Below are 72,089 nucleotides of genomic sequence, written 5' to 3'. Positions count from 1 at the left end.
CCAGAGGTGAGGATAGATAAAATTTTGCCTCAGGTATTTCAGCCAACATTCACCTTTATACACTAGTCCTTGAGTGTATTATGCCGATCGTCATGGACCAACTGAGACGCGGTTTATTATGAGGTCCACTAGGATCTGACTTGTTGCACACCTCTTTTTCTCCACTATGGATACGTTGTAGTCAGGATCTCACAGTAATCATGTGAACTGCATTGACACTTGTAACAAGCATCGATGAATTTCAGTTGGAACAATCGATTTAGCGGTGAAGAATTCAATGTCTATGTTTTTTTCCAAATTTTAGAACGTTCTCCCACTGCCTTTATCTGTTGCAGGTCGACCAGTAACTCCACATTAGTAGGAATCCTTCAAAATTACCATAACATGCTCACAAATGTATTTTAACAATTGGAAATGTATCATGTCTGCATTCAGCCTTTTATTCCATGTAGTCCCTAGTTTCATTGTATTTGCCTGCACAGATGGCTGCTACTCACTATCTGCTGTGTGAGATTCAACCACATCCGCCCTCAGGGACTCAGTACTCGTTTCCTGGGTAAGGTTCAAATGGTTCAAATGGCTCTAAGCACTATGGGACTTAACATCTGAAGTCATCAGTCCCCGAGACATTGAACTACTTAAACCTAACTAATCTAAGGACATCATACACATCCGTGCCTGAAGCAATATTCGAACCTGCGACCATAGGAGCAGCGCAGTACCTGGGTAAGGGCTCAGCGACCTCAGGATTCCTGAGCTAGGAACAGTAAATTATGCTACCCTCTGTCGCCATAACCTCTGGGAGGTTTCAATGACCGCCATGTGGTGCAGAAGAGGAATGTTGTGTGTCACACAGGGAAAGGGGGATCTTTGGCTTCATTACCTAGGTTACGAGGGTGGTACAAATCGCTCTAAAAAGCCTCAGTCTTAAGATTTTCTTCGCATTGATGATATCCATGGTTGCTGAGGTGGAACAGTTGGTACTGGGCAGTCTCTGCACACCAGTTGTATAAGGCTTACTCAGGCAACCAGGCACCCTAGGTGCTTGTGGGATTGCTATGTCATCCACGGCATCTCATGCACTTAATCCTGAATGTCTGGATGGTCCATTGTGTCGTAGTAACACCTTTCCTTCAAAGCGAGCACAGAAGGATAGCCCTCCCGAGCAATGTTTATCTAATGTTCAGGCATTGTGTCATAGCAGGATGCACCCAGAATTTCAAAATGTGTTTGTTGTGATAAGGATAGAAGATGGTATTTATTTTTAGGTATCACCCTCCTATATCCGAAAAGAGCTTCATGGTTAGGCTGTAACCCTCACATCTGTTACATGGTTGCATAATGGCACATTGCTCTTCGAAACAACGAAATCACAATAAGTTAACAATGTTTCGAAGTCCAACTTTTCGGGTGAGTATCCTACTGAAGTTGAACAGCAATGTACCCTTAACTACAGTCAGGGAATGGTCACATGCGATGACATCACACATAAAGACACTTCAGAGCTAAAGGGGGAATAGGCTGGGGAATGGGCCATTGAGGTGAAACATGTAATGGTTAATGTGGATGGAGAACTGATTCGCTGGGTTTGCCAGATTATACAATATTAAAGCTTGATTTTTAAGACTGAAAATCAAACCATACTTCCCCAATCCTGTGAGGTGTTTGAAGCGCCAGAAATTAGGGCATATCAATCGCAGGTGTAATGAATGAGCTATGTGGCCACCCACTCTGACAGAACTACATCTTGTTCCCCTGACCTTTGTGTCAATTGTTCAGGTCCACATCCAGCATGGAGCAGAGATTGTACTGTGTGTTATTGCACTCTAGCAGTTAAAGGTGTCCAAACTTGTATCTTACTGTGAATCGAAGAAGAAGTCCCTTCACCCCTCAACCTTTTCCAATTCATTTGCTCCAGTACTGACAAAGAAAGCTGCGACTGTGAGTGTTTCCACCCAGGCATCACATATTAACGTCGATAACAAGAAAAACTCTTACAAGTGCACATGTAGCAGCAACAGTTCAGATGGAACAGTTTCTGTCTCCACTCAAACTCTAATGGCGACCACTGTTTCTTCTCCTGCTGTTGATGCTACTTTGGCAAGTCAAATGCTGCACACTGGGTTGGCACAGCCTGCCTCAGTGTCGTCGAATCTGAAGGAGATGTTAAGCATACTATCTACAAGGCAGAATATAAGCAGGTGGATCGCCAGATCCAGAAAGACTTAGAGGATGACGACTCGACTATGGACTTTGCTTCGATGAACCCTTAGGTCCTTTAGTTACTCTCCTTCTGAAGTGGGTCCTCCTACAGAGGGGCAAGGAGAAAACATAAACCTCCCTGATAAATAGCTTCTGTGACCCAATATGGGAGGGTGCTGAAAACATGTGGAAGAGCTGAAACTGGTGGAACAGGGGAAACCTCTCTCTCTGTGCCTGCAGGAAACTCATTTTAAATGTAGTTATAAACTTATGCTCAGAGGATACAACTTTCATCAGAAAGATAAACTCAATCGAGATGGGGCTAAAGGTGGAGTGAATGACACGTTGGAGTCCACTGCTGTCTCTCTTAGAACAGTTATTCAGGCAGTTACTGTCACGGTGCATATTCCATTCACTGTTACCATCTGCACTTTTTATCTGCTCTCCAACAAAATTCTGCATATATCGAGTATTTGTGACCTAAGTTCACTCCCTCCACCCTTCCCACTTGTAGGAGAGTTTTATTGCACATAATAAGTAAGGTAGCAGTCCATTTTTATCACCTTCCATGACCAACACATAAGGCGACAGTCCATTTTATCATCTTCCATGGTCATCGCCTGGACAAGCTGATTTGAATGATATGTCACACGCAATACTTCGGGGGTAACGGACTTAATTTGCATACCAAATGATCATGAAAGTGTACTTGTGTGTTCAGAATACAATACCAAGTAATGCCTTTTACCATTTACGCATAAATACATCTCAGTAGCAGCACAATACAGTCCTGGAACAGGGAGGAGCTGCGAGGTAACATTTTTCTTTTAAGCTCACATTACAGATCTGGGTCATAGGGTAGGGAATGGTCATAAATATCATGGTTACAAGGGACACAGCGCAGGTCTCGTGAGAGTTGCGTAGCTTGTTTCCCCAAAGGGGGCTAATGGCTTTTACTAACTCAGGCGTCCAAAAGGACAGGCGACTGTGCAGTTTACACCAATTGGATGGGCCCAGTTTTTGGAGGTGGAGAAAGAAATACGTAGTTAAAACAGCATGTGGCACTCACATAAACAGTGCATGATATCTACATATACTGTACATATGAATGCCAGTAAAGGCCTGGGCCAGGTTAACCTGTCATGATGGTAAAAATGGTAGTAATTCTGATGAGTAGTCATAATTATATGAACATTCCAAGATTGGTGAAAATGGTAGTAATTTAATAAGCAGTTACAGTTAGGTGAATTTACCAGTATAGAGAAAATGGTACTGATCCTGATTAGCAGATCATTAGAGGACTACAACAATTATTTTGACGATGATTGTGCCGTAAATATTTTGGTCTAAGGTATTCAAAACACTAAGATCACATTCAGTGCAAGAAAAACACTTCAGCTGATCCAGAAGAATAAAGCAAGTGTGTGACACATATACACTAGATAGAAAAATTAAGTTCACAATATTCTAGAGTACTAGCAGCTTGCGCGTTTCTTGTTTTTCTTTTATTTTCTAGGCTTTCCTCCATCATGAGAACAACGTTGAATTGCCAGGGAAGTTAAAGAGCAGAGCACTTTTTTGCACAATTAATGCCTTCTCAAGAACTTTCATATATCAGAGATGTCGGATAGGAACATCAATAATTTTCCTGAAAAGGGTAAAATCCTATAATTGTACATTGACTAGGAGCCAAGCGCTTAAACATTTATAGGGAGAAAGAACGTCATCCCAGTTCGACATGGAAAACAGTGGTAGGTCATTACAGAGTCGCGATGTAGGTGGGTGGTACCAAATCGAGCAGCCCGGCGCTGATCATGTTCAACTCGCTGTGCGACAGGAGACTAGAAATGTAGCGGAGATATAAAGTAAACCACAAGTGCCACATCCTCAAAATGATAGGTATGGGGAAGTAGAAGTAATCCATCATGAGTTAAGTGGGGACGTAGGGGATATCATAAGTGATGATGAGCAGGACGAGTTAGTTTACGTGGAACTGCACACAATCATAGAGGATAGAATGTCACAAGATCGTAACGAACGTAATACCGGAAGGTTGCATGTTAGTGCACCTGCGCTATGCACAGGGGAGAAAGTTGATAAACGAATCATGGAAAGATTGCATGTAATGGTAACAGGAAAGAAGAACAGTAAACACTATCACGTACTTGATATGTTCGAATTTTTGCAGGAACGGCAAATCCGACAAGAGGTTCAAGAAAACTAACAAGAAGTCTGACAGAGAAAAGAGGTACTAAATTAACATTTAGCTCGTATAAGAGACTGTAGAGACATTGACATCGCAACAAGGACATATGGAGAAAATATCCGTTACCTACAGAAAGAAACGATGAGAATCCAAGGCGAATTATACATTTTACACGACGAGAACTCAAAAGAAACAGTGCGAGGAAAGACGTACGTAACAGCAAAACAATCGTGACCATGGCTTCATGTCGGGCGAGGCGCAATACAAGAAACGGTTACGCGACAGAAAGCAACATGCACCTCGTTACCGAAATTCAACAACAGAATTTCCACAACTGACTTTTTTTAAAAAAAAAAAGACGCAGTTAGAAGGGTTGAAATCAGAAATGTTGCAAAGGATGTAGGAACTCAGTGATAGCTGCAGTGTGAGTTCAGAGTCCATAAAACCCTATGTAATCTCATAAAATTTGACTACAGCTCTTCTTGAAGTAAACACGAATAAGACACGGAATGTTCGAACTGTGGAGAGTGACCAAAGATCAGCACACACAACTGCTGAAAAACGGAGTGAACGGAGAAAGAACGTGAAAAGACATCTAGAGCCGAAACTGAGTGTTATGCAGGGCGCTAAAAATCCCATTGCCAGATCAAGCGAAAGAACCATCGATCAAAAACGCACATCAAAGAAACAGACAGTCAGCAGTCAAAATTACGCAAATTACGTGACTTAACATAAGATTAATACCAAACAGAACCGGAAATGTCGCAACAAAATCCGATGGGACATGTGCTCACGGTAATACATGCAGCAGCTCTCAAGCCAGAAAGTCACAGGTATACAAGTACCAACGCAGAGAGTGTATCAAGACACAACACAGATCAGTCTATAATCCGATGGCGTTGGCCGGGCAAGACACAGAACCGAAAATCGGCTCAAGCCAAGGACATGGAAACATATCTGGAATAGACAAAATGTTAATTGCTGTGCAAGTAGACAAAGGTAATTGCGTAACATCTTCAATATCCGATAGCGGTTCAACAAGCAGAAAGTAACAAATTTTTACAACGACCACATCTTAACAGTCAGGAAGTTAGAACTTTAAAAAGAAGACAGAAAAACATTTCAGAAACGGATCTTTATGAATCAGTTCCTAGTACGTGTACCGGAACATTGGCCACTAGGGTATTAAATAAGTATTATATGCATTCACATGGCAGGTGTTGTAGCAGAAACCGTGCAGAAAGTCATATGACGATTCTAAAACACCTTTTCTTAAAAATGGTCTAATGAAGATCAAAATCGTATAAAGTATGAACTGCTCCAGAAGACTGTTTTAGAACATTCTGGGAGATATTGGGAAAAAAGTGGTCATGGTACTGGACCGCCAAACTGCTGGTCCATGTTCGACTCTTGGGTCTAATAAATATGTATAATGTAGTGACCGTAAATTTTTTTGAAAAAGCAGTACAAACAAAAAGAAGTAGGTGTAGTTAAAAGAATGCGCCCGAAGTGGCTTTGCCTTTTTCTGAAGTAAAACATGGGCAGATGAGAACAATAAATATATATTACTAACAAGTAAATAAGTATATATATAACGAATTTTGATAATGATACATAGAACGTATTTTCATAATGATACATAGAACGAAATTGAACCTGAAGTAACTTACTGCGTAATTGTAGCTGATCATCTATGCGTTGGCGGCAAAATATAAATATTTCTCGCACCATGAGTAACACACAAATAAATCTTGCCGCACTGACATGTTTTCTGGGAGACTCTTCGTGAAAAACGTACTTCACTCACGTTGCTAAACACAGATGTATAATTTTAGGAAAAAGGAGGCGAAAAGAAGCGTCTTTGACTAGTGTTAAAACGTCCTGGGGTCTCAAATTCTAAACCAGCCACTGATTCAATTTTGAAAAAAAAAAAGGATCATCAGCAATCGCGGCCGGAAACTTCCGACTCATAACGTCACCCACTCTTTGACATCGGCCTTGTCAAGGAGGACGAAGCAGCAGAAAGACGTTCACGATATTATCTTGTCCTTTGAGGTCGAACTGTCCCTAAAAGGCAGAAGAATCAGGATGAAGAAGTCAATAAAAACCATTGCTTTACAGGTACGAAATGCGTATCAACAGGGCCTGTGGCTAGTGACTGAAAACGCGGCGTGATGATCTCTCCACTGGCAAAAGAATCCGGATAAAACCCCTATTCGGAGCTCTGGGAGGCCACTGCCGTGACCGAGAGAAAAAGAAGGAAAAACCCAACGATAGGATAACAATCTACGAGTCACAGTACGGCCTGTCAGAAGTTTGAACGCTGTAGAAAAGATACAGAATATAAAAAAGAAGATGCAAAGGCCGAGGCGATGTATAATGGGGAGAAGTGAAGTGAAATGGAATGATAGTAAGGATTTCTGGTCAGACAAACATAAGGTAATAGTAACAGCAGCAGAAAATTGTATAACGAGGGTAGTTCAGAGATAGCGTTATTCTTACCGGTTTCGGCAGCAAACTAACGCCATCAGCGATCGTTCAGGAATACATGTCAGCGGAAAATGCTCCTGTCGCAGCACAAAAAGGGAAAGATGTTCCTCTATGAAAGACTCTTGACCGAAAAGTGGGAAACCAGTGCCACAATCCTCATTCCGCATTCCTCAGCAAAAATTTTGGCTTGCGAACATATCCGTGCTGTTTGTGCAGAAATAGAGTAGCAGAGGGATAGTGGCACTGGAAGAGAGAGGATACAGTGCCAGTGGGAGAGAAAGAGAGTGGAGACAGTGATGGGTCGAGAGAGAAAGTGCCATGAAAGAGAAAGTATGATGGGTGAAGACAATTGCAGTGGCAGCCAAGGACAGAGGCGATATTGACTATCAGTGAGACACAGTGGCAGTAGAAGCTGAAATAACTGAGAAGGTGAAACTTCTACGATTAAGTCTGAAACTGTTGAATCCAACTGAACCTACTGAATGCAACTGAGTGCAACTTCTTAGTCTTTATCACGAGATGAAATTTCTGAGTACATCTCTTTGCTGGTTTTTATCATTACAACACTGACCTACAGAATTTTCTGATATAACTCAAATTTATCTTGTTCATTTACGACCCACAACATACAAACGCAACGCAGTCTGACTGCGAATAATTAACACAAAAGAATGGCCCTGAATTAGAAGAAATATTAACGCTAACATACACTTTTTCATAGCTCACTTACCTCACAGACAATCTTCCTTACTCGAACTACAGCGGTAACAGCAAGCAGCAACTATAGCCAGCTAAATAAAACATTCTAACGACTGTAGGCTGTAACTACTTATGTCAATAGCAGAGGAAAGATTTTGTTGCAGAGAAAACAATATATTTAGGAGACTTTACCTTATTCATGTGACACCCAGTTCCAAAAGATATATAACCATTTTATATAATCATCAATAATTCCATTATCCAGACGTTTGCAGGTATATAAATCATCATTGTACGATTCGTTTCCAACCACCACTAAATCTCCATGATGGACACACGTCGAAATCGTCCGCTCGCTCACACTCCTAACATCCAACCTACAACACTGCTAACTATTAGCTGCTAACTGCGAGTCCGTCCAACCACAGAGTCTCTTAGCTGTCAGTGGTATTAATGCAGTCTATAGCGCTGCCAACATAGAAACATAGAAGCAGGGCACTTACAATGGGAGGCTGCATTTTGGACCAAAATTTTAAATACAAAGGTATAGGGGCGAAAACATTTGAACATTCGATGGTATCCTACGGACTGTGGCACGTTATTGCACAGTATTCAGAAAGCGGATGCACCCGAAGACATAGCTCGAAGTGTTCCGATGTAGAGCAAAATGATTCTATTCGTATGTATTAGAGTAACTGTTTCCGATTTTCTGTTGTTCTATATTACAAGAATGTAAACATTATTTATTAATAATACAGCGTGTACAAATGCTTTGTTTTCTATACAAAAGCCAGGGCTCACAACTCAGAGTTTAGATGGCTTTGTTTCAGCTGCTATTTTAACCACTTCTGGAATTATTGATTACAGAATATCTACTGTGAAATTTGTTTTTCTTAGTTTCGGGCATTAAAACACGTAAGGTTTTTCTTTTCCGCAAGAGGGGAAAGACAGGTTTCCTAAGTATAGAACTGAACCGATAGTTAAATATTCTGTCTCCAGTGTGAAACTTTTTCTGAGCACATTTCCTCTTCTATTCACATTTTCTGTCAGAATTAGACTGCGGTAGGTAGAAATTTACGTATCATTTATAAATTAGTGCAGCTTTCATTGCATTTAATTTTAATAACTTCGCAGGAAGAAAACAAATAGTAGCGCACCTGTATGATGTAGCCATACTAAGATCATGGTCTAAATTTCACAATCGTTTTCCAATGACGATCTTCCAGCACTTTTGTTAAAATATACCGTTCTCACCATTTCATTAAAAGTTACAAACGTTTCATTACTCCACATTTATTTACTGAAATGCGTACGTTTCAATCAGCGATGACGAGGCATGACAGAATCTCTGACCAGAGAGTTATTTATCGTTGCTAGTCTGCGGGTGATCGCGCGTGAGTGCAGTTGTACGTAGCGAGTCGCGAGAGCATGTAGTTCAGTTGCGAGTTAGCAGTTGCGAATCGGAGTTGTGTGTGAGGAGTCGGCGGGCGTCGACATGGGTCTCTGGTCAAGGTTCGGGACGAGGTATATTGTTAAATAAGGTAATGAAGCAGCATTGCGCACATCTGATAATGTAATGTATGTTAATTGTAATTCATTTGTTCAAGAATGCCCCAATAATAATTTTATTTTCAAACCGATTTTTTTAAGAAAAGAATCATTCCAATTGAAACAATATTTCCTATGCTTTTCATCCCAGAATCAATTTATCAGGTTAATTATTGCACAGGGCCGAAGGTCAGCGCAGCTGGCCTTATAAAATTTATCAGGTTCATGTTAACGTTAATTTTGTGAGGACTTAACATTTTTGCACATTTTTATTATCATTGAGTCTTATTACTGTGGGCAGCTAACATTTGGCACTATTTGCAATTCTATTCAATTCTTTTCATTTTCATATTATTGTGGGAAGGTTACACTTGGCTTTATTCCCATTAACATTTAATTATTGTCATTATACAAAATTCAGCGGGGAGGTTACATTACAAAGAGAAATGTTCAATTTTATGCCCTCTATTATTTCAGAAAACTAGTGATAACACACCCTGTTTAATCAACTATTACAATCAGAACTGTTTGGAATCTAATGAAACAAAAATAGTCGTAAACCATCTCTCTACAATCCCACTGTGTCGAGTTAACACACCAATCAGATAAAAGACTGTACAAAGATAAAATATATTGGGAGAGAATACTAGCACCATATAATGTACATGGAGTAGCCGCACGAAAGAATAGTAAAAAAGAGTTTGAAAACTAGTGATGAAGGCAGTTATCAGGAACTCAAACAACCACAGCCAGGGAACTGGATGACAGCTCAGCCATGACCTACATGACAAGGGAGAAAACTGGTGGGACTGACGAGCTTACAGGTTCGACTACAGATGTCACTAAATAATGAAACAAAAAATCGTTTGTAAGCTCCGTTTAACTTGATTTTGTAGACTGGTTTGATTTTCTCTCACTTTACTTTGAAAAGAAAGGCTAAGTATGATACTACTCTATTGACCATTCAAATTGCTACACCACGAAGATGAATGGCTACATACGCGAAATGTAACCCACAGGAAGCATTCACACAAAGTTGGCGCCAGTGGTGACACCTACAACGTGCTGACATGAGGAAAGTTTCCAACCGATTTCTCATACACGAACAGCAGCTGACCGGCATTGCCTGGTGAAATGTTGATGTGACGCCTCGTGTAAGGAGGAGAAACGCGTACCATCACGTTTCCGACTTTGATAAAGGTAGGATCGTAGCCTATCGCGAATGCGGTTTATCGTATCGCTGTTCGCGTTGGTCGAGATCCAACTACTGTTAGCAGAATATGGAATCGGTGGGTTCAGGAGGGTTATACGGAACACAGTGCTGGATCCCAACGGCCTCGTATCACTAGCAGTCGAGATGACAGGCATCTTATCCGCATGATTGTAACGGATCGTGCAGCCACGTCTCGATCCCTGAGTCAACAGATGGGGACTTTTGCAAGACAACAACCATCTGCACGAACAGTTCGAGGACGTTTGCAGCAGCATGGACTATCATCTCGGAGACCATGGCTGCGGTTACCCTTGACGCTGCATCACCAACAGGAACGCCTGCGATGGTGTACTCAACGACGAACCCGGGCGCACGAATGGCAAAACGTAATTTTTTCGGATGAATCCAGGTACTGTTTACAGCATCATGATGGTCACATCCGTGTTTGGCAACATCGCGTTGAACGCACATTGGAAGCGTTTATTCGTCATCGCCATACTGGCGAGTCACCCGGTGTGATAGTATGAGGGGCCACTGGTTACACTTCTCGGTCAGTTGTTGTTCGGAATGACGGCACTTTGAACAGTGGACATTACATTTCAGATGTGTTACGTCCCGTGGCTCTACCCTTCACTTGATTCCTGCGAAACCCTACATTTCAGCAGAACAATGGACGACCGCATGTTACAGGTCCTGTACGGGTCTTTCTGGATATATAAAATGTTCGACTGCTGACCTGACCAGCACATTCTCCATATGTTTCACAAATTGAAAACGTCTGGTCAATTGTGGCCGAGAGACTGGCTCGTCATAATACGCCAGTCACTACTCTTGATGAACTGTTGTTTCGCGTTGAAGCTGCATGGGCAGCACTACCTGTACACGTCATCCAAGCTCTGTTTGACTCGATCACCAAGCGTATCAAGGCCGTTATTACGGCCGGAGGCAGTTGTTCCGGGTACTGATTTCTGAGGATCTATGCACCCAAATCTCGTGAAAGTGTAATCACATGTCAATTTTAGTATAATATCTTTGTCCAATGAATACCCGTTTATCATCTGCACTTCTTCTTGGTGTAGAAATTTTAATGGCCAGTAGTGTAATTTGTATATTGACGAAATATCTACTACTAGTAACACTGCATCATGGTCTCGCATATTTATAAAATGCAATACCTGAAAAGCAACAGAGCAGTAGCCATAATCATAAAGCTTTACAGACAGTACTCGGAGTATAAAGGAGACGCCACAGGACGATCGTTGGTAGGAAATGTAGCATGGACTGATGAGCTATCATGTGAGCTCACGTGGAAAGCCGCAAGTTGTGGTAGTGCGTTGATGGTGACCATAGAAGGTCACACAACAGGCCCGACAAGGTGGTGTCCAGAACAACCAACTTGGAAGTGGTGGCGTGGCTGGCCGCACAGTATACGAGGGTTGACTGAAAAGTAATGCCTTCACCTTCGTAACTCTTCAGCAGTTGGCAGCATTGGTATGTGGCAGGTACTGGCTTATTCTGTAGCCTCCTCTCTACAGCGGGAAGCGTTAGCATTGAGCAGTTGTGTTGTTACAGTGTAAAGTATCGAACCCTGCGCAGACGGTCGGTCAATGCGATTTAAGCAACGTGCAGTCATTGAATTCTTGACAGCAGAAGGTGTCACCCCAAAGGAGATTCATCGGAGAATGAAAGCAGCTATGGTGATTGTGCTGATGTGAGTACTGTGCATCGTTGGTCGAGTAAATTTAAAGATGTTGAGGTGGGAACATCTGACCTGCGTGCCAAACAAAGTGTTGGACGACCTGTGACAGCCACCACCGAGTTTCACAAGAAAAATGTTGACAGACCGATTCAGGACGATCGTCGTATCACTCAGAGAGGAAGTGCAAGCACAATCGGCATAAGAACGTGTGGGACACATTACTGCTTTGCTTGGCTATCGGAAGATCTGTGCACGATGAGTACCGCGGATGCTGAGTCCTGAAATGAAAGTGCACAGGTTAGAAATTTGCCAGGACCTCCTCTCGCGTTACGAGAACGAGGGTGACGCCTTTCTCCATTCAGTTGTGACAATAGACGAAACGTGGGTACACCATTACGATAGGGAGACGAAACGTCAGTCTACGGAACATCGATACAATGACTCGCTCCAGAAAAATAAATTCAAGGCGCAGCGTTCAACTGCAAAAATCATGGCCACGCAGATGGTGTTATCCATGTTGATTTCCTTGATCGCGGAACAACAGTAAATATAGAGTGTCACATCACACCGCTGCAAATTGTGAAACGACGGCTAACTAGGGTCCGAAAGGAAAAAGGAAATGTTTTCCTGCGGCATGAAATTGCCAAACCACACACTCCACGTGCCACCACAGCATAACTTCAGAGACTGGATATCACCACCGTACGGCATATTCCATACATTCCAGATTTAGCATCGTCTGACTTCCATCTGTTCCCGACAATGAAACACGATCTGTGGGGACATCATCATGCTTCTGATGAAGATGTTGAGAGAACTGTGAGACTGAGGTTGCGGAAACAGAGAGTCGACATCTTCCTTGACTGCTTCAGAAAACTTGTTTATCGTTGGCAGAAATGTATCCAATTGGCTGGTGATTATGTGGAAAAGTGAATATTGTTAATTAAAGATCACATTATTGTTTCTGCGTCTCAGTTATTAAAATATTCCCATTCAAACTCAGTTAACGAAGGTCGAGGTGTCAGTTTTCATTCAACCCTCGTAAATGCGGAGGCAGCGGCTTCCAAAGAAAGAGTTCAGTATAAACAGCGGTCCAGGAGGTCAAGCATTGGACCTGAACATGTAGTATTCGCTGTGGCTCTCTTTGCCCATGTATTTAGCTGCGTACATCCCTTCCTAAGATTTGCAGTCAGGGGTAGTGTACTTTCATTCAAGTCATCATCGAATTCTTGCTCAGAGAAGCAATTAAAGTGTGTCGCTATTCAAGTGATGCCACTTTTCGATTAGTTCCTGATCGAGTTCCATAACTCTTTCAACCTTCCAGAGAGCCAGATAGCCATTAGCTGACTGGAAAAACCTTCTCCAGTCTCCATTATTACAATAATTACAAGACGACCGGACGTACAGCCCGCCCGTTATCGGGTGAAAGAGGGGTGTTTACTACCACGCTGGACACAGTTTCTCTTATTCCATGCCCTTCTGCAACACATTGATGACAAGAGTGTTTCAGTTACTCAAAACAGATGACGTACCTTAATTTGAAAGCTGTATGTCGAAAGTTTCGGGATTAAGATGTGTACCGTGCTTAAAGATTAAAGAGATGAGGAAACAATATGACAATGATAAGGTTTACTTCAAAGCAACGAACCTCTTTATTTCAGTCGGCAACGAAGGTGCGACTGGATCACAACCCGTCCCTTTTGACTATCTTATTTTGAGTAAAGCCCAGATGACAGTTGGCTGTTAATATTTTCAAAGTTAAACTGATTGTCAGTTATTAATACAGCTCTAAGGGAACATCTTAAAACGTTACTTGTGAACACTTATTACAAGAGAACTCGCCCAGCGGAACGACAAGATCTACCTAAAAATACACCAATAATGACACGGTCTTTCAAAGACAGAAACGCACAGCTTAGTACAACAAATTGTTCAGATTATAACTACTGCAATCACAATCAAAGAATTGGACCGGTTATCTAAATCTAACTACACGACCGCTGTTTTGTTTAACGGCAACCTGTGCTTTAGCACAGTTGTTATGCTGTATTTACGGCCAGGAGCCGATTCATTAGAACATTAATTAATGACCGGGTGTAAACCAGAGATGAAAGGCAATATAACAGCGGAACAAATTTTCGAACGACAACTAGTGTATTAGTACAATACTGCGGCCTATATTCACGTCCAAAGAGCCCATCAATTAAAACTCTGAGGGTCGGGTACAAACCAGAAAATAATTGGGTGGGCAGGTAGACAATGACACAAATCACCACAAGGATTACAGAGTGTTACTCCCATTTTTCAGCAAGCAGTTCTATGGATCCGCGGTTCGTCGTGGCGGTTACTGACAAGGGAACCTCCTCATCGCACCCCCCTCAGATTTATTTATAAGTTGTCACAGTGGATACGCCTTGAAAAACAGAACACAGAACAATCGAGAAAACAGGAAGAAGTTTTGCGGAACTACGAAAAAAATAAGCAAAATATACAAACTGAGTAGCCAATGTGCAAGATATGCAACATCAATGATAGTGTGAACTCAGGAGCGCCGTTGTCCCGTGGTTAGCGTGCGCAGCTGTGGAATGATAGGTCCTCGGTTCAAGTCTTCCCTCGAGTGAAAAGTTTAATTTCTTTATTTTCGCAGAGTTATGATCTGCCCGTTCGTTCATTGACGTCTCTGTTCACTGCAATAAGTTTAGTGTCTGTGTTTTGTGACCGCACCGCAAAACCGTGCCATTAGTAGACGAAAGGACGTGCCTCTCCAATGGGAACCGAAAACATTTGATCGCAAGGTCATAGGTCAACCGATTCGTCCACAGGAAAACACGTCTGATATATTCTATACGACACTGGTGACGACATGTGCGTCACATGACAGGAATATGTTGTCGACCCACCTAACTTGTACACTTGGCGAATGGGTAAAAAGATTCCTCTACCTTGCCCGATTTAGGTTTTCTTGTGGATGTGATAATCACTCCCAAAAAAGTGATGAAAACATACGAGTTTGTCACATAAACTGCAACAAATGAATGCAACAGTCTCACAGTCGCAAAGTTTTCTCTGTGCTCTGTCAAAACATATGTTTTTAACGTTTTCAAATTTTTCCGTGTGTAGACCGTCAAATCCTGCATATGTCCAAGCAAATCTGAATATGTCCTGGAATTTTGGAGAGCGAAGTTGATTATGTATGAGTGCCTGTACTTTGTTAATTGACACACGATCACGTAAGCAATACTGCTCTGTGTACCTGTGCAGCTTAGCAAAATAATTGTCTGAAAACAAAAAATTAAGCTTTTCACTCGAGGGAAGACTTGAACAAAGGACCTCTCGTTCTACAGCTGCTCACGTTAACCACAGGACCACAGCGCTCCTGAGATTACAGTATCCTTGATGTTGCCTATCTTTCGCATGGACTACTCAGTTTGTATATTTTGCTTACTTTTTTTTTTCATAGTTCGAGACAACTTCTTCCTGTTTTCTCGAGTGATCTGTGTTCAGTTTTTCAAGGCGTATCCACTGTGCCAACTTATATCTAAATCTGAGGGGGGTGCGATGGGGAGGTTTCCTTGTGAGTTGTGCCGATGAAAGCCAGGTAGAAGAGGGCAGCCAGGCCCCGAGCGGTCGTCCGATACGAATGTCGCCAACCAACCGACGGGATGTCGGCCTGCTGCTTGTAGTCGACACTGACCCCGGTGAAGTACTCCGGTATCTTCGCTCTAAGCAGGCCCTCCTTGCGCAGCTCGTGGCTGCGACCGCTCGGACCTCGTGACCACCTTTTGTCGCGACGCTACCGCCGATCCCCAAACTTCGAGCCTCCTTCTCGGTCCAGCGAACACTGTATACATAGGGCTATTACAAATGATTGAAGCGATTTCATAAATTCACTGTAGCTCTATTCATTGTCATATGGTCACGACACAGTACAGATACGTAGAAAAACTCACAAAGTTTTGTTCGGCTGAAGCCGCACTTCGTGTTTCTGCCGCCAGAGCGCTCGAGAGACAGTGAGACAAAATGCCGACAGGAGCCGAGAAAGCGTATGTCTTGCTTGAAATGCACTCACATCAGTCAGTCATAACAGTGCAACGACACTTCAGGACGAAGTTCAACAAAGATCCACGAACTGATAACTCCATTCGGCGATGGTATGCGCAGTTTAAAGCTTCTGGATGCCTCTGTAAGGGGAAACCAACGGGTCGGCCTGCAGTGAGCGAAGAAACGGTTGAACGCGTGCTGGAAAGTTTCACGCGTAGCCCGCAGAAGTCGACGAATAAAGCAAGCAGGAAGCTAAACGTACCACAGCCGACGGTTTGGAAAATCTTACGGAAAAGGCTAAAGCAGAAGCCTTACCGTTTACAATTGCTACAAGCCCTGACACCTGATGACAAAGTCAAACTATTTGAATTTTCGGCGCGGTTGCAACAGCTCACGGAAGAGGATGCGTTCAGTGCGAAACTTGTTTTCAGTGATGAAACAACATTTTTTCCTAGTGGTGAAGTGAACAGACACAATGTGCGAATCTGGGCGGTAGAGAATCCTCACGCATTCGTGCAGAAAATTCGCAATTCACCAAAAGTTAACGTGTTTTGTGCAATCTCACGGATTAAAGTTTACGGCCCCTTCTTCTTCTGCGAAAAAAACGTTGCAGGACACGTGTATCTGGACATGCTAGAAAATTGGCTCATGCCACAACTGGAGACCGACAGCGCTGACTTCATCTTTCAACAGGATGGTGCTCCACCGCACTTCCATCATGATGCTCGGCATTTCTTAAACAGGAGATTGGAAAACCGATGGATCGGTCGTGGTGGAGATCATGATCAGCAATTCATGTCATGGCCTCCACGCTCTCCCGACTTAACCCCATGCGATTTCTTTCTGTGGGGTTATGTGAAAGATTCAGTGTTTAAACCTCCTCTACCAAGAAACGTGCCAGAACTGCGAGCTCGCATCAACGATGCTTTCGAACTCATTGATGAGGACATGCTGCGCCGAGTGTGGGAGGAACTTGATTATCGGCTTGATGTCTGCCGAATCACTAAAGGGGCACATATCGAACATTTGTGAATGCCTAAAAAAACTTTTTGAGTTTTTGTATGTGTGTGCAAAGCATTGTGAAAATATCTCAAATAATAAAGTTATTGTACAGCTGTGAAATCGCTTCAATCATTTGTAATAACCCAGTATATCGGCGAGCAAAGACCTAGGGACACAACCCACAGAAACCAACTCATCCACATAGATATTGGCAATGGGGCTTCAAGAGGGGCAGTCGATACTACAACCGAGCGGAACAGTCTACTAATACAATGGCGCCTCTGCTCACACAGGCCACTGCCAGGCTCCTCTCTCTCACTTTTAAGAAGAGGCAGAAGGCACCAGAAAAGAGAAAAAAGGGCTGGGGCTAGCCCAGCAACAGATGGAGCCTGAGGACACAGAGAACGTCCCCGAAAGTGGCCAGGGACGGTGCAGCCTCAGTAACTGTGGATGGACGGCGGCTGGATTCGGGGAGGACAGACCGGAAAGCGGCCACGTGCAACCGGCGACGGCAGCCCTAAGATGCAAATGAAAGTGCGAGGGACAGCCGGCAGTCACGTTGGACAGCGCGGGGTCGCTGGACTGTGCGCAATGGCGGTGCAGTGGCAGCAACAGTTGCACATTGCGGTGCAGGTAGCAGACGGTTGAGGATACCCAGCAGAAGTGCAGCAGGTGGCGGGATATCACAGATGCCACAAGAGAGATACACCAGTACCGGCAACGACAGCGGCGCCAGTAACACACGGCGTGACGGCAGCCAGCAGCAACAGCGGCAATGGCGGCCTGAGACACCGGAAGGCAGACATCAGCAGTCGTGACTGCGGCGGCGGCGGCGGCAGCGGCGACGGCGGACGGCGGCGCACGGGCAACGCTTCGCAGCAGACGATGCACAATATCAACTGTGCAACAGTGAGTTAAGAACAAGTGATTATGTCACGAGACATCAGCACACACTCCGCTGCAGAGATAAAATCTCATTCTGGAAACATCCCCCAGGCTGAGGCTAAAGCCGTCGGCACACCGACCGTGCTTTCGAACGTTAACGTTGAGCGTGCCAAGTTCAACGTGCTGCTGAACGCTCAGGAACGATGCGACTTGTGCATACGGTACGTGGGCCCCAACGTGATATACGCGATCGCAACGCACTCCAGCGGCACTTGAGGGATGCTTTTAGTTCGTAATCACACTGTTTATTCAACGAGCGCGCATAAAATTCCCACGATAGCTCTATTAAAATGCACATTTACTCCATCGTCCACGAAAAGGAAAGTACCATGTCCAATCAATATGGACACAGGTTTATAAAAGTTCCATTACAAACAGTGCATTACAAATTTGGAATACTTCTCCGCATAAGATAAATATTATTTCATCATTCCCACATTTTAGTAAAACCCCAAGGTCAGTCTTACTTGATCACTGTTCCTACGCTGTAGCGGAATCTTTGCGACATGTGAATTACGAAGCGTAAAAGAAAAAGGTGCAAAATGTCTTTATACAAGTAGCGCAAGCTGTCCTGTAGAGTAAGCCAATCGAACAAAGTCACCTCTCAAAGAAGGTGAACTTATATTTTTATAACATCAAATATTATAGTATATGCTTATATCAAACTAATAATGAAGTATCAGTACCTAATAAAAGCGCAAATGTTCAAGGAAAAAATTATTTGAAAGGGTCAAGACGCGAACTACTGCCCCAACAACTAACCTATCGGAGAACAGTGACGCTATTCATTACGCTTTTTTTTTTATATAGTTCGTTGCGTTTGGCCTAGGCGGACGTCACAAGACATCCGTGCAAGTTGATCGTTGATTCCCTTACTCAGTTTTTTTATTACAAAGGGCAAGTAGCCCTCTCACCGAACACGCTGAGCTACCGTGCCGGCTACGCTAACCCACCTTCACACCAATTACAACCAATAATATTATCTTACCCCTTGCTGAAAACCTTAATCGTATATGTGTTACTAATTGAAATTTAATTACAACAGATAGTACCAGGACCAATGCGTTTTGTGTGGATCTTCAGTGTGTCGCTGCCTTCAAATAGCCTACTCTCATAACACGCAAGTAAAATAATTCTTTTGCCACGAATTTCTCATTATTTTATTGGAACGAATCACACAGTTAACAACGGGTTTTCCAGTGATTCTCAATTTCCTGGTGCTCAGAAACGGCATATATACATATAGACTTGAAATGAAAGCCAATATGGCGCCTCACAACTCTGTACTGAAGGGAGACGGCGTGCTTGTGACGTAGGTGGCGTTGTGCCATCTCATTGGTCAACGCTCAAATGCATGCTCAGAATATCTGACATGCCAGATATTGCTCTGCACGTTCGGAAAGACTCCCGAGCGCGCTATTCCACGCTATGACGTCAGAAACTCGGCAAGCTCAACGCTCAACGTTCGGGTGCACGGTCCGTGTGCCGACGGCTTTAGCCATGTCTCCGCAATATCCTTTCTTTCAGGAGTGCTAGTTCTGCAAGGTTCGCAGGAGAGCTTCTGTGAAGTTTGGAAGGTACGAGACGAGGTACTGGCAGAAGTAAAAGCTGTGAGGACGGGGCGTGAGTCGTGCTTTAGATAGCTCAGATTGTAGAGCACTTGCCCGCGAAAGGCGAAGGTCCCGAGTCTCAGTCCGGCACACAGTTTTAATCTGCCAGGAAGATTCAGGCAGTAGATTTGTTTGTCAAATGTGCTAAAATCGATACCGCAATCGTTTGGTGCCCCTGAGAAACCTGTAAGTGAGTTTCTTGTCAATTGTATCTTGTGTTTGAACTTACAGATACAGAGCAGCATGATGCCCTTTTTAAATTGGTTAAAATTAAACAGTGGGCTCAACACATAACAAGTTATTAGTCAGAGATGTAGACGCCACTTTGCAAGAAGTGCATGCGATATTAGTAGAAAATAATGCCAGTAACAATACGCTTGACTCCTACGCATTTCAGATGTTTGCAAGTCGGCAAGAAGGTTGGGTTCTAGGTTGGATTCCATGCAGCACAGTTACCATGCAAGAATTGGTCCTAGAAGACAGTCTTACTGTCACTTGAAAATTAAGCCAAGCAGTGGCTATGCAAGGAATTTACAATGACATGATAAAGACTAGTGAGGTGAGACACTAACGTCAGCAGACGTCATAGAGATAGCTCAGAGAATAGTGCGATAGCCTCGGCCTGAGAAAAGATGATCCCCGCGGTGCAGCGGATCGAGTAGAAAACCACCAAGTGTTTCATGTGTTGGAAGCCAGGCAATACGTCGGGAGAGTGTCGTGCAGATAATAAGAAAAGTGTCGCGAGTTGTATCAAGGAAAGGCTGGTGAGGTGCTCACAATGTAATTCGCCAAGCCATGGAGGCCCATATGTCCATCTGACTTCCGCAACGGGTTTAATTGCAAACCAAACTTTCATTACGCGAGAGATTGGCGAGAAAGCGTTTGCCATGCACAGAATGCACATAGAAGAAGTAAAAGCCACGTAAATTACGTAATGGCGTAACAAAGTAGTCGCCCAACGCTTAACAGCGACTGCGAAAGTAAAAACGGGTATATACAAGTGGCGTTTCAGGACAACGTTACTTATTGCCCGAGAATTCTCATGGATAGCTGTGTGCATAGAAGCCTAGTTAGAAGAAGTAGTTTGAGAAACGGTGAAAAGTGTAACTCAGCCAAACGTATTAGAATTCAGGGAATCGCTAATACGGTTGCAATGACACAGGGAACTGCAACTCTCGAATTAAGGACGAGAAAAGGAATGCAAGTGAGGCATCGTTTCGATGTAATTGGGGAAGATGTGCATCTTTTTCAAAGGACATAAAGCCGTAGCCAGTTATGTTACCAGAGGCCTGTGGATCCGTGGGAAACGGATTAGAATGAAGGCGGAGCAAGATTGTGACCTCCACCGGGTGCAAATTGACAATGTAAAGCGGAAACTTGTAAATACGGTTGTGCAGGTACAGGAAAGAGAAGGCTCTCTCCGAGAAACCTCAGACTTGTAGTGAAAGGCGTGTAAGGAAATGAAGACGGAGTCACGGAGTCAGCTCCACAGAGTACAATCAAAGAAAATAGTAGGCTGTTGCGAGAGACACTTAAGCACAAAGCGAGAAACGTGTGATAAGGCGAGAGCGAGTAGTAACAGAAACTCATTAACTGTTGGAAAGCAACAGAGACAAATATCAGGTAACGTCGGAGAAAAACGAAAAGACCGCAAACAAATTGTACCAGCATTGACAACAGGGTCCCTGGAGGAACAGGTGTGTCGAAAGAATAGAGGCGTGTATTTAGCGTGGTCAATCGTGAAGATGGATTCGGTAGAGTGCCTAACATGTGTGCTAAACGATACAGAAGAGTGTGTGTCAGTAGACTGCCCACGGGTAGTAGCGGAAGCAGTTCCAGAGTTGACATAGTTGCGCCACTCGTTCAGTGTACACTGTGTCAGTAAAAATAAGTCACAGCTGAAATCAGGAAATAGTGTACTAAAAGAGAACATGCGTCATTCGAATGCAGAAAAGAAGGTAGCAATCATAGAATTGTACACCACATACAGCGCACATTTACCACCTGCCTGGAGGCCTTTTATCTTACGAGGATAGTTTGAGGCACGAAACTGAATTGCTACCAGAAGCAGAAGGAAGGGTGATACGTCCACGAGTCTACAAAATGCTGCAGGCACAAAAGGAGGAGCTCCAGCAGGAAATCGAAAATATGTTAAAGGATGGCTCTTTAGTGCCAAGTAAAAGTGCTGGGAATATTTTCTTTATTTTAGATCCGATAAAGGTGGATGCCAGTAACAAGCAAAAATGGCGAATAGTTGTGGTTGTTTTGGGGAGGAGACCAGACAGCGAGGTCATCTGTCTCATCGTATTAGGGAAGGACGGGGAAGGAAGTCGGCCATAACCTTTCAAAGGAAACATTCTGGCATTTGTTTGGAGTAGTTTAGGGAAATCACGGAAAACCTAAATCAGAATGGACGGACGCGAATACGAGTCCAGTGTGCTAGCCGCTGCGCCACCTCGCTCGGTGGTGAATAGCCGTGGACTATAAATGAATTAATGAGATCTCCCTAAATTCAGTGTAAGCGTTACCAATAATAGATAAAATTCTTGATAGTGTAGGAAATACAAAGTATTTCTCGACTATCCACTCCGTGAAGGTCTATTATCAACTCTTATTAGACGAACAGGATTGAGAAAAGACGGCATTCATCACGCTGTATAGACATTATGAGCACAAATACATCCCCATGGGTCTTAAAATAGCTCCTAATATATTTCAGAAGTTATTGAACATTTTGAGAGGGCTAGAAGGTCACAAATTATTTACCTATGTGGATGACATGGTAATATTTGGCTCTTCCTTATAGGTATGTAATGTACAGCTCACGGAGATATTCAAAAGTCTTAGACCCCACAGTTTGAAGTGGGAGTTTTTGAGAAAGGAAGTATGCTATTTGGTCATATTTTATCAGCCCAGGGGTTGAGGCCAGATCCACAAAAGGTCAAGGTGCAAAAGGGTATCCAAAACCCAAAACAGTGAAGCAACTAAAACGAAAGTTATATATACCCCTTGTGGGATACTACAGACATTTTATAAGCAACTTCAGCCAAATCTCGAAGCCGCTAAATTAATTATTAAAGAGAGAAGTGCCCTACACCTGGGGTGCCGAGCAAGGAAACACTTCTCAGTATTTGAAAGTCATGTTTATCAGTCCACGTGTGTTACAGCACCAAGGCTTAGAAAAGAACTTCATAATTACCACAAACGGTAACCAGTGAAGTATTGGCGCGGTTAAAGTCAGGTAAAAATCGGAAGGAACTTACCTGTCACGTACGCCTTGAGGACGGTGAACAAGGCAGAAAGATAAAGCAGTATAGTATTTTGGGCCCCCCATATTTGGAAGAAAGTTGCTGATAAGTACGGACCATAAAGCCCTGATATGGGTAGGCAGTATATCAGATGCGTCATCCTGACTGAGGACATTTAAGTTAAAGCTGGAGGAGTATGACTCTCAGATCCTGCGCAAGAGCATTCGACAAGGCAAAAGATATTATTCAGGAATGCTAGAACTGCATCAAGGATACGGAAAAGTACTGACGGTTTGAATTAGGAATACTTATTGTAGCACGTCCGCATGTACCAACGACATCCATCAGTTGTCAGTCGCGCTGTAGGTGGAATAGGGCGCCCCAACACATGAACTCCTTACCAAGCTTGGGCCTAGCTAGGGAGTACGTTGCAGGGCGTGCACTGCCATCTGTGGTGATCACAAAGAATCATAGAATCGTGTCCCGTCTTTTGTTTCGTTCAGAGGACGTTATAAACAGCAGTGAGTTCATTGTAACTACTGTCTTTGAGAGGAAGTGTAATTTCTGTTCCTTTCATTGTGTATATCGTTCAGTTATCATCTGTGCTAAACTGCAGCAGTTTAAGTTACTTAGAAGTGATGAAACGTCCCCTTAGAAAAATTATATACGACTGTGCTTAAACTGACACACAATATTTTTAGCGCAACGCAATCTGACTTTCAAAAATCCTTACAAAAGAATGGCCCTGACTAACATTAACCTATACCTTTCACAAATCACTTACCTCACAAAAATCTTCATTACTCGAATTACTGTAATACAGCGAGCGCCACTACTGCCAGCTAAATAAAAGATTCAAACTATGGAAGGCACTAACTACTGATAGGGATAGTTAGCAAATGAAAGATATTAATAGAGAACAAACAATGTATTTACCTTAATAGTCATAATATATATAGCAGTTCATGACATCCAGTCTTACAAATTTCAAAACTCCGCCATCTCTCTCCCCACATCCACCACTGCTGGCGGCTCACCTCCAACTGCGCAACGCTACGCGCTGTTCACATCCAGCTGCCCAACACTACAATGGCAGACAACAATGCAAACTAGCCACAGACTGCACACAGCACAGCCAGTGATTTTCATACAGAGCGCTGCGTAACGTTGCCAATAAGAAAACATAAACAGCCTACTTACAGTGAAACATCACGTGGAAGTTACTTTTGTCCTTAGGGTTGCACCCCAGTGTCTCTGGCAGGGTCTATGACTTTGGAACAAGCATCCACCTCCCTCCACGTATCTGTTGACCTGACAACCAACCTACATTGCCATGACAACCTGAACTAGAATTAAAAAAACCTCTAGTCATTGTGACCCTGCTGCACTAGTAACTAAGGTGGAGAAAAAGCAATGGTCTTCACACCACGTAAAAAAGATTGTTGCTTGGCACAACCTCGAAAATAAACACAAACTATGGTGTGATGAAATATTGGAATTTAGTTATTAAACTGGTTTTAGAAATATAAATATAAGGAAAGGAGTTCAACTGGGCCAGTAGCTATAATCTTAGTGGAGCGTGGATATGAATTCTCAGGGTTTAGAAGAAAAAAATATTCACCACGTTGTTTAAACACCTACCTGAGCAGTAGCGCTGCTATCACAGATTTGACACAACCTGTGGTAGCATGGCGTAATTACCGACCAATAGGATACCGTCCATGGACTACAGTAGGTCACCACAACAGCGGCGGCGACAGTCAGTTGTTCCTGATGATGACGATCATGGCAAACGTCGAAAGCTTGAGGTTTTACCCAGAACTGACTTGGTAAGGAGTCTGAAAATATTTTGTAGAAGAGTACCTTCATGGTAAACGCCGTTCTACTGTAAAGACAAATGCAGATGCAATGTAAACAAAAGTGAAACTCACATGGTGGGAAAACACTCTTAAATTTATGTAAGCTTATGATGCATAAGAACAATTATAGCTGATATATTCGTGTAACAGTTGCTGTAGAAGAAGGCCATGAAGGTAAACATGTCACGTGAGTTTTGTCTGTTTGAATTTTGAGTTATTGTTATTTCTCTTTCGTAACTTGAAAGACAAAGGCCAAATCATTGCTTATTGAAAGTATGTATTGGTAGCCAATCTTTGTTGGCAGTGTGAGATGATATTAAATCACTTTCATGTATAATGCTCTCAGAAAGGTTCGGGACCAATATCCAAATTTATTTACTATTCATTTATTACATTACAGTAGTTCCCTATAATACCAGTGTTCTGTAGATGCGGTTCCCAACCTTTTTCGACTCAAGAACCCTTTCTTACAAAGATATGAGCTGGGTGAAGCACTGACTTAAATGTAGATACAGTAGACGTGCACAAAATTTAATTCCAAACAAAAAGTTTCGTAAAGTTACTCTAGTTACGGCTTGAAAGCCACACAACGTTTTGGCCTAGTTGGAATAATAAGTACAAGTTTTCATTATAGTTACTCACCTCTTCCTTGTAATTCAGTTAGAAGATTGTGCCTTCTTATCACGGCACAGAACAAAGAAGTCAGGAACCGAAGAATCTAAATAAAATCTCAAATCAATTTTTGCACGAAGCACGTTTCAGTATTTATTCTTTGCATAGGCATATGAAGCAAACGACTTTTCGAACTAATATGCGGATGGAAAGGGTGATAAATCCTTTATGGCTTTATTCGGTAACACTGGGAACTCCTTTAAACTTATCCGGAAACCAGTTCATGACAAAGATTTACAAGTTTTCTGTAACTGAAAATCAGTAGAAATTTCAAGATGCTGCGCCTCTTCATTTACGCTTAAACTGGACTCTAAAAATATTGACCGAAGGGATTGCAAATCCAGGTGTGATTACTGGACATGGCAAGGAAATATTCTCTGAACGTCTTTCCAAGTCCCTTCAGATTTTCTTTTTACTCTGTTCTTTCGACCAGCGAAGATGATTTTTAACCAGGAAGTGGTGATGCGTATCCAAACACTCTTAATTTTTGAGGAAATGTATGCCAAATAAGCTGAAGTCTCAGGCCAGGTTTCATCTTCCATTCACTTTCCATTGTGAAAGGATGCCTGGCGAGAAAATCGCAAACTTCGTCTTAAAGCTCGTGCTGTCTGGAAATAGTTCTGCCTCGAGACAGCCACCTCGAGATAGCCACTTAACTTCAGTGTGAGACAATAAACACTTATAAACAGATTTCGTCACAAAGTACTGCAAAGACGTGGGAATTTGAAAGGGGCGCCTTAATAAAATTAGCTGTTTCCACTACATCGACTAGCTGAGATTTCAGTCCGCGGTCGTGCATTTAGAAACAAGGGCTTGTCTGTTTGGCGCTACCTATTTCACTTTGGCAACAAACAAAGCGTAAAACTGTATCATAATTTCGTACCTCATGGACAAATACCTACACAGCGAATCCAGTCTATTAAATTTTCGCGAAAGTATTCATCGGTTAACGTAAATATGTCTCCTTCTGTAGTTCTCTCTTTTAAAGGTCTGCAGAATAGTAACTTTTCTTCTACAGACACCCCATTAATATAACAGACGAAAAGTAACAAAATGGCTAAATGCCTAAGTTGAAAATCAGAAGAAGGACTGGCACGAGTTCTTTCCAAATTTCATTTTCGACATAATTTGACTTGACTTTAATACGGTGGTTGATCGTACTGTCAGACAGTGGAACCACATTGACTTTTTTGGTGAAAGATTTTCCAAGCGTGCACCACACTTCATTATTTATACATGGTTTCACTAAACATTCAACTACTGAATGAGGTTTTTCAGTTTTAGAAGTTCTGTAGCTAACGCTATAAGAACCCTTAAGAGCAGTCTCACTGTCACTCTTTGCAGTGATTACAAAAGTAGTTAAATCATTTATCTACTCGTTAACGTTTCGTGTGAAAAACATCATATTTGTTTACATGGCTGGGGTTTTTCGTTTCCAAATGGTGTTTAAGTAGAAAAGGTTTCAGACTACTGTTAACAAGAATGTGGCCACAAACAACACACTGAGGACAGTGCTTATCACCTACGCTCGTATATATAGAATCCAAACGTAATGTAATTATTATCGTACCAGCTTTTCCTTACATATGGTTCCCTTTTCTTGGATCTACACACATCACTAGAGGGTGAATGATCTGTTGACTATACACCATCTTGCGATTTTGTTAAACATTGTTTCCTTTGAAACTTCCACTTTTCAATCAGTTATCCATTTTAATGTGAACGGAAACGATTCCAATACACAAATGACAACTTACTGTGGCTGTTGCAAGGAAAGAAAAAGTAGGCTGTTTCTGAAAATCAAAGGCCTAACCGCCATGTAATCGTTCGTTAGTGGAGTCGCGGTACTGTTGTTGGTATTGTTAGAACACAAAGAAACTGGCAGACAAAATTTTCATTGTAGCGAAATGAAATGAATTCCTAACGTTGTAACATCAGGCATTGAAAAATGGTTCAAATGGCTCTGAGTAGTATGGGACATAACATCTGAGGTCATCAATCCCCTAGAACTTAGAACTACTTATACCTAACTAACCTAAGAACATCATATCCGAGGCAGGATTCGAACCTGCGACCGTAGCGATCAGGCATTCGCGGTAAATATTAGCTTATTGTGGAAATAATGTGACGAATTCCCAATGTTACACATCTGCACAGAGGGACATTATAGGATTAATGTAATTTTGAAATAAAGATAATAATATAATTATTATAATAACAATTAATGTACAAGCGCAGCCAAACGCTCACAACAAAAATAAATCACAAGAAGTCGAATACTTCAGGAAAGACATGGAAAAAATAACAAATAAAATACCAGAAAAACCTATTAAAATTGTGTTAGTAGAGTTCAATGCAGAAATAGGAAAGGAGTAGTAGTACAAGCAAATCACAGGCCCATACACAGCACACAAAATCAACAACCAGAATGGAAAACATCTCATACTTTACTGTCAAAATTTAAGCCTAAAAATTTCAAAATCCAAAACGAAAACTAGAAACATGGAAACCGCCCGCAAATTAATGGGAGAATTACAAATATATCATGTAGCAATAACAAACAAAAATACAAGAATTTTCTGAATCTGTGGACACGCAAAGTATTCCTCGACTCCGACCAAAGCTTGCTACAAGCAAACATTAGGCCAATCCATAGAAACAGAAAGACAACATAGAAAAAAATTATATGACCGAACCGTAAGTACGTGAAAGTTAAAAAGGACAAAATTATTGATGAAATTAGTCAAAGTTTAACAGAAAATTGGATATACCTCGCAAAGACAATTTAGAATGCAGTGTGTTGGTGTCAACCTCGTAGCAAACGAAAACAGATGGTGGAATTCAGCTTGTCATCCGGCTATTGGGAACGCAGAATCTGAAAGAAGTTTATCAGTAAGAGAACAAAAGAGACATGGAAAGATATCCAGAAAGTCCAGAAACAATCCTCGAATGGAAGGGGCATACGACAAAGCAGAATTTATGAATTCGAGGAAAAGTTGAAGAGAAATAACACGAGAAACTTCTACAGAATTTACAGGGAAAATATAAAAGGTTTTCGGCCTCCCAATATTTGCTTCAAAAGAAATACGGATTTCTGGAAACAAATACTAAAGAGAACTGTAAAATTCTTGGAAATTATTTTCATAACCTCGTCAATTGCGAGAAGCCTAAAGAAAAATTACACTTCACGAAAACAGTACCAAATCCAGATTCAAGGGCACTATCAATAATTGAGGCAAAAGAGATTATAAAGCAACTAAAAAACAACAGAACCCCAGCTTTATCTCCGAGATCTGGAAAGTGAAAGTCCAAACCATCACAAAGAAAATCCATGGAATTCTTACAGGAATTTAGAATACAGAGAAAATTCTACAGAAATGGAAAAGTGCGTTGACTCACCCAACCCACAAAAGGGGGACATAACAACCCTAATAACTACAGAGGCATCTAATTTTTACTGGTCACCTACCAAATTCTCTTCAAAGCATTACTGAACAGACTAGAACGCTAGCTGATACAAAGGTGAGTACGAAGCAGGCTTCAAGAAAGGCTGGTCCTGTTCTGGCGTAACATCAAGCGCCAGCACGTCGGCCTGGAACGTAACCCCAGAGAAGGCTGGGAGACGACGTCAGCCGACTAAGACGACACTACGACAGGAGCGGCACCTATACAAAGAGAATATAAGCGCCACTCCAGCTAGCCTCGGCTGCACTAGAAAAGCCGCGCTAGAAGACGCACTAGAGGACACACTACGAGTTCTGCAATAGTTGCAGGCAAGAATTTTGTATTTCTGCAAGACCTTTAAAGACGCCCTCGAAATAGAGACCCACAACAACAGGACAGCCTTTCCAGCTTGGCTCCCGACCCGTATTATGTGAGAGTACAGTACATCCGGTGAATAAAACTGCGGGTGAAGCCCGTCTGAAAACAAAAGCGGCGTCCTTGGAGTGAAGTTAATTAAGATCTGACGCGCTGCAGCACACGCAGGTGACAGTTTGTTATTTTTAGCGGACTGAGAACCGACACTTCACGAAGAGGCGCCCGAAACTTCATCAGGGCGAGATCGAACTTTGTAATTAACTACTGTCAACACGTCGCCTGAGTGATATTGATTACTGGAGAGTGTAAACTGAACTGTACGAGGCGGCAGCGCCTGAACGACACTGACAGTTACCGTGTCTACTTCTTCGATTATCTCGCGGAGCCAGTTAATCGTTAAACTGGACTAGACTTGCATATGACTCAGACGCCAGAAGCATTCATTCTTGTAGCTACGTCACGCTGTAGAAGTTCAGCGAAATATGGAAGTAGTCGTATGGTGAGCACCACCACTTTATTAGTTTACCGATTTCGATTCTATGGCCTGCTCTTTTCATTATAACTTATGAAAATAATTGTTAATAATCCTTGTACGACGGTCTCATAACGTCAGTTATTAGCAATGACTGGGCGGAAGTGAATGATAGACTGTGACAAAATGGGGAAAGAATAAATTCCTTGTGTTTACAATGTGATTCAGTAGGATTAACATTAGTTGGACGATAACAATTCAACTGAGATGACTCACGAAATGTATGAGTAACGGAACATGATGAAGACATAAACTACAAGACGTATTGCATCATAAAAAAAATTCAATTTGTGTTCTGCCTTACGGTAAGTCTTGTCATGAGCGAAACCTCGTCAGAGAGGTCCACCGCATGAGAGTCTAGGGAAGTGATTCCAGTGATGCTTTCCCGTTGCCTTCCAGTGACGAGGATAAACTGATAATGAGGACAACACATCACCCAGTCCCACTGCGGTGAAAAATCTCCAACCCGGTCGGGAATCGAACCCGGGCCCCTTACGGGGACAGACCGCTGCACTGACAACTTTTTTTTGCTTTTTGTTCGTTGTTGGTCGTTGTGTTTGGTCGGTGCGGACGTCACATGACATCCGTTCAAGTTCGTTTGTTGATCCTTCCACTCAGTTTTTTATTACAGAGGCCAACCGGCTCTCTGACCGAACACGCTGAGCTACCGTGCCGGCAGACTACTCAGCTATCGGGGTGGACATTGCATCAGAAGACAGTACGAGAAAGCTAAATGTACCAAGTACCACGTAAGCATTGTGTTTGTGCGAAACATCGAAAAATGTCACTTCCATGTATTCGGGGAAACACCTTTGAAATTATGAAACAGTCGTGCACACATAGACACACACACACACACACACACACACACACACACACACACACACATATGCATACATAAATACATACATACCTAATGTGTATGGAATCACGATGTTTGCAATCTTTGTCAGCGAACTGTGGCAGTCCTCGTAGTTCTACTTGTTAGTTAATTAAAGTAGTAAATGCACTGAGCAACCGTTCTGCATTCCATACTATTCTTGTTATTAAGTGATACAATTTAGACAAAAGGTTCTTGTATTGTGCTACACTGATAAAACTGTTCATTACTTGAAATGTTTAATGCCTCGTTATTAATTAATTTAACTGATCTTGAAAACTGAAAGTGACAGAAAAGAAAATATTTATAATTTGTAACGTATTCATGTGCCTATCTGGAATGACTGTTTCTTGAGACGGAATAATCTCTTGCTTATTTCGGTGATAAATCGAGCCCTCAACTTCACGACCTGTTTCAGACAATAAATCACGTAACAAAATCCAATCAAAACCATTTTTATTCACTCCCAGCCACCAGGTAGTACGAGTAGACATAACGTGCTTTATTTCAGCTTGCAAATACGTGTTACAGTAATTGTGGGATAGCTTCTGTGATACTACAGAGCTCTAAACGGCAATGATCGAAGGATGAGCCCGAGACTGGGATATTAACAACAAGTAATTGAGGATTGTGGATGCCAGTGATACTCTGAAATGAATGATCTGGTATATGAGAGGAAATATTGACTCACTGCATCAAAGCATTCAGAAGAATAATGGCCCGAAAAAAATAATCGTTGCATGTTATGACCCAGTGAAGCACTTTCATATCACTCTTCAGATATACTGCCCACTTTAGAGAGAGAGCCCCTCCGCCATTTCGTCAAAAGAATAAAATTTACGTGTAAAAAGCCGGAAATGTAGTCAAAAACTTACACACACACACGCACACACACACACACACACACACACACACACACACACACACACACGCACATACCTAATGTGGTTTCACGTGTCTCTGGTAGCGAGATAAACATTTGTAGATGCTTTTAGTGGCATATATGGATACTGCTCGTATACTTTCTCATCGTATATTAATTGCTGTTGTAATAAAGTGTACTGGTCCAAGAATTGATCATACACCTGCTAGGTGTAGTGAAAAAATGGCTAGATGTACAGATGCACGTCCATATGAAATACATTGTCAGTAATAGACACAATACCAGTGCTTATGATTTCACTAACATCCTACGAAACGAAACTGTTGCATGAGACTCCTCCTGAACTCTTCAAGGAACTCAGCCTTTTGTGGGCCTCTGTCTGAAGCTGTAGTATGATTGCCTATTTTCGATAAATGTCGCAATCACTGAAGACAGCTGCCGTACTGACGACAAGGCGTTCAGTATACTATTATGGAATACAACGGCTGAGAGACTATCACAAATGTGCAGAGGAGCTACAGCACTGCTATTGATGCGGCTAAACAGCACAATGCCATTGATAAAAAATCCGAGCTGATGTCTGTATCTCGATTATTAATGAATTTGCAAGACCACATTATTGCGTGTTTCTTTAGTGACTGATGACCGTTCCTTCGGAGAACTAAATTACAAATGCCTTTCGCGTATCAAAAGTAATTTCAGGTGCCAAAGTTAAGCGCCTAACCCTGTAAAGATGGTTTAAATCAAAATCATCATCCTCTTCGTCATATCCACCTCACGGGGTAGGCTGCAGCATCTGTTATGTATACTTACTTGCATTCGGACGTCCAACACTTCACAGACTACTGGTCTTGTAATTCAGGGTGATTGTAGGCAGACGATCCTGGTGCAGTTTTTCTAAATGGCTACGCCAACTGTTTCGTATTTTGCCCGTCAGTGTGCATCCATTGATTGCCCTGAGAAGTATAATCTCGTCCGTTGTAATATCCTTTCCTTCCTTCTTTGAGAGTACCCATGCCTCTCCTCCAGTATTTTGCCATTTTTGTCTATTTTGGTTCTTATCGTGGTTTCCCACAGAAATGCCATTACTGTCGATGGTTGTGGAGGTATTGTCAGACCAGTATAGTACCTTTTGTAAATAAATTTCCGTTAACCACACAGATGTTATTTCCTGCAGATAATTACATCTGTCACACGTATAAAACACATTTATCGTCGCAGGTAATAATCTATCGTTTACCAATATTTGCAATTTGCCACATTGTGTGACGAATTCCCTGGAATACACGTGTCTCGAAAGAACTTCCTATGCTGTCAGCTGTAACTGTAGAGCCGGCCGGTGTGGCCGAGCGCTTCTAGGCGCTTCAGTCTGGATCCGCGCGACCACTACGGTCGCCGGTTCGAATCCTGCCTCGGGCGTGGATGTATGTGATGTCCTTAGGTTAGTTAGGTTTAAGTAGTTCTAGGGGACTGATGACCTCAGATGTCAAGTCCCATACTGCTAGAGCCATTTTTTTTTGTAACTGTAGAACTACCTGTTAAGCATTCATTTCGTTTATATTCCATAAAATGTGTTAATACTATGCTGAATACCGAGAGGAGTTGCTAATATCACAAACGGAATTAAAACATATTGCGAGAATCTGTAGAAATCTCTGCGCTCATGGCTAGAGGGGGAAATTGATTCTTAACATACGTTTATGCTAGCAACTCGCTCCCTCTCTGCTCACCGTCATGTCACGGTGATTATGAATCAAGTAGACTGCGTCTTAGTGGTGCATTTAACCTGTACCATCGCTGCTCGCCCCACTGGATTTTATGATCCTCGCCAGAGTGTGATGTCAAGTAGTTTTGTGCTTAGCGCTGTGTATGTTCTGACACTTGACCTGTGGATGGTTACTTCAAGGTCACTGCCGCAGTGCCGTGTTCGATTCTGCTAGCACTCTGCTCGATATGTGAACAGCTGCAGGGCAGCGAGTAGCGACGCTGAAATTTTAAGTGAAAGAGCGCTATAGGTGACTAGAGAGGTGCGATATGGCAGCGGAGAGCATTGAGGCGCCAGTAAGGAGGGTGCTGCATTAAGGGCAGTTGTAGCGTTGTTCCAAAAAGATGACTTTTTCCATCAATACCAGCGGTATTCCAATTTGCACATAAACTGTAATTATCTCTCCAGCATTTCCTGTCCAGTTCTGTTATGTGAGTAGACAAAATACACTCCTGGAAATTGAAATAAGAACACCGTGAATTCATTGTCCCAGGAAGGGGAAACTTTATTGACACATTCCTGGGGTCAGATACATCACATGATCACACTGACAGAACCACAGGCACATAGACACAGGCAACAGAGCATGCACAATGTCGGCACTAGTACAGTGTATATCCACCTTTCGCAGCAATGCAGGCTGCTATTCTCCCATGAAGACGATCGTAGAGATGCTGGCTGTAGTCCTGTGGAACGGCTTGCCATGCCATTTCCACCTGGCGCCTCAGTTGGACCAGCGTTCGTGCTGGACGTGCAGACCGCGTGAGACGACGCTTCATCCAGTCCCAAACATACTCAATGGGGGACAGATCCGGAGATCTTGCTGGCCAGGGTAGTTGACTTTCACCTTCTAGAGCACGTTGGGTGGCACGGGATACATGCGGACGTGCATTGTCCTGTTGGAACAGCAAGTTCCCTTGCCGGTCTAGGAATGGTAGAACGATGGGTTCGATGACGGTATGGATGTACTGTGCACTATTCAGTGTCCCCTCGACGATCACCAGTGGTGTACGGCCAGTGTAGGAGATCGCTCCCCACACCATGATGCCGGGTGTTGGCCCTGTGTGCCTCGGTCGTATGCAGTCTTGATTGTGGCGCTCACCTGCACGGCGCCAAACACGCATACAACCATCATTGGCACCAAGGCAGAAGCGACTCTCATCGCTGAAGACGACACGTCTCCATTCGTCCCTCCATTCACGCCTGTCGCGACACCACTGGAGGCGGGCTGCACGATGTTGGGGCGTGAGCGGAAGACGGCCTAACGGTGTGCGGGACCGTAGCCCAGCTTCATGGAGACGGTTGCGAATGGTCCTCGCCGATACCCCAGGAGCAACAGTGTCCCTAATTTGCTGGGAAGTGACGGTGCGGTCCCCTACGGCACTGCGTAGGATCCTACGGTCTTGGCGTGCATCCGTGCGTCGCTGCGGTCCGGTCCCAGGTCGACGGGCACGTGCACCTTCCGCCGACCACTGGCGACAACATCGATGTACTGTGGAGACCTCACGCCCCACGTGTTGAGCAATTCGGCGGTACGTCCACCCGGCCTCCCGCATGCCCACTATACGCCCTCGCTCAAAGTCCGTCAACTGCACATACGGTTCACGTCCACGCTGTCGCGGCATGCTACCAGTGTTAAAGACTGCGATGGAGCTCCGTATGCCACGGCAAACTGGCTGACACTGACGGCGGCGGTGCACAAATGCTGCGCAGCTAGCGCCATTCGACGGCCAACACCGCGGTTCCTGGTGTGTCCGCTGTGCCGTGCGTGTGATCATTGCTTGTACAGCCCTCTCGCAGTGTCCGGTGCAAGTATGGTGGGTCTGACACACCGGTGTCAATGTGTTCTTTTTTCCATTTCCAGGAGTGTATCTTCACTGAGCTCATGTTCATATGGCGGAGCTATTTTCTGGCGAGTATTTGAGTACTTATTTGCAGTAGTTAAGTCACCTTCTGTGTACAGCATTTTCCTTGAAACAGCAGCCGAGAAATGCTCAGTTACCGGGCCTGCCCGGTTATCCGTTCGGTCTAACGAACGGCTTTCCGAATTGGGAAGGAGCACCTGGTCCCCGGCAGGAATCCTCACGGCGGACTTCTTCTGAGGTCCGGTGAGCCGGCCGGTCAGTGGATGGCTTTTAGGTGATTTTCCATCTGTCTCGGCGAACGCGGGCTGGTTCCCCTTTTTTCGCCTCAGCTAAAGTATGTCGGCGATTGCTGCACAAACAAGTCCTCCACTTACGCGCACACACCATAACTCTACCACGCAAACATAGGGGTTACACTCATCTGGTGTGAGACGTTCCCTGGTGATGAGGGGGAGAGGGGGGGGGGGGGTTCCACCGGGGGCTCAACCGCACAATAACCTTTAAAGTGTGGTTCGATGTGGGGCGGCGGAGGGGTGAAGTGGACTACGATAGTCGTCGTGGGGTTGTGGACCACCGCGGCTGCGGCGGGGACGGAGCCTCTCCGTCGTTTCTAGGCTCCCGGTTCACATATAATGCAATACAATGATTAATTTGTAAGTGTGATGTTGTCAGCGACGTATGTAGTTTTGGTCGGAAAGGACTGGGACCAGTAAATGTGATTTGTCGTTGCTATCTGTCGCTGACAGCATATCGTAACATAGTGAAAGCGTGTTGTGCGCACTCGGTAGTGTTTTACTGAATGATCAGACTTTAACTGTTCTTCGCTCACTAGGTTTATCTGTTTGCTTGGTTTGACTTGAAATATCTGAAGTTTCCTACAACTAGATGACTACTTTGGTTATGCCTCTGAGCCTTTTCAGATGATGGAAAATGTGACATGAGGTGATGCATTTGATATCATCATGCTGTGAAAATTATTCCATCCAGTAATAGTGGAAAGAATGAGACTGACACTGCCGGATACATACTGACATGTATTGTATTTCTGACAACCCCTCCTGTGTGCTTGACAGTCGACAGCTCCAGCTGTTGGGCCTTTTTACGTGACAGCTCAGTTAATAACTGCAAATAATTTGTCAGGCAGTAAACTGAAATTAACTCCATTATACAAACACGAGCTCAGAGAATTTACGAGTATTATTTCACTCACAAGGGAAAAATGGACAGGATATGATGGGGAGATGTAACTTTCTGCAAACTGAAAAAGTGAGGAGGGTGAAATAGTTCCTCCCGGAGTACGCTACATGTGCCGTTCTGGGTGCGTATGGACCAATTTCCCACCATCATTGTAGAACAGGGTGCAGAGATTTACGAAGTTTCTTTACATATACCGAGCGAGGTGGCGCAGTGGTTAGTGCGCTGGCCTCGCATTCGCGAGGACGACGGTTCAAACCCACGTCCAGGCATCACGATTTAGGTATTCCATGATTTCCCTAAATCACTTCTGGCTAATGTCGGATTCGTACCTTTGAAATGGCACGGCCGACTTCCTTCCCCATACTTCCCTAAACCGATGCGACCCATGACCAAGCTGTTTGGTCCCCTCCTCTAAATCAACCAATCAACCAATCTGTACACATGCCTTTCTTGCCTTAGTATTATTAGTAATACAAGTCTGTATTCATGTAGTGTTAACAAACTTCCGTAAGTCAACACACTCTGTCATGTATACGCACTACTTAACCAGAGATTTGTAAAGCGAGCTGCGGAGTGGTTGATACAACATTATGAAAACCCTGTAGTTGTTTTTGGGACTTCTCATCATTTTGCAGACCTTTGAAGGAGGAAACCGACCTTCCCTCGCGCATTCAGCTCCCCCCCCCCCCCCCTTTCCACCGTCTTCTCACCTTAGTACTACCTCAAAACACAGTTTATTCATTAATACAGTTCTCCTGCATTTAAATGTTGTACAAACACTTAAGATATCTTCTTAATCCACGTTATTTAACAGTACACATTAATTTCATACTACTAAAATGTTATTATTGTGGTCTCCAGTGCTGCGACTGGTTTGATGCAGCTCTCCAGCTTCTCTATCCTGTGCAAGCTTCTTCACCTTCCAGTACCTACTGCCACCTACATCCTTCTGAATCTGCTTAGTGTATTCATCTCTTGGTCGTCCTCTACGATTTTTACCCTCCACGCTTCCCTCCAATACTAATCTGGTGATACCTTGATTCCTCAGAACGTGCCCTACCAACCGATCCCTTCTTCTAGTCAAGTTGTGCCACAAACTCCTCTTCTCCCCAATTCTATTCAATACCTCCTAATTAGTTAAGTGATCTACCCATCTCATCTTCAGCAGTCTTCTGCAGCACCACATTTCGAAAGCTTCTATTCTCTTCTTGTCCAAACTATTTATCATCCATATTTCACTTCCACACATGGCTACACCCCATAAAAATACTTTCACAAACGACTTCCTGACACTTAAATCTACACTCGATGTTAACAAATTTTTCTACTTCAGAAACGCTTTCCTTGCCATTTTCAGTCTACATTTTATATCCTCTCCACTTCGACCATCATCAGTTATTTTGCTCCCCAAATAGCAAAACTCCTTTACTACTTTAAGTGTCTCATTTCCTAATCTAATTCCCTCAGCATCAGTACTAAAATAGTATTATAAATAATCTTAGAATCTTCCATATCCAGTTATACGGAAGGTATTAGTCCCAGAGAAAAAATGAATAATACTGTTTCTGTGGGAAATTTAATGTAGTTTAATTTTGCCTTGGGGAACGTTTTCGCTACAAGCAGCGGTTTCCGAAATAGTCAACAAAAACACAAAAAAGTGATATTAAACAACCCGTTCCCTTTTCCACTATCGCACTCCACCGATCAGCATTTTTACTATGTTATTCAGTAATATCCGTCCCCCCTTCCAGATAACAAAAATCTACGACCACACGAATTTTCACCCTAATTTTCCCTCTTTGACTGAACCATAGTGGCACGTGCGATAAGCTGATTGTTGGCCCGTCATGTCTGCCGTTGTGTTAGGAACTTTTTGTAATGTTTCGATTCCCCTGCCTTACAATGTGGAGTGTAAGAAGTCAAAAGAGAGACGAGAGAATATTTTTAATAGTCTTCGAGATATAACGTGGTAAGCTTCAGCCTGTTTTCATTACGGGAAAATAGCTCCCAGTCAATAAAAATATTAATGCAATCTGGCCTTGATTGAAATTAAAAACAGATTATTGACGTGACCAGAGGCACTTAAAGTTAATTTAAGAGACTCATATTTTACGTGATTTTTGCGGGCAATAAAAATTTTAAAACTATTTTCTATCGCCGAGGACACTGCATCACTGTGGCAGCTGCCTGAAAGCAGTACTTTTCGCTACAAACAGCAACTTAGGAACTTGATCGTCACATGGCATCTAATTCTAATTAGATTCCAGGACGACGTACACGGGGGAAATGGGAAGGTCTAAGAAGCAAAAATAAGTTCTCCAATGGCATAGAAACTAATAGGTGTAGTCCACACGACGTTCAGGGTGCAACAGGGTTGCAGTCATTAAACACTTTCGCACCGCCCACCCCGCAACACCTTTGAAAGGGCGCTTCCACGATCGCACTCTACCGACCAGCATTTTTGCTTTTTATTCAATAATACCCGTCCTCCCTTCCAGTTCACAAAAATCTGCGACTACACGAATTTTCATCCTAATTTTCCCTCATTGACTGAACCATAGTACCACGTGGGATGAGCCGATTATTGGCCTGTCATGTGTGCCGTTGTAGTAGGAGCTTTTTGTAACGTTTCGATTCACGGTGCAACAGGGTTGCGGTCATTAAACGCCTTCGCACCGCCCACCCCGCAACACCTTTGAAATTGCTGGCCCAGACCACAGCCATCGCAGCGTTACCAGAGATGAGCTCCTTGGTCCTGCGCAGCCCGTCATCTGGGACTAATGGCAGCCACACCTGACGCCCCTGGGCCTAACGCCCTCTGCAGCTGCCACCTGACACCTGCCAACTGCCACCTGCCGGCCCCAGCAGGCACCAGACAAGCATACGCTGCCGCGAGGGTACCTCCGCTAACAGAGACATCTTGTGGGCAAGCTAAGCTTAGCGTCGAAATTGCTTATTATGTCGATGCGGCATCATGCCATTTACATGATGTTGCGGGGACCTATCTACAAGTGTAAATCTACGTTCTCTTTAATTTAGCACGACAACAGAAAGAAAGGTAACATGACTGGAGGACTCGTTCTTTTCAGTTTAATAATTACAAAAATGCACGTCAGTCGGAGGGAGCAAAGCAGTACAACCACTGCCATGTAATTCGATCCATGCCGTGTTCTAAGGGGTTGAAAATGAAACAACAATCGATAGCTAGTATCAATTAATTTCACTTAATTGCGGGTAGAGCTCAACATCAACAAACATTTGCTTCACTGTGCTGATTTAATACAACATTACCAAACACAGCTTGATGCTTCTCATCTTCTTTTTCCAGTTAATCTTCTAATTTCTTTAATTGTTCTTATAAAGTCTGTTCCATTCTCTTTCTCTATTTTTAGTGTTTTTATTTGTGTATTGCTAATATCTCTGTGTTCCTTATAATATGTACGTAGTCTCTACAATATGAGAAATTCTTGATGCCATTGAAGCTGCATGCTTTATTCCTCTTACAGTTATCAGTTCTATCTTTTACATTGTTTCTTCGTCTTCTTCTATTTGTAGTTAGTCTTCAGGCAATTCTGCAGAACTTTTCTCTTGTAACTTCATCTTAATTTTTACATAGGCTGTTAGTTGTTTTGTAATATACACATCCTTTCTTCTATTTAATGGATATCTTCCTTCTACCTACCTACACATACACACGCTTACACACTCTTTTTTGACCGTTTGTTATCTTTTTCTTGTTTGTTCCCTTTATATTTATTTACTGTTTAGCTTCAAAACAGAGCACAGTCAAGGACTGCGTTGATTCTATGTTTATATCTTACTTTCGATGTGAAATATTGTTTTCAGTGTTGTTCACCTGTACTGTACCCTCTCTGACGACTATTGTCTTATAAACAGAAAACCACGTAACAAAATAACATAATGATGTAGAACATCCAAAACATCAGCACTTGTAGAAATAATTTTTCACATTGCAGAGAAGTGTGAGCTGTTCGAAACTTCCGACGATATTAGAATTTTTTGGGGGGGTGGTATACGAACCTGGAACCTGGCCTATTGCTATTCGCGGACCACTCATGGCTCACCCTCTTAGCCTGCCTTTATTCCAGTACGCTAGCCCTGTATATTACTCGGGAGAACTTCTGAGAAGATTCAAAGGTAGGAGATGAGGTTAACGTCGGAAGAAAACGTGTGAGGACGGGTCGTGTGTCATTCCGAGATAGCTCATGGATGTAAGAGGATTAGTTGTGAATGACAAGATTCTGCTGTTGAATCCTGGACTGGCACATCGCTTAAATCTGACAGGAAGTTTCATTTTGTCTTTTCCATACTTATCAAACGTCACACGACTGCTATCTACGCTGCCAGACAGCTATAGCATCGGAAACATATGTTTCTTGTTTTAATTCTGTTATTTCCATAGAAGCATCTCACACAAACCTTAAACACCAAAGTTAAAATCTTCTGCGTTATTAGGCCGCGTCATATTTACTCTAAAATAATCGACGTTTCGACCCCTCTGCTGGGATATTCTTCAGAATCTTCTCGTGTCCACTATTGCTAGAGCGTTTTAGCAATAGTGGGCACCGGAAGATCCTGAAGAAGATAGCAGCAGAGGGGTCGAAACGTCGATTATTTTAGAGGAAATATGACGTGGCCTAACAACCCAGAAGATTTTAGCTTTAGTGACAGCGACCACGAAAGCCTGCTGACTTACAGAAGCTTTATACGACTCATACAGTACTGATACGAATTATCTACTGAAGAATAGAACGATTGGCACGCAAAGATGGTCGCCTGGGAACATGAATTTCGGTGCCGGAAAAGACAAGAACACATGAAACAAAACTGACCATTGATTTATCTTAGGTTGACGAAAGGCAATGTATTGATATAAAAAATCTCTAGGAACAGTTCAGTGTAACATAGTACTCTCTGAAATTCTGGATATTTCAGGGATAAAACACTGGAAGTGAAAGTTTTTCTACAACATTTACAGAAACCACAGTGTAGCTATAGTAGACGAAATGATAGTAAGGCATAATTCAGAATGGGTGGAGACAACCAGTCAACGAAAACAAGGAGTAATATATAAATCGGAATTAAAGTTCAAGGAAGGTGACAAAAAGCCTAATATTTGTCGAATACACTTAAATTGTGTCAAAACTGGCAAATGATTAGTTAGATCAATTGAGTGGAATGAATAATGTCTTGAAATGAAGTAACGCCGTACACCTGACGAGGTTGGGGTAATCAGTCTACACAATTAGAAACTAACAGAAACAGGTACGTCATGCTGTATGTTCTGCAAACATTCAATTTTGGCCAAAATGTAGAGGAAGTGAAATATATACTCACAATCAATGCTGGAACAGAGGAATTCGATAGCAGCGATTACGAACTTCTTGCGATATATATTTTGAATTCACTTGTCTACAATGTAGTCTTACATCGAAGTGAATCGCGTAAGGCGTCATACATATAGGAAATGGCTTAGATACTGACAATGAATTATGAAACAGAGGGATTTGTTAACAGAAAACATCAATCTACTTGTCTAGATTGCAGTCTTATATAGGAGTGAAACGTGGACCATAAGTAGTAGGGAAGGTGTCCTCAAAATGATACAAGTAAAAATTTCCAAAAAATGGTACACACATACCATTCGCATCTAAAAAAAACACACATAACACAAGTGTTCTTACTGTTCGTTCTGTGCCGTTGTTTACGAATAGTTAATCATAACTTGTTTTTCCTCTATAAACTTCACTTTGAGGGTAAAAAATATGATAAATAGCACTTTCAGACTTAAAATAAATGTACACATATTTCTAAGAGATTTGCAACTTTTATGCAAATACTGACTATATACACAAAGCCATTATTGACACATTTGTTATACGTAAACAATTATTAAGCAATCAATGTAATCCTTAAATATGATACGCTCAATTCCAAAATAACTTCATTCCTAAAAGTGATACTGCCGAAGGGCCAGCCACACAATGGGTACGGCGGCTTGACATCCTTCCTAAACGCCAACATCACAACTACTGTACAGCACGCTTCCAGCGGTAAAATCACTGATGAAAAACGAAAGCCTTCCAACAAAAAAGGGGTAGGTGAAAAGCACGAGAGCCGGGAAGGTGTGCCTGTGGTCAAAGCTGTGGCAAGTACTCAAACATTATAGCAGAATGAGGACTGTGACATCTCTTTGAGGAGCGACGACAGCATGGATGTTGCCGACCCATTGGGGAATCCTCACCAGATCCTCATGCAGTGACTGATTCAGCACGTGTAGGTGGAGGAAGTAATATTACGGCTAAATGTCAAGGAGGAGGGAGGAAATCATTCAGCCACACTTGTGTCTGTAAGATACAAAAAGTACTGGAAAATGACCTAAAAGTTATGGTTATAGATTCTGTGGACGAGGAAAAAATACTTTTCAAAATAAGCAAAAAGACTTTTATCTTACTAGAAAGAGTGATGTGACAGGAAAATTACCTATTACTCATGCTGCTACTGGGGTAATAAATATCAAACGTGGAATCTGCTTCGAGTTTAGCGGTCATCCTATTGTTCAAGAAAAAAAAGTGAATCTTCGTCTTATTTTTGTATAATTGTCATTATGTTAAATATAATGGTAAACTTTACCTACCTATTGTTGGTTGAGTGTCCTAGAACCTAGAATTATCCGACATACATAAACTTCCAGTTACACACACATATCATTTTGTGTGTTCTCTAGCTCATTTTTAATACACCAACCTTCTAACTTCAGTATAGATAACTGTACCACATTTGTAACATATTTGGGACCGTCAGCATCATATTGAAGAATTTCAGTCCAAAAGATGATATACTGTTTTAATTTTTTTTAGCTTACATTTGTACCTTGACAGAATTAATACAAAGTCATTTTAAAAAAGCTTATACTATCTAATATTTACAAATTTTTACAATAATTACTCTTTTTCTATAAAAAATAAAGAAAATTTTGTTATTTTGTATCATATTTAGGTTACCTTACCCTGAGACATGATGATCTTAGAAGCTCTAAGTGTAAAAACTCTTTAGGTAGGCCAACGCTTGGTTAGTATAAAAAGAATCTAGCAAATGTAGGTTTCCACAATTACACAAAAAAGAAGTGTGTTGCACAGAATGTGAACCCAGATGCGATTTTCAGGCTATAAATTTTAACCTCACATGCGGAATTCGTTCCGAGACATGGAAGGGAGAATTTCGGCGCGTTACGACGGTGTAAATACTTCCTAACCTGGTAGTGCTCATGCACTATAACTAGTTACTGTTAGTTCTGTACTTGGTACGCTTCTAAGAACTCTGTGTAATCGTCAAAATTTTTACTGCACTGAGATCACCACCATGGGAGGTGGCGATTGTAGCCACTCTGCTACGCAAACTTTGCAAAACATTTTGTCTCGTTGACCATTGTGTCCTTCCTCCTTCGTGCAATCACGTTGACGTTTCTGCTTGGACCGCAGATCTCCTGTTGCAAGTACATCGACAAGTGGAACATCTTAGTGTGTGTCTGCAATGTAGGACGTGATGATTGTGTTGCTAGCTAATGAGGTGCATGAAGTGCTTCAGCATCCCAGCAGTTAGGTTTTGTAACTGATTAACTGATTACTCAACTCCAGTATCCAGATCCAGTGGGTGACGAACTATGCAGCTCTCGCAGCTGGTGCCTCACAACACCTACCGCGCATACGCGCTGCCAGTGGCCCCAGCCTGACCTAACCACATGGAGACTTCCTCGCTGCTCTGTCGCAACCGAACTACTGGCTACTCTAGTACGCTGACAGCATTCATCTGCTCAGTTGAAATCACAGAAGCTACACACAATTCCACGTAAACACTTGCACCAAGAACTCCGACAATCCTAAAACCGATCACTGTGGAACAAGAAGGAGAAATGACAAGTCACACACACACACACACACACACAGAGTTTCCATAAGCGATCGGCGACCAAATACACGTCTTCCGATGAGATGACCGACTGAACGACCAACCAAGGTGGTCCCCACTCAAGTTATGAGCGTCAGCAACGGTCGGAAGAGTTTTGGCCGTCCAGAGCTCACTGCAGATCCAATCCGACTCACCTCAATGTTCGTTCGGAACTCGGATACACGGCGACCCGGGCACACTGGTTCGCATCCACCCATGCAGAGGTAACTCTTGCCCATTGACCACGACATCTCTGCACGAGGACGGAACCGACCCACGTCCGCAAGATGACCAACTGGCGAGACCCAGAAACGGTCAAAAGACCTAATATACGTCGCCCGATGAGACGACCGACAGAACGACCAATCAACGGTCGTTCCCTCTCTAGTCTCCTTCCGTAGGACAGTTCATGTGTATGGCCAGCGGTCGGCAAGTACTGGCTGATCGCGCCTCACTGGCGCTCGCCGGTCGAAGTGGCCGTGCGGTTAAAGGCGCTGCAGTCTGGAACCGCAAGACCGCTACGGTCGCAGGTTCGAATCCTGCCTCGGGCATGGATGTTTGTGATGTCCTTAGGTTAGTTAGGTTTAACTAGTTCTAAGTTCTAGGGGACTAATGACCTCAGCAGTTGAGTCCCATAGTGCTCAGAGCCATTTGAATCACTGGCGCTCCGTCCCACACTGAACTCCCGACAAACGACGACCCGGAAATACTAACGGTCGCTCCAGAGATAGTATGACAATGCACTTATCGAAAGCGCTGCTGCTGCCACTTCACGGGCAAGCAAACAAGCAACTTAGTGATGCCAAAAAATTTACATGACCGCGAGCCACGCACGTCTCCGTCAGGACTAGTTAAACGTTTCAAAACAGGACCCAACTAATGCAATGGTAATGGAATCCCTGTCTCACTATCACGATGCCTGCCTGGTGTATACTTATGGGTCCAAGTCTAGTGATAGAGATTATAGTGCTGTTGGATACTCCGAACCATATGACAAGGCTTGGATCCACTATTATCCACTATTATGGCAGCCGAGAAAATTGCGATTTTGGAAACCCTGATATGCGCACCGACGACCACAGCACACACAATTGTCATAATACATGACACTATGTGGTCCCTGTAGATGATCAGAAACTATCATAATAGTTTTACTATCCCCGTTACTGCAACAACTACCGACGTAGTGTTTCTGCTGCAGAGGAACTATAGGAAAATGGAGATGGTATTGATGAAAGCTCACTCTGGGATATCTGGAAATGAACAAGTAGATGTACTAGCAAAGTAGGTATCTCTACATGGAGTTATCACTTATGATAAATTCCATCTCACAGACATGATATATTTCTCAGCTGAGGTCGTGGATATCTAAGGTACCCACTATACACTAATTTTTCCTACGATTCCAAGAGTACCATGGTGTAATAAGACAAAAACGTCGAGGAGCTTCTCGACAGTTGCAGCAAGGCTAATATTTAATCATCTATCTCCTCAACCTAAGCGCCACGCTTCTACATGTTTGCTGAGAGTAAGAAGACCGGAACCATATATTCCTACAATGTCCTCGGAATAGGTACCACATCGATATCCTTGCAAGTAATCATAAGGCGCTTGATGATCAGTTCCCGAGCAGTCTTCTAACCTTGTTAGCATCCAACGATACAGCAACGTATAAAATAATGAGTGAGTTCGTCAACAGTGCCAACATCAATATGTAATACTTTGCGCTGCTAATCTAATGTTCTTGGTAATTAGAAAGCCAGGGGAGCACCAAAGCACATTTGACTGACTACATTCCCACGTGCTACTCAGCAGAATATGGAACGCTCTTCCTATAAACATATGTCACTAGGTAAATCCTATATGTATGTATCTGAATATTTGTGTAACTATATGTATGGCTGCAATACCTAAATGTGGTTATTGTATACTGTTCTCATGTTCTGCCTAGATAGTACTTACAGACCTGCAAAAATATTCAATTCTCTACCTACAGCTTTTGAAAGTCTTACAGGACACAGCAAAGAACGTTTTACTGCTAACTTGTATACATAGTAATAATTACGGATTGACTTGGGAATATCCTTAATAATGTATACCAATGACGATTCATCAACTCTTATTGTGTCAGCAGTAGGATTTTTATACTGTAGTACCTCTGTGTTACATTTTCGTCTTGTTTACTCGTTTCAGTGCACTGTAGATGTAAAACTTGTTTTGTGGTAAAGGCTGTCCTTTGTTATGTGTACGTACCTGGGTACGACTTAAAACTAATGTGTACTCCGACTTATCAAAACAAATTGTCACATAAGATTTCCAGTATTAAGACAGTTCTTTGGGAATGCCCCAAAATCCAACAAAAAATGAAAAGAAGCACATGATCCAGAAGAGAAAATTCATTGTTACGTTTAATTGGAAGTTAGTGTTTCCTTTCTTTCCTTTCTTTTGCTTGTACCTTTGTCCCGCAATGACGCAGGATCGGCATGGTTAATTTAAGGGGTGGCCGGATGCCCTTCCTGCCGCCACTTATTGTTTTCATGTTATGTCAATAAATATATTCTGAGCTATAGGAGCAGGCCTGAAAGCTGACGATGAACGATCTGTGGCACCTTATAAAGATCTTTTGCAGTACTCTATATCTCACTTTTGGTCTTACAATTTAAAAAATTGCCAATCTGTGGTTTTAATACCGAACGTGAGAAAGGAAATAGTTGAGGCACAAACAGACATAGTCTGATGCTCAGGATCAGAACGAACTTTCGAGATAAGTGACGTCCGGAGAGTGTGACGCATGGGTCCGTAAGTTTTTGCTATCGACTCAATAGTTGCAATAATTTTTCTGCATCAACTGCGTCTTCGTGTAATCCACAGTAATGTGTCGCCACAGACAAGTATCCGCTAGTCAGGCAATAACCTTAAACTCAAAGTACCTACCTGAATTTGTGCGCAGTGGAATTTGAATAGCTGCAATAGAATTAGAAATACCGTGTCTGTTAAATAAACAGTTATTCCCACTGAATGGGATTCGAAAAAAAAAAAAAAATATTACCATTACTTATAGTCATAGAAAATTATATTCTCTTCTCAGGAAGTTACTAGAGAGTTACGCACTTATTTTCGTTTAGTTAATTTGTAACGAGTGCCATGACGTAGCCACGCTCAAGGCTTGTAATGATTTATTCGCTAGCCTCAGTATAACATACGTGAGACCACTATAACGGTTTGTCGGCTTTGTTGCACTGTAGCATCCCGCACGCTTCATGGCTCAAGACGAATAATTGTGGCATCAAATTTTTTTTGTCGTTTAAATACATGTAATACCCTTGTTTACCTGCTTTGGACTGCCATAACAAATATCACTTAATAATGGTCTCAGAGCTTTTAGTGTTGTACTTCAAAATGATATAAAGACCGAAATCTGGATAGTACAAAAGATAAATATAACAATACACATTCAAATGGCAGTTTACTGTTTTAAAAAGACTTGCATGACTGTGGCTTAAGGCCATTAAAGAATTTTTGAACATGAAATGGTTGCAATGCTTTAGATATTCAACAAAAGTTAGTCCTGCATCGAGTACATTGGCCTTACTATGCCACATAGCATTACAGAGAATCGGCCCCTATTAGCCGAGGTACATTAGTGGAGTCACTCGTGACGTCACGACTGGCGCCACGAGGTGCCAGAGGTACCAGAGGTTTTACGAACTATTCAACTGGTAGCGCCGCTTTAATAACAGCTCACGTCTCACTGGGAAACAGTCAGTTGAGAGAATGACGTCCTGTGAAGAGGTAATTCTCCTCTCTCTTCTATTAAATGCCGGCCGCGGTGGCCTAGCGGTTCTGGGCGCTTCAGTCTGGAACCGCGAGACTGCTGCGGTCTCAGGTTCGAATCCTGCCACGGGCATGGATGTGTGTGATGTCCTTAGGTTAGTTAGGTTTAAGTAGTTCTAAGTTCTAGGGGACTGATGACCTCAGATGTTAAGTCCCATAGTGCTCAGAGCCATTTGAACCATTTTTCTATTAAAAAAGAAAGGTCGAGACATACGAACGTGAGAGAACATCCAATGTATATTACTAGATTGACCCGATGATTGTATTACATGCTTTCTGGCGATCTAAATGCCGACGACAGTGAACTTTTCAGTTACCTTAGAATATTGAAGCCATTGTGTTATCAGTTTCTTGGCTATGTGAAACGAATAGATGGATAACCGTGCTCGTATTTTCGCTGAATATTAGAAAGGATGGCATGCTAAAAGAACAATAATTGAAAGGGGAGACGCGAACAGAATCGATTGCTTAGTCCTATGTTTGGGCTTACACATTAATAAGTAATAATGTTTGGGATCAGTCTTTCCTGTTCACTGTTACCCGCTTTGGGTATTTTCGTTCAGGAATCGACTGACAGCAATGAATATAATATCAAACCATGTCTCGAGGTGACAGCTAATTCGCCACTGAGGTATTGTAAAACTCACCTAAAACATTATTCTCGCGCACAGTGTGAAATGAATTGTGGAATGAGATTGCTTACAATACAGTACTGCAGTATCAGCCGCCATCCAATCGAGTAAGTGCGCCGCCAGCTACGCCGACGTTTTTCCTACTGACGCCACTGCGGCATCAGGGGGCTGCCACGAATTGTGACACCGCTGCTAATGAGATATAAGCATAAGCTATCCGGAGCCCTGGCGGCTGGTGTATTTAGGTTCGAACATTCACGCCCTACCCCCATTTTGTGTGTTTGCCAGTTGAATTAAGTTTACAGATTTTCATTGTGTTCAAATGGTTCAAATGGCTCTGAGCACTATCGGACTTAACATCTGAGGTCATCAGTCCCCTAGAACTTAGAACTACTTGAACCTAACTAACCTAAGGACATCACACACATCCATGCCCGAGGCAGGATTCGAAACTGCGTCCGTAGCGGTCGCGCGGTTCCAGACTGAAGCGCCTAGACCCGCTCGGCCACACTGGCCGGCTTTCATTGTGTCTTAAGACTTGACATCTTCAGACTATACATTGTTTGAAGAGTAACAGATTCATAAATCTTATAAATCCTCTATGTCTGTATACATTGCTACATTCAAATCCACTGTTAGCACCGAGTGAGGTGGCGCAGTCGTTAGCCCATTGGACTCGCATTGGGGAGGACGACGGTTCAGACCCGTGTCGGACCATCCTGGTTTACGTTTTCTCTAAATCGCTCCAGGAAAATGCTGGGATAGTTTCTATAAAATGGCACGGCCGATTTCCTTACCTGTCACTGACACAATCCGAACTAGTCGACGGGATTTTAAACCTAATTTTCCTTCGTTCCTACTGTCAGAAACTGACTCTGCTACTTGAACAACAAAGTTATGTATTAATTTTTCTACTTGATATTAGATGTAGAATAATACCTGAATTCTCTGTTCATGAACCGCATCACTTCCTCGCTCCTGCGTCCACTAAAGAACTGCACAGCTCGCAAAGGAAGTCACGTCAAGTACTAAAGACTTAACTTATCTGCTTTTTTGCAAGGTGCTCTTCTATCGTGGCACCGCAGGTTGCGGGTTACTTTCACTCTGCGAAATTAGGTCTCTATTTATTCTACTGTCGAACAATTCATTCATTTCTCGCACTTCTCACTATATCTCCTTTGCTGTTTCCATATTCATTCACTTATTAAAAAATAATTAACAATATTGTAACTCACTGCAACAAATACGATGTTCACTGCAAGGAGAATCTCTTACCATCAACGAAAGGCGATAAAGAAGAAGAAACAACGAACAAAAGCACAAAGTGCCAAGAAATAAAAGATTTTGGCGGTTGTTTTTTTTTTCAAAATCCATTGACTAAGGAAAAACATGCGAGCAGATGTTAAGTATGTAATCAACAATTTGAGAATAACATCAATGCTAAGGTGATGTGTTTCTGTGGCTGATGAGTGTGTAAATATAGTTAGAAGAAACGTCAATCAAAGACTAAACACACAAAATTAATGAAAATGCAACCATCAGCTGAAGCAGACTCAGCATAGGACGTAGTCTGCAGACTCCTTCAGTAGGGGAATGTGAGAGAATGTGGGGCACCTAAGGCAGTTCGGCTATAACCTTTATTCTACAATATCTAGAGGCCCAAATTTTCGCGTAGTATTAGTCGCATGTGTTTAATATTCCTTAAGACCATAATCTTACAGCTACACGGCTTAGAAAAAAAAATCTGATAAAGATGACGTCATTGCACACCATTATTTCACTGTACATACCGGGTAAAATGATGCAGTAAGTGGGGTAAATTGGTGCAAGGAAAGGTATGAAGTATTTAATTCTGCACATATTGTAGCACAAAATAGATCTATGGCATATTATGTTTACTTAACAAAAAACTAAACACCATAGTTTACAAAACTGAAATAGTAAAAGTATCAGCTTAATTAACTATGAATTAAACAGTGGAAAATCCAGGTTGGATTGTAAGAACATTATGAAAATGATAGCAGGTCCTCCCATATATCAGAGATGCTGAGTCACAGATAGGCACAACAAAAAGACTGTCACAAAATAAGTTTTCGGCCAACATGGCCTTTGTGAAAAATAGAGTACACACACACACACACACACACACACACACACACACACACACACATGCAAATACAACTCACACACAAATGACTGCAGTTTCTTGCAGTTGAAACCAGCTGCAGTCTTGTGTGTGTGAATTGCATTTTCATGAGTGTCTGTGTGTGTATCGTCTATTTTTGACAAAAGGCGTTGTTGGGCTGAAGCTTACTTTGTGACAGTCTTTTTGTTGGTGCCTATCTCCACTATATGGTGAGTAGTATCTACCTTTTCATAATATTGTTAATTATGAATTAGACACACAAAAATAATAACAGTTTTCTTATAAAATAGAGACAAAATGAAGAAGAATACTCAAGAATACTCGAGTATAAGCGAATTCAGTAATTAGTCTCATGTAGTATAAGTAAGACAACTGACGCTTTTTCAAAAGGGAGGCAGACTCTCTCATTACATGAATAAGTAGAAGAAGCACGCCAGTACCACTACTCGCCATCTTTTTCGAATTCTCCACATACTACACACAGATTTCTGCCTCTGGTATGTTTTGCTGGATGGGGGCTCTATAATAGAATACCTGTTATGAACTACACTGACGACATTTCTTAATGCACCAGCCATCCAACAAGCTCTCTCTGTTTCATTAATTTGGAACTAAAGTGTGGTAAAATGGAGCACTTGGGCTGTGTGCTCAAATTACCCCAACAAGCTTCGCTTACATAATACCATAGTTCCACACTCGTGCTTTACTTAAGAGAAATAATACCTATATAATCTTGAGTGCTAATGACCAGAGATAGCTATGACAGAAGAATCTTTTATGTTAACATAACAACAAGTGGCTTATCTCTTAGCAACCGGTGATCAAATATTAGAAGAAGTAAAAGCGAAAGTCGAAACACACTAGCTTATTTTGCCATCAATTGGAAAGTAACTGCTCCCGCTTTCTGTATGCTTATTTCTGTAACTCAGCACCAGATGGCAGCACCGATCACATAAGAATAGCTCCAACAGATAAAGACATATGAACGCGGATCATTTTATTCACTGCGCCAAAGTCCCCCGCTCTCCACTAGTCACTTCATCCAAAAATTCTTAAAAATTTTGACTCAAAACTCTGCGTTGAGCATTCTGCATCAAATTTTTCTTGCCTCATATAATTATCTAAGGCAGTGTATCGTTCGTAATTTTTTCTTTGAACATTACACACTGATTCATCGTATTTTTCTGTGTTGTCAAGATGATAATCCTTCGTGAAATATTTATGAAGTGCATAGAATAATTTTCGATGAATCTGAATGGACTTCTGTTAACGTCAACTTTCAGTGGTGTGACACATTTAAGGTCAAGAAAAGCGTGGTGAACCTTTAAACAGATCATGGTGAGTCAATGTTCCACATTTCCTGAGAAAAACGGTTTTTCATTATTAGGTAGATGTACTGTAGTTTGAAGTGATAGAACAAGTAAACAATCGACTACTTTTTATTGGTATGCAACACAGCAAAGATGACGTAAAGCATGTCATATTCTGCAGAACTACAGTAATTAGTGGTATCTAGTTCGAAAATACTTTTGTGGGCCAGTCCTGCTACTTCGACGGTTTGTGATTCAAAGAAAGGTGAGAATTTTCGGACATTTTTAGTTTCATGTTCTAGCTTGAGTTGATATGTTGCTTCATATCTAACGACAGGAACATGGGTTTCCAAGCATTCATTAACAATTTGCCTTCTTTCGAAAGTTATCCGCTAATCCAACCCAAGCATTATTTCGATCAGACCATTGAAGAAATGGAAGTGAAAATGGAAGTGAAACATGGACAATAAATAGTTTGGACAAGAAGAGAATAGAAGCTTTCGAAATGTGGTGCTATAGAAGAATGTTGAAGATTAGGTGGGTAGATCACGTAACTAATGAGGAGGTATTGAATAGGATTGGGGAGAAGAGAGGTTTGTGGCACAACTTGACTAGAAGAAGGGATCGGTTGGTAGGACATGTCCTGAGGCATCAAGGGATCACAAATTTAGCATTGGAGGGCAGCGTGGAGGGTAAATATCGTAGAGGGAGACCAAGAGATGAATACACTAAGCAGATTCAGAAGGATGTAGGTTGCAGTAGGTACTGGGAGATGAAGGAGCTTGCACAGGATAGAGTAGCAAGGAGAGCTGCATCAAACCAGTCTCAGCACTGAAGACCACAACAGCAACAACAACATTGAAGAAAGGCGTCGTTAGATTTGAACTCCTTGTGAAACATACGGTTAGATCATCCTTGACAATATTTGAAGATCCCACCAAGTACCTCTAGTGGAAAAAGTACTTCGTACTTCATTTTTTTTATATCTTTGCAATCTTGAGAATGTGACGTTCAGTCGTTAGCTCATCGGCAATAGATGAAGTCAAACTTAACAAGACTGATGAATAAACGAGTGGATGTGCCATCCTCGACTAAGCATTCTTTCCTTAATTCATGGTGACGGGCATAAGAACTTTGTCATGTTGTGGTCAATCAATTTATTGTTGGATTTTCTATCATATGTTGGTTAATCTGTACCACAGCCTCAACAGTGCTGAAGCTGATGTACAGTTGAGTGTGATTAGGGTGAGCTCAAGTATCATCAATATTTATACTATTCTCTGTGCCGTTGTTGGGAATATTTAGGTTATTTCTAGTCGACTCCTTCACTGGGAACAAGTATTCCTGGAACATTTGAATTTTTTAACTTACGAAGAAAAAAGTTTCAGTAGACCATTTCGAATGTAGTTGTCACATTGGCACTTCTGAAGTCAATCAACACATCATTTTCGCCAATTACGGTTACTTCAATGTCGTGAGTTTGGTTGTGAAATGAAACAAACCGAGGATAATGTGATTCAAAAGTTATTGGACCACAAACTCAGCATTCGGCTTGACTGAGCAATATTATTTGTTACTCGATGAGAGTAGTCATCATCCCTCATGTACATGCGTTCAGCGACATTGAGGTTAATGTCGATTAACGTGAGTGGAATAGTTTTGGCAATATTCTGGATAACTCCATTGGCTTCAACAGTTGGATCACCGTATCCAACACACTGCCAACACTACCTTTTTTTTTAATCCATGAACACCTTGACCACACTGTAGGTGACTACTCAGTTTGATTGTCATCATAGCTAGCGGACAGGCCAGGCTTCGTATTTCTTCTCATATGTGCTTAAATCTTGAAAACTGTGCTGACCAACAGGATCTACTTATAAGTAAGGATCGGCTTCAGCTGGAGTTGCATCGATTTTGAATTCTGACCTACATTCACACCACAGTTTACTGTTTTTGGACGTGATGTTTGGAGCTAAATACGTTGTGTGGAAGCTAACCACTGTAACAAGCATAAGATGACCAACCTCTATAGATGTAGTCAACATTTCCCTAGGTACTAAAGACTTACCACTCAAGTGTAGCCAGCAATTCATTTACTGAGAACAAAACTGTCAATTAAATGAAGAAACACTCGGAATAGAATGTGAGAATTCCCTAGAAAAAAAAAAAAAAAAAAAAAAAAAAAAAAAAAAAAAAAAAAAACTTGGCGAGCTGTTGCATGACTGCTGGTTTTGCAATCGTAGGAACAAGTGGATGTGGAAAAACAACGTCAATCATCGACAGCTGCATCTTAACTACAGAATGGTTGAACTGGAAAAAACAGCCATTTGTGTGGCCAGAAGTCATGAATATGTATTGAATGGTTGAAGGCGGAAACAACGAGAACATCACCACTAATTTCATGATGGAATCATACCATCTGGTGAGTATGAAGACAGCTCATTTGTTGTTGTACTTGGAAGTAGAGCCAGTGCTTGAAGATGTTCTTTCGTGGCAGCTGCTGTTTCCTTGTTATCTTTGATACCATATGTTTCGAAGAAATCATTGAGGAGTGGGAATGCATCAAAACAGCTCTCTTTCATTTTAATGGACCATCTCTCAAGTTTTTTAACAGTTGCTTCTATTTTATCTTGAACATAGAACTTGTGGACATCCTTCCATTGCTGGGGTAAATTGGAGGTATTAAGAGCACTGAATATGTCACCAAAATATGAAAGACGTATCAGGCTGTTTTCGTCATTTGACATGTCCAAGAAACTGATCACAGATTTCGCACAACTTTTGTGCTCCAACAGGAAGCTAAACTCAAATAATCAGCTAAAGCTCAAATAATCTTGATAGGCCTTTCCCTCTTGACAACCAGCGTACTTCACAGTTCAGGAGAAGTGTTTTGTGCTCACCGGCTATCTCATCGCACAGAAAGGCAAACAATCTTGAATTCTTGGGTCTACATTTAATGAAATTCACAATTTTCATTGCCTCATCGATGATTTTCTTTGGGCTTTAAGACAAACCTTTACATACAAGGGCCTCTCAGTGCAGCCTACAGTGAGCCCATTGAACAGAAGGGGCTACTGCCCTAACTTTGGCGATCAAACACGAGTAAACCGCAGACATAGCACGGGTACAATCAGCCTTCAGTGCAACGCATTTTGTCCACTCTGTTTCTTTTTCTACCATAAAGCCATCAAGACACTTACAAATTTCTTCGCATTTTGTTGTCATTGGCAAACATATAAAAAAGAGCATTTCTTTTTCTATACTCCCATCAAATTCAACCTAACGAAAGCTGAAAGAATAACCTCGCCGGCTATATCTGGCATTCATCAAGCTGAAGTTGAAAACAGTCACTTTGCTGGAAAACTGTGGATCATGGACTGTTTTTGAAATCTTATGTTTCATCGGTCCTTCTCTTTACCGTGGTGTTTGATAAGGGTATTTTTTCAATCTTGTGAGATTTTCACTAAATAAAGCATCAGATATTATTTTGGGCGCAGGTAAAGTAATATCGTCTCCTAAATGTGAGCTGCCTCTTTTTTGGCTATCAACAATGACAGTCGATATGAAGAGATTGTAGCTTGCTTATTTTGTTCTCCAGAAGACGATTCTGTCATCACTGATTCTGACTTTAAATATTCTCGTTATTCGTCCTGCAAAAAATCGATTGACTTACTTACGTATTCTGGATGTTTCTTTGATAAATGTTTCATACTCTCGTTAGCAAGTACTTTAAAGCACACAACGGACTGTGGAAGCGGCTCAGAAAACACAAAACCTTATTTCAAATAATCTTCATTGTATTCAGGGAAGCAAAATTTTGCCTTCTTCTGGAAGTAGTTCAGTTCACTAAGTTCACTAACACAATCACCTTTACCTGTATTACATGATGTACTGGTACAGGATGTATGAGGTTCGTCGTAATTATATGAAGTCTGTCTTTTGCGGCACGATCCTGTTTTAATCCACGGGTCCATAGTGACATTAAGTGAACCGTGCCGCCACAATAAACACGCATGCACACACTATACCAACAAACAAACAAACAAAGCACTCTCTCACAGTCAAGAGTCACATTGACGCAAGTGGAAGGGAAAGCGATGTTCCATTATCGCAATTACCGACGACTCCTGCACCTGCACTCTTCTCGTTTCGCCCAGAACACGTTATTAAGCCACAATAGTTTCTTTCCTAGAATGGTTCTGTATATGACTGTTCAGATTATAAAGCCTTCCCCTTGAAATAAGATTTCATATTTTCAGTCGGTAAGATATTTTACTCAGATATTTTAAAAATAGTCCGGCGACCCACCTGAATAGGTTCCGCGACCCACGGTTTGGAATTCACTGGTGTAGACGATTTGTGGCAAGCTGATCAAGTAGAAATAGACTCCGCTAAGTTGAAAGGCATCTAAAAAGTGAACAGAAGACTGTCATCGATATCTTCTCAAAATTTCAGTAGGCTATCCCAGTCAAGGACAAAATAGGCAAAAATGGGGCTGATACCCTCGAAAAAATTCTACAGGAGAGAATATCAAGAAATCTCCATACACACAAGGGCAAAGAGTTCTATAACAAAAAATTTCAAGAACTGATGAAGAAGCATGGCACCAGCCATTGCTCATTATTTTCAGAGATTAAAGCGTATGTCGTAGAAATATTTAACAGAATGTTGAAGGAAAGAATGTTGAAAAAGTTTTTCATTCAAGGTAACTACAAATGGGCTGAACTGATTGATAACTTGGTTGGGAGTAAAACCACACGAAGCATTGAACGATAAAAATGAAGCCAAAAGACGTAACCAAAGAAGATGAGAAGCACTTACTGAAGATGCCAGGGCTAACTACAAGGTGAACGATAAGGTTAGAATCAGCAATCTTATGGAAATTTTCGAAAAAAGTGTACAGAGACCACTGATAGAAATTTTTCTGGTAGATCGTGCCGTTCTTTCTAAGCCAGTTATATGCAAGTTAAAGGCCTTGGATGGAGGACGGCGAAGAATTGAAAGGAAATTTTTATGAACATAAACAACAGAAGATGAAGTTTCCATATGTGAACCTCGTTAGGGGGGGGGGGGGGAGGATGAGGTAGTTTTGAGATAATAAGGTGCCAAGGCCCATATGAAAAGACTAGGTTAACCGTATTTACACAAGAGTTGGGTGAGTAAAACTGGCTGGGTGAAGATGACTCACACAATCGTTGTGTGAGTAAAGAAAGAATCATACTGTAGAACATTTTTTTCTAAATAAATGGAAGATCAAAGCTAGAACAAACTCCTCTCCGACCGTAGGCTGTGGACGTACACACGAGAAGAAAAAATGAAGTCTTCCGTAGTGACATAACTAGACAGCACGAGATATTGCTCAAGAAACTGAACTTTAAAGAGGAAGGGAATGAAGAAGAGATTCTGAAAGACCAACAACCGGGTGTTTTCTTAATTTTGTGAAAATTTATTTTTGGTAGAAATCTTCATCTCAAGGTATTTTTTTATTTTCTCTTCATTTTAGCTAGTTTTTCTGGTTTCGATGGGCTAGGGGAAAAGTCCATTACCAACACCAATGCATCACTACTCACGAATGGCGCTAGTAATGTCTCTCGGCTAATGCCTAAGGTCACACAACATGATTTCAGACGCAGAGCGCAGTGGAGGAGTGCTTGTACGCTACGAATATGCTCTTGAGGACCGGTTGGTAGGACATGTTCTGAGGCATTAAGGGATCACAAATTTAGCATTGGAGGGCAGCGTGGAGGGTAAAAATCGTAGAGGGAGACCAAGAGATGAGGAGGATGTAGGTTGCAGTAAGTACTGGGAGATTAAGAAGCTTGCACAGGATAGAGTAGCATGGAGAGCTGCATCAAACCAGTCTCACGACTGAAGACAAAAACAACAAACAACCCTTTCACCATGAACTTTAATTCCACTCTTCAACCCTTATTTTATTTCCTTATTCCTTCTTCGATTTATATACTGAACAGTAGGGGCGAAAGACTACGTACCTGTTTTTCAACCTTTTTAATCCGAGCGTTTCGTCGTTGTTCTTCCACTCCCATTGACCCCTCTTCGATCTTGTACAAATTGAATATTACCGGCATTTCCCTATAGATTTTGTTACGAACGTTTGTTAATTTTTCTTTAGTCTTGCTTCCATTACCAACTGCAGCTCCAGAATTCCCGCCCTGGTACTTCTACCTTTCCTATACCGAAATTGATCTTCAACTAACACATCCTCAATTTTTTTTTCCATTCGTCTATAAATTGTTCTTTGACAGTAGCTTCAGTACATTAGCTGTTTAACTGATTTTGCTATAATGTTCGCGCTTGTCGGCTCTTGCAAACTGTGGGACTGTGTGGATGAAGTTTGTTCGAAAGTCAGAGGGTATGTCGCCAGACTCATACGTTGTACACACCAACATGAAAAATCGGTCAGATAGCCATTTCCCCTAGTGATTTTATAAATACCAAAGGAATGTTGTCTCTTCTACCTTATTCGATTTTAAGTCTTCCTAAACTATTCTAAATTTTGGTTCTGATACTGTGCCCCTCTTTCTCCGTCAACAGGCAAGTCTTGCCCTCATAGAAGTTTTCACTGTACTCTTTCCTCTGCATTTAACAGTGCACCCCTCACTGCACTCTTAATGTGTTACCACCCTTGCTTTTAATTTCACTGAAAGTTGTTTTAACTTTGTAACATGCTGGGTCAATAAGTGTAACAAATATTTCTTTTTCGATTTTTTCACATTTTTCATGCAGCCATTTCACCTTAGCTTCCATGCATTTCCTATTTTTTTTATTACTAGGTAACTTGTATTTCTGTATGACTGAACTTCCCTGAACATTTTTATATTTGCTTCTTTCATCGATCAACTGAAGTATTTCTTGTGTTATCGATGATTTCTTCGCAATTATCTTCTTTGTACCTATGTTTTTCATTTCAACTTCTGTTATTGACCATTTCCAGCATGCTCATTCAACTGAACTGCCTACTGAGTTGTTCCTTATAGCAGTATCTATAGGCTCAGAGAACTTCAAGCGTATCCCTTTATTGCTTAGTAGTCCCATATAACACTTCTTTGCCGTTTGATTTTTCCTCTCTAGACTCTTCAGCCTACTCTTCATCGCTTTTAAACTGTTATCTAAACCTATATCTGCTCCTGAGTACGCATTGCAATCCACTATTTGATTTCGGAGTCTCTTGTTTAACCTACTGTCCAAATTTTTAGGTACGAAGTATGGTAGAAGTAACGTCTTTTGAAGACGCTATACATTCCACTCAAATGATTTTGCTAATCCTTTGCCGCCTGGTTCTCTCCTCTCGGAGGAGCCTTTGATGCCGCGATTGCTATCACAACTTGGATAAAGCCTCGTCCTGCCCCGATCTCCCGTAGCGTTGATAATGGACACTGATCAACCCCTTTCCCAGTGACGGCTCCAATGCGTGACGCACCGCCTCTCACTACTTTTCTGGCGGCGGAGGAGGGTGGTGAGAGGGGGGGGGAGGGGGGAATCGTGTGCACTTCCTTTTACTCTAATTTGTTAGACTGTATTCGCCTTTTCCTGCTTTATTTGTTTGCTTTTTTATGCAGTATCGTGTCATCACTTATAGTATCACGTGCGTTATCAGACGATTTCTACTGATCCTTGTCCTTTTGCCTATTTGATCGTGTTTTGCCTCCACTACTTCATCTCCCAAGGCTATCCATTCGTCTTCCATTGTGTTCATTAACCCTGCTTCAATGAACCGTTGCTAATACTGTGTTAATACTCCTTCCATTAGTCTCAGCTTCTGGTTTATTCAACTTATTCCGCACCATACTCTTTAATATCATTCCTTTCTCCAATTTACTGCGTTTTAATTCATAGTTCAAAACCAAACAGTATGGTTAGAGTCCTCATCTGCCCTTGTCAAACTTTCGCAGTTGAAAATCTGGTTTGGAAATGTCTTCTAATAGTGTAATATTTTTACACCTTTCACTATCTCCACGGTGCTTCTACGTATCCTGTTTTCTTCCACTTCTTTTAAAATACGCTTCAGCTCTGATTAAATTGTTCTCGGAGCCAAACTGTAGCACGAAGAATCCTTCATTTCTCTCAAACCGTCTCTGTTCTACTATTCTTCCTTTCGTTACTTTCACACCGTAGAATTTTAGTCTTCCTTCACAGTTAAATTTTCGTCTCCCTCAACCATCAGAGAAATTTCTTTTAACGTAAGTTCTTTCAATCTCCTAAACATCAGTTCAGCTTATAGGCACATAAACTTTGATTACTTCGGTGGATGGTTGCTTCGTGTTTATCATGGCTACTTCAATGCGTTAACTCTGTTCGTAGTAACTTTCCAACATTCTCATTTTCGTATTCACTATTAAACTTACACCTGCATCACCCCCTTTGTTTTCGTACTTATAGCCCGCTGCCCTCAGCTGACCAGAAGTCGTGGTTTTTTTGCTACCGCACTTCACTAGTTCCCTCTTTATCCAACTTCCACCTATGTATTCCGCTTTTTACATTCTCGAAACTCCCTACTCGTCGAAAAGAATTAAGATTCCTTGCTGCGGCCTGTAGAGTTCTCGTCTTGTTTTTCCTGATGTAAACATCATCCCAAGTCTTCACCACACAATGGTCCGAATGGGGTAAAATTTTACCTCCGGAAAATTTTACTCTTGAGAATTCTGTCATCATAAAAACAATACAGCAGAGCTGGTTATCTGCGGAATATATGACGCCTACAGTTTCCCCTTGCTTTCAGACGTTCGCAGTACAGCAGAGCAAATTCATGTTGGCTGATAGTACCAAACTAAGTACAAAAGAAGTTATATAGACCTGTACAATTTCTTTTCTATTTTTCTGTGCCCTAATTAGCAGTGAACTATAAAATCATATCGCATTTATTTTGTAGTAGGTGATATCATATCCATTTTCTCGATCACTTTAGGGAGCCGGAGTCGAAAAAATATGTGTTTAACTTGTATTTACACTGCAACTGCCATTTTTCCAACAATGTAATCCGTTTATAACTCAACGGAACTTTTGGAACGTGGTACAACCCTTCTAGTCGCATAATAATTCAGTTCTAGCTTACACGAAGAGTGAGGTTCAAGCACTGATACCTAAATCGTCACCAGTTGAAGACGAATATATCGCGGTCCTGAGGTTGAATCGAAATTTTTCTTAACCACCAGTAATTAGTTTTACTGATTACTTTCCATCATGAGTGGTTGTTTTAATATTTTGTCTTTATGTTTCTAATTTGTTAGTAGTTTGTCATGTTGATGTGACAACCTCACAAAAAAGTTTCAGAGAATGTCGAATGGAATGAATATTTTTTTCGTTTTTGCGGGGTGACTGATTTTCAGTTACAGTAAGTACCTAGTAGCTTATGATATCTCATTGCTACAAAGATATTTACTCGCACATTGTTAGAAAAATATGACAAATGTTTAAATAAGACATCACCTTCATATGTTCCCAAAAGAAATATGAACATCACAGATGGGTAAGTAGTCTAGTAATGTTCACAGAATTTCTAAACAAAACAAGGCCAGAATCACCCGTAACATTGCATGCGACTTAAACATAGGGGAAACGGTGATTCCGAGCACATTATATCCTACTTTTCGACAAACGATTAATTTATAAGCTATATATCCCTCAGGTAGTTTCTAGAATAAACATGCATGCTAATAATTGTAAATAACATTCATTCATTCGCAACTGTGGCGCTCTGATGGATTCAAAAGCGTCAGTTGCTATATGTGTTTGTAAACTGCCTTGTCGTCTCCTACGTAAATTCTCGCTCTCTCTAAAATACACGCTAAGACGCTAATGGCTCCTACTTTCCTTATTGCCTTCTCCTTGTAATTTTCTCGTGAGCTCATAACCACTCATTCTCGTGCAATAGCTTCTCAGAAACACTCAAATTAATCGCCTTTACATCACAAAATTTACAGTCACTGTTAAGAAAAAAATATTTGGCCAGCATTCATGCAATCGGTGGTACTTAGTGCGTGAAGTTATAGTCTGTAAATCAAGACGTCATTGGTTCAAATCTCATTGATAGCAACTTTCCGTATTTAGAGTCAATTGCATAATAAATCAATATCGAACCACAGTTTTCTAATAAATAAATCATAATTTTATTTACAACACTCTAATAACTTTGTAGTAAAAATAACATACTTTTTTATTTTTATTATTAGTCGTATGGAAATAAATTAAAACTTGATACAGAAATGCGCAATGCTGTGTTGTTAAGTGGATACAGTTACAGACGTCAGTAAAAATCTTCAATCTCAGGAGAAAGAAATATATTCAATCCGATGTTTCTCATTTTTGTACAAAATTTTAATTCATTGTAAACTAACAAACTTCCCTAGTATTGATGATTAAACATATCAAGATGATATTTTAGTTAAAAATACGATTCTATGTACATTAATTTTTTAACTTGTCAATATATATGGAGTGAACGTAAAAGAAGTTGTCACTAACAAAAATAGAACTAGTGACTTCCCCAACTGAAATATTTTTACACTACGCACTCGAGTACTGACGACTTCGGCAACAATAATAACGTTCGGAAATCTTCTACTCTTCAAAAAAGATTATTTAAATTCTTAAGTTATTTATTTTATTTGTTTATTTGTTTCTAGATTTCCATCAAACTGCTTTAAGAAGATGATATCAAGCTTCAAATTCCATATCAAGAAAATCGAAAAACGTCCCTTCGTAAGGTATCCTTGTTAACGCGTTTTTCATTTATCCATTCACATATCGGCATTTGAATATTAACATATACTGTTCGTTAGAGTAGCATACGACATCCTTTGATTTAAAAGCATGACCGGTATTTGAACGTCACTGTCGGAAATAACATATTCAGCCCTTTAGCCAAGTGTCGCTATGGCACACACGGCTTCTATTTGACGTTAAAATGGAACAACTGTAGCGCTTTTAGGCTGTTACCGAAAACTGTCGCTAATACGCTTAGCTGCATCAGATTAGAGGAAACGGGATAAGCTGGCTCGTTTATCTTCATTAAGCTGCGATACGCGCTTCATCACTTTGGATGGCGGCCGCTTGTTTGTTATCAAGTATTTTAGTGTTTGCGTTTTCCGCCTAGCAGTCAGGGCCACCGTGGCTTTCGTGATTGATGGTGCCGTTACTGGGACAGCAGTTCGCATTCATATTTGGCAGCACAAAGCATCTATCTGACGTCAGCATCCAAGCTGCGTTTGTTGTTTGGTTCCTAAGCTGCAGCAGCAGTCACGGAAAATCATTATTCATTCAATACTGGCTACAGAAGGCACTGCATTTGCTTCGCGTAGCACGTCATTGCACATAAAATACATAAAAATATGTCAAAGAAAAAGAAAAGGAATGAACAGAAACTATTGTTATGACAGGTTATAAACAACCGATTAGAGCACATACAACAATGCAATATGCGGGAAAATCCTGAGAAAAAAAGAAAATATTAAAATATCTTTTCCTGAGCATCGGTACGTCTTTCATCACGATAGTCACGCCTGATACATGCGAAGTTCGTAATTTTTAGGTATCTGTTACTGGCATGTTGTGTGCGTCGCAGCTACAATCCTTTGGGTCAGTTTCGTAACTGTAGTATAAAATTTCTCAGTGCAAAATACGGCAATTTGGTGACCATTAAAAAGATTGTCTGAAGGCATGTTTTTATACAGGGAGTCCAGTTTCTCTCTCTAGCTTTTTTTCATATGCACCCATTCCTTGTCTCTCTGCTCCTTCTCCTTCAGCCCTTCCCCGCCACATCACCCTTGCTCTCATTAATGTAAACGTGAGATATTCTCTATTAGCTTATGGGTTTATTTAAAAAAATAGTTACTTTTAATACAATAACGAAAAACAGAATTTTATGTAATATTGTGGCGGGCTTTTCCGTATGATGGTAATTGCCTGATTAGATTTGTAAGATGAAGAATGAATAGTGCTGTGAGGGCAAAGCACATCTGGACTGTTTCATTTTTTTGGGCATCATTCTTAAGACTAGTTTCCAGCAGTTTGCCAATACCACCCTCACCCTACATTTCCTTCCCTTCTAATACAATGTAAATTATTACGTGATGATTTGATACATGTCTTCCCCTCTTCTCCCTCTTTTCATTAGTGTATTCCACACATTTATTTGCCTGTCCATTTGACAGAATAACTCATTTTCTTCTCTTATCCTGCCACTTAGTAGAGCCATTCTGTTTCAACACACATGAAATCCTTTGATTTTCTTGTATCCCGGTCTACCTCACTCCTAGCAATTTTATTGATACCGGATCTTACTTGTGTTGTACTATTTTCTGTTTTGTATATATTAGCCGTTATTCTTCTGACCACAAATCATTATTCTCTTTTCATTCCGATTCATTACTTACGTTAAACTGGGTGTTAACCAATGTCGGACAACCTCTGGTAAATGATGGGGATTACCACTTGGAAAAAGACCAGTCAGTTATGTCCCACTACATATGAACCGATGTAGGTATTCTTTTCTGTGAATCCTGTGTACATTGATGAACCAATACTGTGTAAGAGCTGCCCATAGCCAGACTGAATAAAGCGAGGTGGCGTTGCGATCAGCGATAACAAAAGTGCAAAGTGGAAATTTGACGTCACTGTTAACAATGTTCTAACGTAGACGATTGGATAATCATTTTAGGGGATGCAAGGGTGGAAATCCACCGACATGAGCGACTTCAACGAAGTGAAAGTTGTCTGGCCCGGCCCGTGAGCACTGTTGTTTACGACAACTCCCCATTTGCTAGCTTGGAAAACTGAGTCAGCACTCCTGTATAAAGAGTGAAATGTTTAACTCAAAGAGAGGATAAGGTGTTGTGTTACACATTGCAAAGGCTTAGAGCAAGTTTAGCCAGAGAAGAATAAAAAAGGAGAAAAATGACACGTGGAAATTCTTCTATGGGAGAAAATGTATACAAACCTCCTACCTGTTCCTTTTTTTGCCGGCCGGTGTGGCCGAGCGGTTTTAGCCACTTCAGTCTGCAACCGCGCGACCGCTACTGTCGCAGGTTCGAATCCTGCCTCGGGCATGGATGTGTGTAATGTCCTTAGGTTAGTTAGGTTTAAGTAGTTGTAAGTTCTAGGGGACTGATGACCTCAGACGTTAAGTCCCATAGTGTTCAGAACCCTTTGAATCATTTTTTGTTGCTTTTTTTTAGTGTGCATGACATATGTAACACACATCTTGGAGATGATGTAAACCACTGCTGTGCCACGGATCTGACACTGGACTGTCATAACCTCTCTGATAATTGTTTGGCGCAAGATATGCCACAGTGACTCTATAACAATAAGAGTAGATGGCAACCGTAATCTCCTTTTCCTTGAGTAATTCATACGAGGGTGAAAGTGGCTACTAAGATACGTAGTTCTCGATTGTACGGTCCAGTAAAATGACGTGAAATTAAGCCGACAGTACGTAATAGTTGATATCTATGAAACAAATTAAGGAACAAATTTAGAACACACCGGCCGCGTAAGTGCGGAAAGCGTTTGGGTGGAGAAGTTGCCGCGTCAGGTAGCCATAATGAAACAGGGAACTACGCATTGCTGTAAGCTATCGACATTGATTGCAGAATTACGTTGTTCGTGTTACAGTATGCTGCCGTTAATGAATACAGAGCCGAACAAAAAGTGGTGAAGGTTTCCGTGACACTGAAGCTCTTCTTACCGTTCGGTTCGTCGACGTCAATGGCACTGTACGGCTTCTGTACACTTTAAATGTCATATATTATCCACGGATAATAGCTAGGCATTGCACTGAATCTTCAAAGCATCATGCGAGTAGCACATTTCTTCTATGAGTTACCGATGTTAATTATGGCTAGTGTGCCTGTAATGCAACCTTCATGACCACATGCATTCTAGGATACATGCTTCTTCATAAATTTGGATCCTCATACTGTACACTGACGTCGCTTGACGATTTCACTGTGGGTCCACAATATTAGAATATGCAGATGATATCAAAGGCGATTTGTAATGCAGGAAATTCTAGGGGTAAAAATTTTACATTACTACTGCGTACACAACGGCTTCTTTCCCATAGACGTTCCAAGCATTCGCCTGTTAGCCGATAAATTGCAGTTCATCCCACAGTGCACAACTTCCAGCTCCTTCCTTGTGTTGCCTATTGTACCTGACGTCCTGAGGAGACGTCGTAGTTAATGCCCTCCGTAATGATTTAATCAAGTCCTTCAGAAGTCTCTGTCAAGTAATTTATGTCTCAGAAATTTTGAAAAACACTCTCTTATTTTATATATTGACTTGAAGATGGTCTCATTTAAGCGCATATTGAGAATGAGCATGGTGTTACTGTGAAATCTTACTCGTGTAAAGGTGTACCAGTAGCCTTATGTAGCATAAATCGTGCTGTTAAATGATGGGTTACATCCGTGCTGCTTTTCCAGTACAGTATTCTGACAGACAAGGATTAACCTCTGGTCACTAACGAAGAGAATGTGAAGCACATTTGCAGCGCGGGAAGTAATTAGACACGGTAGCTTTCTGCCTCTCTCATGAAGCAGTCCCTTTGAACCGCGGGTGTCGGAACTTCCCGTCGCTCATTAGCGTCCTCACTTTAAAGCTCTTTCGTGCCGCGGACGTTTATTACGAATTGGAGAACCAAAGCAGACACTCTGTATAGTTCGAGAGGCTGTTCATTTCACACGCTACAGCAGAGGATAAACTTCCAGTATAACCGTAACACAACTAATCTCATAATTACTGTGGTCACAAAACATGGACACTACTCACTTTGCTAGCGCGTTAATTGAGGTTCAAAAGAAGGCGCAACATACCATTTAGTCTTTTCCTTATCCTCAAACTGTTACAATCTCTTACTCATTAGGAGTTGATTTCAATCGAACATTTGAATAATGTGTAACCCTTTCAAGGTATTTCGCATTGCCTCTTGGCAGCACTTTTAAAGATGGATAGGAATTAAGCAAGTATTTCTCAACTTTGATTAATTTAGTTTAGGAGGAGATCTTTTGGAACTTGTCGTCGTGTGTACCATACTGTTGTTTGTGTGTAGCGACTACTTTTACTTCCAGCAGAAAAGTATCTAATACTATAAAATTCTTGCATTTCCTTTTGAAATTTCAGACTTAAATTGTAAAACACTTGCTCATCGAGATATAACAAGTCCGTATTCCGTTTCATTTGAAGTTTTTACACATTTCAGGCGTCTTTCGTAAGAGCAAATTCATCCTGTACGTTTCAGAAGTCCAATATTGTTCAAAGCGTTGTATATATAAAAGAATAAATAATTTAGTGAGACGAATGCAAACTACAGAATCACAAATAACAGCCGCGAGGGGTAGCCGTGCGGTCAGGGACGCCTTGCTACGGTTCGCGGGGCTGGCACCGCCGGAGGTTCGAGTCTTCCCTTGGGCATGAGTGTGTGTTGTCTTAGCGTAAGGTGGATTAAATAGTGTGTAAGCCTAGGGACCGATGACCTCATCGGTTTGGTCCCATAGAACTTAGCACAAATTTCCAATTTTCCACAAATAATAAGTAAATAACGAAGCACTCAGATGAAAGATTTCAGTCTTATTTCAGCTGTTCATGATCAGGAAACATTGTGGAATGTTGAGTGTTGGAAAAACACCAACATGATATCTGCTATAAAATACTGACTTAGTCTTGCCTATATGGATAACGACCTTAGGAGATGATTTCATTTGCGGACCCCCTCCGACGGACGGTTCCCCACCGACAGTTGGAATGCCCTCATTTTACGAAACACTGCGGAGGGGTTTGGAACTGAATTTAGGGCAGTGAGGCAGAGGCTGGTGATCAGGCACTTTACGCCACCACCCCTCCTGTACCCTCATGAAGGGAAAGTAGTCAACAGGACGCGGCGTACCTGGACCGTTACCAATCTGAGACTTACTACGCCTAACGTCGTGTCACTTCGGTGATCCACCTCAGCACGTCAGTTTACATTATTTAGATTTGGTCCTGACAAATGGTATGAAATGCGACGATAACATTATACCATCACATGGGAAGGCGAATGGAATACTAATATTATTTTGGAAGGGTTCTTGGTAAATGCTGTGTATTTGTGAAGGAAGTCCCGTACAAGACGCCACTGCGACCAATCCTCGAGTGATGTTTTTGTATCCCAACTGAATAGGCTGTGCCCGGGTCTGTTCGTGTGAACTTCTTCCGTAATATAGCCCGAAAGCGAAGGAAGCGAGTAGGAGCAGGAAAGGTGGAGCACTTCGGTACTGCAGATAAGTTTAACACTTTTAATAGAGGAAAAACACAAGCAAATATGAAATGCATACATAACTTTGGCTAGGATGAGCCCCTAGGTGTGAAGCAGTAGACCATGTCTAACCCTGTGAAGTTAGGATGAATTTTCTGTTTATTCTCAAAAGTAACAAATATCCAGTGGTCTCCAAACTTTAACTGAACGTAACTAATACGAAGTCTCAATAGCAAGTTAGCCCACTCGGCAGTAGAAGCGATATTTCCAGGCCGTCTGCTCTTTGAGATGGGACGAAATCAAGATGGCACTCGCTGAGCTCTACAGCGTCGGCCAGCGGGCGTAGTCAGTCTTCTCACTAGAGCGTGTACCTAAGTCGTGGCATCGTAACTATCGACGCCACAGATGTTACACTTTATGGAGCCCTTATCAAGATGAGAGACAACGAATGAAATCAGAGACGCTATTTTATCATCGCACCGTAAATAGTTAAGTGGTAATCCTCGGAATAAAGACGACGAAGTTCTCGTGAAACTCTGCTGAGTACATTTACGACCATCATTTATCTCTCGTAGAGATGACGAGAATAAGGAAATAGAGAAAAGGGAAACCGATGCTATTGAAGCACATAGACATTTTTCTTTGGTGTAATACAGAAATGAGATAAGAAAGAAAATGTTCCCTCCACCATGCACTGTGCAGTAGCTTACGGAGGAGGTATCAAGAAGAGTATGTTCAAATTACTACGTGTATCATAGAGTACTAACCTGAAAAGCGAACTACACCGCGCAGTTCAATTTGAACAATGACTCCATCGGTGTCTAAACCTGTTATAAACAAATCGTGGTATATGGTGGAGGTGTGTTACTGTCCTGTATGAAGTTAGTTTCCCCTCAGTTAGTTACAGTGTCTCGGTGGAGAAGGTGAACACGGCAGCCGCCTGCAGCGAATCTCCGTTAATTAGCAGACCGTCACCGCAGGAGCTGTAACGACTGGCGACCACCACCCGCAGCGGGATTACGCGTTGCCTGCGGCAGATAACTGGCAATGCTGGTGCCGTACCATGAGCCAAGTTGGCGCCAGTAAACAGGAGAGGAAGTACGCGTCGCGGTGGCTGATCTGTACTGGCTGCGGGAAAGCGGCCGTAGCGTGGTGAGGGGGTGGGGAGGGGGTGGGGGGCTTACCGCAAGGGTGTCCTGGTGGAACGGCAGTTTACTTAACAGCAGATCTGACTTGCAGATTCTAGGCCGGCCATGTCACGTGGTCGTGAAGGTTGATAACCATAGCAGAGAGGCAGTTCGCACTGCATCGCAACCTGAAGTGATTGTCTGTGGGGACACGACGGCAGTCGGAACAGAAACTGAAACGTAGCTACATGCTGCTGCAGTCCGTATGGAATATTTGGTAGTCCGAGAGGTTGTTGTGCAGACTCTGGAGTGGGGCATCACTGGGCGGCAGCTTTGGAGAAACTCGTTAGGATATCATTCTTCTCTTGGTCGTTGACGACAGCTTAGATAATTCAGAATTGGTGTTTTTCTAATGGAACGTTCCAATTTTTCATCCAGGTGCTGAATCAACGCTATTTCAGTTCCACTGGGATGGAAAAACTCCCTTATCAGTGATTCAAATCAGACCGTGACTATCCACACGCACCCCAGACTTGATAATTAGGTAGACTAATAGGCTTCTTCACATAAGTGTACACAAATATCCCATGAGTAAACAGCACAGCAGCGCTAACAGTTACGTACGGGTAACAAGTGTTCCGACTTGATAACAGCAATGAAAATAATGTTAAAGGATACAGTTAACTAGCATTTGCTAATGGCACGAACAACTTTTCTGTAACTGTAAGAACTGTGGTGACCCAAGTGAACCTTTTGGAGGAGTTGGCCGACAAAGTTAAGAAACTCAGTAGAAAAGTATTCCTTATCAGATTTTAGCATATACGGCCTTGAAAATCAAAGTCTTTGAGGAGATAGTTAACAAAAAATACTTCAGAATCTACAAAAACAATAAAATAGAATAAAAGAACAAAAAACTGAAGAGAAATATGTTAAATGACTTCGAACTCTTCCGTATCATTTACAGAACAAAAATTAACGCCAACTAACTTCAATTATTGGGATTTACCACGAGAAAATTCTGTAAACAAAAGAACATGAAAGAACGACGGGCAAAATGGACGAATATCACGAGAAATAATTATAACAGAGAATGGTTGCCTAACGCGCCCTTGCGTTGAGACATTGCAGTACAGTGTTGAAGCAGGTTGAAAATACACTCCTGGAAATGGAAAAAAGAACACATTGACACCGGTGTGTCAGACCCACCATACTTGCTACGGACACTGCGAGAGGGCTGTACAAGCAATGATCACACGCACGGCACAGCGGACACACCAAGAACCGCGGTGTTGGCCGTCGAATGGCGCTAGCTGCGCAGCATTTGTGCACCGCCGCCGTCAGTGTCAGCCAGTTTGCCGTGGCATACGGAGCTCCATCGCAGTCTTTAACACTGGTAGCATGCCGCGACAGCGTGGACGTGAACCGTATGTGCAGTTGACGGACTTTGAGCGAGGGCGTATAGTGGGCATGCGGGAGGCCGTGTGGACGTACCGCCAAATTGCTCAACACGTGGGGCGTGAGGTCTCCACAGTACATCGATGTTGTCGCCAGTGGTCGGCGGAAGGTGCACGTGCCCGTCGACCTGGGACCGGACCGCAGCGACGCACGGATGCACGCCAAGACCGTAGGATCCTACGCAGTGCCGTAGGGGACCGCACCGCCACTTCCCAGCATATTAGGGACACTGTTGCTCCTGGGGTATCGGCGAGGACCATTCGCAACCGTCTCCATGAAGCTGGGCTACGGTCCCGCACACCGTTAGGCCGTCTTCCGCTCACGCCCCAACATCGTGCAGCCCGCCTCCAGTGGTGTCGCGACAGGCGTGAATGGAGGGACGAATGGAGACGTGTCGTCTTCAGCTATGAGAGTCGCTTTTGCCTTGGTGCCAATGATGGTCGTATGCGTGTTTGGCGCCGTGCAGGTGAGCGCCACAATCAGGACTGCATACGACCGAGGCACACAGGGCCAACACCCGGCATCATGGTGTGGGGAGCGATCTCCTACACTGGCCGTACACCACTGGTGATCGTCGAGGGGACACTGAATAGTGCACGGTACATCCAAGCCGTCATCGAACCCATCGTTCTACCATTCCTAGACCGGCAAGGGAACTTGCTGTTCCAACAGGACAATGCACGTCCGCATGTATCCCGTGCCACCCTACGTGCTCTAGAAGGTGTAAGTCCACTACCCTGGCCAGCAAGATCTCCGGATCTGTCCCCCATTGAGCATGTTTGGGACTGGATGAAGCGTCGTCTCACGCGGTCTGCACGTCCAGCACGAACGCTGGTCCCACTGAGGTGCCAGGTGGAAATGGCATGGCAAGCCGTTCCACAGGACTACATCCAGCATCTCTACGTTCGTCTCCATGGGAGAATAGCAGCCTGCATTGGTGCGAAAGGTGGATATACACTGTACTAGTGCCGACATTGTGCATGCTCT

The sequence above is a fragment of the Schistocerca serialis genome, chromosome 4 (genome assembly GCF_023864345.2).
Source record: "Schistocerca serialis cubense isolate TAMUIC-IGC-003099 chromosome 4, iqSchSeri2.2, whole genome shotgun sequence".
In the NCBI taxonomy this organism is placed as follows: Eukaryota; Metazoa; Arthropoda; class Insecta; order Orthoptera; family Acrididae; genus Schistocerca; species Schistocerca serialis.
Note: the sequence above shows the minus strand (reverse complement) of the source record.